Genomic DNA, 72,089 nt, shown 5'->3' with positions numbered 1-72,089 from the left:
TCTAAAGTAGTTAGGCAGAGCTCTGGAGGGTCTTTTCTGTTCCTAGTTCTTTCCTTCAAATTCTGATACCTTTGGAGCACTAAGCATATTCCTCATTTATACCTCAGAGTTATGTTGATACATTTTCTTTTCTTGTAGCATCTGTGATATGCCTTTCAAATTAAAAAAAAACACCTTTAAAAAAACTTGGAAAATGTTGAGGAATAAAGAAGTCTGAGATCCATGCCTCTAAGGAAGTATTTGAACTCCAAATGGGCAACATGGAATTGCTTGGTTTTTGAGAACCAGCAGGAAAGGGTATCAGAAGGTAGAAAAATAGAACTGACAATGTGTTGGGAAAGTGTCAAAGTGAAATTTCTTAATTTCCATTTCCCCCTAATACATAATGTTGGCCACTGTGTCCCCAAATCCTTATACAATATAGATGGCTAATTACTGGCTTAAAGTTCTGATCGTGAGGCACTGCATAAAGGCATCATGATGTGCTTTTCAATATAATTCCAAACAGTATATACCTCTGTCTTTTGATTTAATCATTTGTTACAGAAATCCTTTGCTTCCACCTACACAACCCAGAATGGTTACCTCCTGGATTTTTCCCACAGAACTGGGGTAAGAGTTCTTCCCTAAAATAGCAAGTACCTCATAATCAAGGCCATTACAATGATGCCTGTTAATTGCTATCACAACTTTACACTTGTTTTCTGGCCCTTTGACTTGCATTACCTGACTCTCGTGCCTGTAGATTTCCTGATCCCTAATGGCTGACTTTTTTTAACTCACACACTTAATCTTGGCTCCTTATATGAATCTGACTCCTGACTTCTCATTTAGCTTCTGAGCCATATTGGTTTTTCCAATTTCCAGTTCCTTCCTGTAATTCTTAGATTTATTTTTCTGTCTGGCTTCCTATCTTGGTTCTAGAATGTCTTTTAAAAGAAGATTTTATCATTTTTTTTAGAGATAGGAGAAAGAGGGAGAGAAATACCAATGTGCAAGAGAAACACCTATCTCTTGCCTCCAACTGGGGACCTGGCTTGCTACTCAGGCATGTCCCCTGGATGGGAATTGAACCAGCGACCTTTCATTTTGCAGGCTGACATTCACCCACTTAGACACAGCAGCAAGGGCATGGTTCTGGAGTGTCTTGTCAACACCGGTCCTGACCCAATAGAAAAATTCAATATCATTGAGTAACCAGGACTGTGGTCTGCAGATTAAACAAGAGGACTGTGGAAGGAGTTTACAATCTCACATTATCATCTAGAATCTGGCACAATTCTCATGGTGTTTTTGATCATGGAATTGCTTTTTTTTTCCTTCTTAACAACACCCATATTAGTGTTTTATTATATAGCTGGAGACTAAAGGCTAGCAAAGTTGACACATCAAAAAAAATTACAATGAACTTGTCAAATACTACAATAAAAAGCCTACTGGAGTTGCTTTTGTGTGTAATAGAAATCCAAAAAATTCTTGAGGCTGGTGTATCTCACTACACCATGCCCCACTTCTTTCTTTGAGAGTAAATAGAAAATTTACTCTCACATTCTTCTCTTTGTGAATTCTCTCACAGTTTGCATTACCAATCGCCCTAATATTTTGGTGGCCCATAGGAGGACATTCTCTATTTCTCCCTTTCCTCTAGCCTCCTGAGACTTGCAGCTAGGGGAACAGTTGGGCAGTGGAAGCTTGATTCAGGATAACCCCCTAACCCTGTCTCTGTGAAGTTCAGAGAGGGGGATCTAATCCTTCTCCATCTTTCTGGACTCTGCAGACAGCCTTCTCCTCACTCATCTTCAAAGACAGTGATTAATATAAGAAAACTGTTTTTTTTTCCCTAGAAACAATTTATAAATTATACCCTAATAATTAATATGAGACATTTTTATTCCCCTTCCTACCAAATTCCTCCAGAATTTGGCAACTCTTAATGAGACTGGAAATTACTGGAAAGCAAGAATAGAACATGACTAATTGTTCCATACAGCCAACAGGCAAAAGATATCATTGGAACAAACTGCAGGCTGAAGAGGCCAGGAGCCTCACAACAGCAACCCCACTCTTTTTAATCCAATTATAGTTTAATAAAGTTCAAAGCCCCCCCCTCTCAGTGCTGGTATATCTCTCTACACCATGCCCCTCCTTTCTTGGAGAGTGGATAAAAACTTTACTCTGTAAAAAAATTCAAACAATGCTTTAAGAGAAGAAATATTTTGTAATTGAGGGACAACAATTGTTATCCTTTCAAGTTGTTGTTACCTCTGCCTCTATAAATTGTAACATAGTGTTCCAAATTTGTATTGAATTCCTACAGTCCTGAAAGTGGAATCAGTCTACCTCTCCAGAGGTAGGTAAGTTCTTGTGATGTTGGTTATTTGACAGGGTTCATGGGTGATGATTTTTACCGCTTCTCCCTTCTTCTGAAAGGAAACAAAAGTCAGTTCCACAGGGCCTAGATTTTTGAAGTAACTTTACTTGTTTGAAATCCCAACTTATTTCAATAGGATATTATTAAAGGAAGGAGAATTTCCTATCCATGATAACTAACTTAAATTAAGATCTTTGGTTGGGAAACAAAACTCAATATATGATCCCAGCAAAGCTCTGGCACTTAGTTTTGCAGGTTTGTTGAGAATTTATAATCATGGGTAATTTTTTGGGACATAATCCAAGATTACTTTCTCACTTTTTTTTGGAATATGTTGAAGCATCTGCAGATTAAGATAGGGTATGCTCTCAAATAGCAGTTCTTTCAGGCTATTGTTCTGAAAAATTCATATGGAGTTTATTTCTAAAATTATAACTAATTATGACATAAGTTGATGAGTCAATGTCATCTCTTAGGCTTATGATATTTTAAGGACATAAAATATCATATGACCACATTTCTAAACAAAATCAAGGAATTTTAGGTCTGGCTCTTAAGTAGTGATTTCCACAATGTCACATTTTATACTGCACTTGTAGCTGCTTTTTGAGCTGCAGGATTTGGTGGGGTTAGAAATGCTGACCTCAGGACACATCCATTGTTCTTCCCAATCATAAGTTTGGCATTGACAATAGAGCAATATTCCTGGTTTATGTTGAAATTCTCTGTTGTCCCTTGAAATCCTAACTAAAGATTTCCGCCCATTGTGTAACTCAGTAAACCTGATAAAGTGTGTTTGGCATTCTGTTTCTGGAAATCTCTCTTATAGAGGCCACCTCTAAGTGTCCTAGAATTGCTTGAGTGGCAGTTCTTTATGATGCAATAGAGGCCACAAACCAACTCTTTGTGACAATAAAACACATCCTATAAAAATAGAGGCAGAGGTAAGCAGGGAAAATATGAGACAGATGCTACAAACAACTTGGAGGATCTATCACTCAGAAAACCAAGGTTATGGAGAGCAGAATAGGAACACCAAGAAAACAGTCCCTGATAAACCACTGCAGTAACTGAAGGTGTTTCTGGCCATATGAAGGACTCTGGAGGCTTTCATATAAGAGATAAGGCAAGTAATCAACATGTGAAGGTAATTTGTTAGCAGTTCTGCCTTTGGGTTCAGGTATAGAAACCTGCCTGCTGTGATGTATGAAGACTCCTCATAACCTGAGGAAACTTGGCCAAAGAAGATAATAGCAAATTGGAGCCTGCTTGGAACTGACAAGAGAGGCAAACTATACCTGTAAATTTAACATCTTTCCAAAGTGAAGGCAGACCCTGGTTACAAACCACCTATATAGAGAAAGGGGTAGCAGTGGCCTCCATATAGGACAGTAGGGTGTTTCCCACCTTTCCCTGATCTTGCTGAGTAATTATACAGATAGATGCTCTAAAAAAGCTGCAATATGGGTATAAAGGCTTTAGTGAATGTTCATCAGCATAGGCCAAAAGACCACTAACTGAACCCACACGAACTGTTCCATGCATCACCATCTCACTGAACCCACATGGATAATATACCACTCACTACATTGTTAATTTCACAATGACTCTATGTACATTTCTCACTGCCCTACTAAACTCACACTGGTGGCACATACCCTTCACCATCTCAGGACTTCACATCCACTTTGCACTGAGCTCAGTTGAAGTCATACAACTCAGTTTACTGACTTCACATAGACTATGTATTGCTGTGAAAACATTTGGTTATTGGCAACCTCAATATCAGTTTTCCCATTATTTTAAGAAATAAACCCTGGTCTTATTCAAGGTGGTGCTATGTGCCCATAAGAGACTACATGTCTCAGCCCTCATTATTGCAGTTACATTTAATTATATGTAATTAAGTCTGGCCAATGAGATTTAAACAAAAGTTGTGGTGGGATTTCTGGAAAGGTGCCTTAAAAGGGAAAAATGCTGGGTTTGTAATTTTTCCCCTTAGTCTTTGTATCTTCCCCACTGTTTTCAAAATGATATGATTGTCACATTTCATAAATGATGACTTTGAGACAGAAGCCACAGATAAGAGTGTTCATTCATAATTTAGAGGAAACACACATTAGACTTCCCAAAAGGCTGTTTTGGAAAAAAAACACTCCAAACCACATTAATTTCTTTGTCTTGCTTTGCATCTTTCCCCCGAAAAATGCCAGAGAAAAAAGAAACTCAGGTGGGAAGACTGCAACTGAAAAGCAGGAAGTGGAAAATGGGCATTAACAGTATTGCTTGATAGTAAAGTATGATGTGAATGCCGCCCCCCCCCCCCCCCCCCCCCCCCGCCCCGGCCCAAAGAGGTGAAAAGCAGTGGCTCTGGCTATTCCCACCTTACCATCTCAGCTGCTGTCAGAGACTTTGGGGAATGGCTGCTATGATGAAACTCTTGCTCTGGTTTCAGTTTCTCCTTTTTATTTTGGAGAAGCCCTTTCCCCAGGCTTTAGCATGATGGAACAGGAGAGGGAGTCCCTTCTGGAAGGACATGTATCCAGGTAAATGATTTGTTTACCCAAGACTCTCTGGGCTATAAAGAGTAAGACTGAGAAGGGTGTGGTCGAAATTTCTAGACAAAAAGTGGTTACCTAGCATAAAAGTTATTGTTTCCCTATTCCATCAGAACTAGTAGGCATGACTTAAATTTTTACATAATAGTTTTAGGGTAGGAAGGAAAATAGATTATTTGTTTTATTTTTTTAAACTATATTTTATTGATTATGCTATTACATATTAGGGTGGTCAGTGATGCGGGCTATGATAGAATTCACAAGAGAAGAAAGTGTAGAGAGTAAAGGGTTTCTATTTTTACTCGCCTAAGGGAGGGAAAAGGTTAAGTGCAGAGATATGCATCAGCACCAGCACTGAGGGATTAAAGCTTCGAGTTTTTATCAGGAAATGGGGTGGTTGTAGAGCAGGATGTTTCAGTTGGGCTGCATCTTGTTTTCAGTTATCTTTGGGTTCAGGTCCGGTGGTGGTTGTGGTCTGGTAGTCCTGTTCTGCAAGTTCCTGGAGCCTCTGAGCTTTCAGGGCACTTCCAGTAATTTCTAGTCCTGAGGATAGAAACTCATAAAATAACTAGGGTCAGTCATGCTTTATGGGGGTCCAGAGGGCCTGAGAGAGTGGCTTTTGTTATATTGTTACAGAACAGACCTGTGGGGGGGGGGCAATATACTATTACTGAATGGGCCCTCCCTTCCTCCCAGGGTTCCCCATGTACTAAGTCACCTTGCCCTCCACCAGGGAATTTTAGCTCTCAGTGTCAGAGATTGGTGAAAAGGAAAGGAATTATTTATTCAAAGTTATACAGAGTTAAGAGTACTGACTTAATGTCTTTTTTAAAAATTTTAAATTATTTATGTTATTTATTTATTTATTATTTATTTATTTTTTTATTTTAATCATTGTTCAAGTACTAGTTTTCTCCCTTTTACTCCCATTCCAGTTAATGTCTTCAACAAAATCCCAAAGTCCCTTAAAACACTCACAAACACACACAGTCCTTCCTTCCCCGCTTTGCCAGTCTGGGGTACCATATCTCAGGAAAAGAAATAGAAGCCCATGGCTCAGGTAGTCCCCAGTTCTTTCCAGTAATCCCTGCCTGGTTGGCAGGCCTCCCAAGGTTCCCTACCATCAACTGTTTGGGATGGTTCCCTACCATCAGCTGTATCTCTTGCTGCTTCTAAGATTCCTTATTTTTAATCTGGCTAATGCGATTATGATGTGTCTTGGTGTGTTTCTCCTTGGGTCCAGCTTCTATGGGACTCTCTGAGATTCCTGGACTTCTGAAAGTCTATTTCCTTTGCCAGATTGGGACAGTTCCTCTTTTATTATTTGTTCAAGTAAGTTTTTAATTTCTTGCTCTTCTTCTTCTCCTGGCACCCCTATGATTCGGATGTTGGAATGTTTAAAGATGTCCTGGAGGTTCCTAAGCCCCTCCTCATATGTTTGAATTCTTGTTTCTTTATTCTGTTCTGGTTCAATGTTTTTTTTTTCTTCTGCTCCAAACCGTGGGATTTGGGTTCTTGTTTCCTTCCCATCACTGATGGTTCCCTGTAGATTTTTCTTTACTTCACATAATGCAACCTTCATTGCTGCCTGGGTCTTTTTTATGCTGTTGAAGTACCCAGTGAGTTCCCAGAGCATCTTGATAACCAGTGTTTTGAACTGTGTATTTGATAGGTTGGCTAACTCTTTGTTGCTTAGTTGTATTTTTTCTGGACCTTTGAACTGTTCTTCCATTTGGGCCATTATTTTCCTGTCTTGGTGTGCCTGGTATGTAGTAAGGGGTAGAGCCTTAGGTGTTCAGCAGGGTGGGGCAACCCATGTGTCTGCCTTGTGATGGTGTATGTGGGGGAGGGGTCCAAGAGGGAACAGTGTGACTTGCTCTGCTCTCTGCCAGTTTTTAGTCACTTTTCTGACTATCCACAATCAAATTGGGCCCTTTTGTGCCAATTCCCAGGTGCGTGGGTCTGTGTACATTGCAGGACCCTGTGGGTCTCTCTAACAGACTCTCCTGTGAGGCTGGCAGTTTCTTCCACTGCCACCTCAGCCTCCACAGGTGTTTTAAGTCAGAGGCTTTGAGGCTTTATTTCCCTGCACTGGAACCCTGGGTTGTGTAGTCTGCCTCGCTCCCCAGTTGTTCCTCCTAGTTTAACTGCATGCAGTTGTGAGACCACCTGGTCCGCAAGCTGCTGCCTCCCCTGGTGCTCCAGCTGCCACCTTGCTGTGAGTCCTCTCCAACTGGCTGCCTGTTTCTGCCCCTCCTACTGGTCTGAATTAATGAAGCATTCTTAACTCTTTGGTTGTTGGACTTCCATACAGTTCAATTTTCTGTCAGTTCTGGTTGTTTTTATATTTTTAAATTTGTTGTTGTTTTTCTTTTGGTTATGCCAGGAGGCCCAGTGTGCCTATTTATGCCTCTATCTTGGCTGGAAGTCAAGAATAATCTGTGATCTTTTTAATGTATTACCAGATGTGATTTGCCAATATTTTGTTGAAGATTTTAGTGTCTATGTCCATCAGTGATATTGGCCTGAATTCTTTCTTTGTTGTGCCTTTACCTGGTTTTGGAATTAGGATGATGCTGGCTCCATAAAAAGACTTGGTAGTCTTCAATCTTCTTGGACTTTTTGGCATAATCTGTGAAGGACAGGAGTTATCTCTTCTTAAATGCTTTGTAAAATTCTCCTGTGAAATCATCTGGTCCAGGGCTTTTGTGTGTCAGGAGTTTTTGATTACTGCTTCATTTTCCATCACCTGCTATTGGCCTCTTCAGCCATTCTGCTTCTTCTTTCAGTTTTAGAAGATTATATTATTCTAGAATTTTTTTCCATTTTACCTAGGTTTTCAAATTTCTTGGCATATAGTTCTTCTCAGTAATTTCTTACAATCTTTTGTATTTCTTTGGTGTCCATTGTAATCTCTCCTCTTTCATTCCTGAGTGTGTTTATGTGGGTCCTCTCTCTTTATTTTTGATGAGCCTGCTTAAAGACTTGTCAATTTTGTTTATCTTTTCAAGGAACCAGCTCATGGATTCATTGATCCTTAGAATTGTGATTTTAGTTTCTATGTCATTTAATTCTGCTCTGTTCTTGGTTATTTCCTTCCTTCTCCTTGCTCTGGGCTGTCTTTGTTGTTGTTCCTTCATTTCTTATGGGTGTACAGTAAGGTTGTTTATTTGAAATGTTTCTATCCTTTAGGTAGGCCTGTATCACTATGCACTTCCCTCTCATGACTGTGTTCATTGTGTCCTATAAGTTTTGGACTATTGTGAGTTCATTTTCAATTTGTTCCAGAAACTTTTTATTTCCTCCTTGATCTCATTATTAATCCATTCATTGTTTAATACCATGCTATTCAATTTCCATGAATTTGAGTGCTTTTGAGTTTTTTCCTTGAGGTTGGTTTCTAATTTCAGTCCCATGTGGTCAGAGAAAATGCTTCTATGATTTCAATGTTCTGAATTTGTTGAGGCTTGTTTTGTGTCCTATAATGTGGTTGATCTTTGAAAATGTTCCATGTACATTTGAAAAGAATGTGTATTTTGCTTCTTTGTAATGAAAGGCTCTGTATATATATCAGTTACGTCAATTTTTTAAATTTTATTTTAATCATTGTTCAAGTACAGTTTTCCTCCCCCTCACTCCCATTCCAGCTCACCCACCCAGCCCTCCCCCCTTCCCCCCATTACCCCCCACCCCTAGTTTTTGTCCATGTGTCCTCCAAATTTGTTTCTGTAAACCCTACCCATTCCCCCCTGAAATTCCCTCTTCTCTCCCCTCTGGTCACTGTCAGACTATCCCCTATTTCAGTGTCTTTGGTTATATTTTGCTAGTTTTTTTGTTTTGTTGTTTAGATTCCTGTTAAAGATGATATCATGTGGTATTGTCTTTCACTGCCTGGCTTGTTTCACTTAGCATAATGCTTTCCAGCTCCATCCATGCTGTTGCAAAGGGTATGAGCTCCTTCTTTCTTTCTGCTGCATAGAATTCCATTGTGTAAATGTACCATAGTTTTTTTGATCCATTCATTTACTGATGGGCATCTAGGTTGCTTCCAGCACCTAGCTATTGTAAATTGTGCTGCTATGAACATCGGGGTGCAAAGGTTCTTTTGTATTGGTGTTCAGTGTTCTTAGCATAGAGTCCCAGCAATGGAATTGCTGGGTCATAAGGCAGATCCATTTTTAGTTTTCCTGAGGAAGTTCCAAACTGCTTTCCATAGTGGTTGTACCAGTCTGCAGTCCCACCAACAGTGCACTAGGGACCCCCTTTCTCCACATCCTCTCCAACACTTGTTGTTTGTTGCTTTGTTTATGATGGCCATTCTGACTGGTGTGAAGTGGTATCTCATTGTGGTTTTAATCTGCATCTCTCTGATGGCTAGCGATATTGAGCATTGCTTCATGTGTCTTTGGATTTTCTGTATGTCCTCCTTGGAGAAGTGTCTGTTCAAGTCCTTTGCCCATTTTTTAATTGGGTTACTTGTCTTCTTAGAGTAGAGTCCTGTAGTTCTTTATATATTTGGAGATTAAACCCTTGTCTGAGGTATCATTGGCAAATATGTTTTCCCATACAGTTGGTTCTCTTTTTAGTTTGATACTGTTTTCCTTAGCTGTGCAAAGCTTTAATTTTGATGAGGTCCCATTTGTTTATTCTTTCCTTTAGTCCCTTGCTCTAGGAGACAAGTCAGTGAAAAAGTTTCTGCATGAAATATCTGAGATTTTCCTACCTATGTTCTCTTCTAGGTGTCACGTTTATATTTAAGTCTTTTATCCACCTTGAATCTATTTTGTATAAGGTGTAAGTTGGTGCTCGAGGTTTCATTTTTTTTGCATGTAGCTGTCCAGTTCTCCCAACACCATTTGTTGAAGAGGCTATTTTTATTCCATTTTATGTTGCTGCTTCCTTTGTCAAATATTAATTGGCCATAGAGGCTTGGGTTTATTTCTGGGCTCTCTGTTCTGTTCCATTGGTCTATGTGCCTGTTTTTATGTCAGTACCAGGCAGTTTTGATTACAGTGGCCTTGTAGTATAGTTTAGTGTCAGGTATTGTGATTCCTCCTACTTTACTCTTCTTTCTGAAAATTGCAGCAGCTATTCGGGGTTGTTTATGGTTTCATATAAATTGCTGAAGTGTTTGTTCTATGTCTGTGAAATATGCCATTGGTACTTTAATAGCTATTGCATTGAATGTGTAAATTGCTTTTGGTAGTATGGACATTTTGATGATATTAATTCTTCCAATCCATGAACACGGTATATGTTTCCATTTGTTTGTGTCTTCCTTGATTTCTCTCCTCAGTGTTATGTAGTTTTCTGAATACAGGTCTTTTACCTCTTTGATTAGGTTTATTCCTAGGTATTTTATTTTTCTTTTTGCTATTTCAAATGGGATTTTTTTTCTGGATTTCTGCTTCTGCTGTTCATTGTTGGTGTACAGAAATGCCTTTGATTTCTGGATATTGACTTTGTATCCTGCTGTTTTGCCAAATTCATTTATTAGGTCAAGCAGTTTTTTGGTGAGTCTATAGGATTTTCTATGTACACTATCATGGCATCTGCAAACAGTGACAGTTTTTGTTTCCTCCTTTCCGATTTGGATTCCTTTTATTTCTTTTTCTTGTCTGATTGCTGTGGCTAGAACCTCCAGTACTATATATTGAATAGAAGTGGTGAAAGTGGACATCCTTGTCTTGTTCCTGTTCTAGTGGAAAAGATTTTAATTTTTTCCCATTGAGTATAATGTTGGCTGTAGGTTTCTCATATATGGCCTTTATTATGTTGAGGAATGCTCCCTCTATTCCCACTTTACTGAGTGTTTTTATCATAAATGGGTTGCTGTACCTTATCAAATGCTTTTTCTGCATCTATCGATATGATCATGTGGTTTTGTCTTTGCTTTTGTTTATGTGATGTATTACATTTACTGATTTGCGTATATTGTACCATCCTTGCATACCTGGGATGAATCCAACTTGGTCATGGTGTATGATCTTCTTAATGTACTGTTGGATGCGGTTTGCCAGTATCTTGTTGAGGATTTTAGCGTCAATGTTCATCAGCGATATTGGCCTGTAGTTTTCTTTCTTTGTTGTGGTCTTTATCTGGTTTTGGATTAAGATGATGTTGGCCTCAAAAGAGTTTGGTAGTCTTCCATATTTTTGGGATTTTTTGAAAATAGTCTGTGAAGGATAGGTGTTAGTTCTTCCTTAAATGCCGTGTAGAATTCTCCTGTGAACCATCGGTCCAGGGCTTTTGTGTGTTGGGAGTTTTTGGATTACTGCTTCGATTTCTTTTGCTGTTATTGGTTGTTCAGGCTTTCTGCTTCCATTTTATTGAGTTTTGGAAGGTTATATTTTTCTAGAAATTTGTCCATTTCATCTAGGTTTTCAAATTTCTTGGCATACAGCTCTTTGTAGTAATTGTTACAATCCTTTGTATTTCTGTGGTATCTGTTGTAATCTCTTCTCTTTCATTTCTGATTGTGTTTATTTCGGTTTTCTCTCTTTTTTTCTTGGACCAGTCTGCTTAAAGGCTTGTCAATTTTGTTTATCTTTCAAGAACCAACTCTTGGATTCATTGATCTTTAGAACTGTGCTTTTTAGTCTCTATGTCATTTAATTCTGCTCTGATCTTGGTTATTTCCTTCCTTCTGCTTGCTCTGGGCTGTCTTTGTTGTTGTTCCTCGAGTTCTTGTAGATGTAGGTTAAGGTTGTTTGTTTGAAATGTTTCTAACTTTTTTAGTTGGGCCTGTATCGCTATGAACTTCCCTCTCAGGACTGCCTTGGCTGTGTCCCATAAGTTTTGGGTTGTTTTGAGTTCGTTTTCATTTGTTTCCAAAAACCATTTGATTTCTTTCCTAATATCATTCTTGACCCATTCATTGTTTAATAGCATGCTGTTTAATCTCCATGAATTTGAGTGTTTTTGGGTTTTTTCCTTGGGGTTGGTTTCTAGTTTCAGTCCCTTGTGATCTGAGAAATTGCTTGGTATGATTTCAATTTTTTTGAAATTGTTGAGGCTTGTTTTGTGTCCTATCATGTGGTTGATCTTTGAAAATGTTCCATGTACATTTGAAAAGAATGTGTATTTTGCTTTTTTGTAATGAAAGGCTCTGTATATATATCACTTAAGTCTATTTTTAAAAAAAATATATTTTATTGATTATGCTATTACAGTTGTCCCCATTTCCCCCACTTTATTCCCCTCCACCCTGTACACCCCTCTCCCACTCACATTCCCCCACTTTAGTTCATGTACATGTGTCATAAGTTCTTTAGGTTGTACATTTCCCATACTTCTTCTTTCCTTCCCCGTCTATTTTCTACCTACCATCTATGCTACTTATTCTCTGTACCTTTTCCCCTTCGCTCCTCCTCCTCCCACTTCCCTGTTGCTAACCCTCCATGGGATCTCCATTTGTGTGGTTCTGTTCCTGTTCTAGTTGCTTGCTTAGTTTCTTTTTGTTTTGTTTTAGGTGTGGTTGTTAATATTGTGAGTTTGCTGTCATTTTACTATGCATGTTTTTTATCTTCTTTTTCTTAGATAAGTCCCTTTAACATTTTATAAAATAAGGGCTTGGTGATGATGAACTCCTTTAACTTGATCTTATCTGAGAAGCACTTTGTCTGCCCTTCCATTCCAATGAAAGCTTTGCTAGATAGAGCAATCTTGGATGTAAGTCCTTGCCTTTCATGATTTGGAATATTTGTTTCCATCCCCTTCTTGCCTGTAAAGTGTCTTTTGAGAAATCAGCTGACAGTGTGATGGGAGCTCCTTTGTAGGTAACTGTCTTCTTTTCTCTTGCTGCTTTTAGGATTCTTTCCTTTATTTTTACCTTGGCTAATTATTAATTATGATGGCCTTGGTGGTGTCCTCCTTGGGTCCAACTTCTTTGGGACTCTCTGAGCTTCCTGAACTTCCTGAAAGTTTATTTCCTTTGCCAGACTGGGGAAGTTCTCCTTTAGTATTTGTTCAAATAAGTTTTCAGTTTGTTGCTCTTCCTCTTCTCCTTCTGGTCCTCCTATAATTCAGATGTTGGGATGTTTAAAGATGTCCTAGAGGTTCCTAAGTCTCTCCTCATTTTTTTTGAATTCTTATTTCTTCATTCTTTTCTGATTGTATGTTTTTTTCTTCCTTCTGGTCCACTCCATTGATGTGAGACCCAGCTTTCTTTCCATCACTGTTGGTTCCCTGTGTGTTTTTCTTTGCTTCACTTATTGTAGCCTTCATTTTTTCATCTAATTTGTGACCAAAATCACCCAATTCTGTGAGCATCCTGATCACCAGTGTTTTGAACTGTGCATCTGATAGGTTGGCTATCTCTCAGTCGCTTAAAAGGATTGGTTCTGGGTCTTTCAGTTCTTCTTCTTTTGAGCCCCCCTTTTTAAAAATCTGATCACACCTGTTATGTATGAGGGGTGGGAGTCTTAGGTGTTCACAAGGGCAGGACAACCCCCAGTGGCTGGGTTGTGATACTGTATGTGGGGGCGGGGTCTGAGAGGGAACAATGGTGCTTGCTTCGCTCTCTGTGGACTTCAGTCATTTCTGTCACTTCCCCCAAGCAAACTGGACCTTTCTGGTGCTGATTCCTGTGTGGGTGGGCTTGTGCACCCCATGGGTCTTTCCAACGACCTCCCCTGTGAGGCTGGAAGTCTCTCCCTGTGCCTCAACCCCCCACAGGTGTTTTCAATCAGTGTTCCAAGGCTCTATTTCCCAGCTCTGGATCCTGGGTTGAGAGCAGTGCCTTGCTTCACAATCACCACCTCCCTGGGTCAGCCAGTTGCCACCCCTTGGCTGGGGTTTTGCCCAGCCACCACTTGTGCACCCAGGGTCCGCCCACTGTGGTCTTACATGCCTGGTCCCAATGCTCTTTGTGGCTCGCGACTGCTCTCTGTCTGGCTGCCTGACTCCGTCCGTCCTACCAGTTTGGATGAATGTGTCTATTTTAACTTCTTAGTTGTCTGACTTCCATACAGTTCAATTTTCTGTCAGTTCTGGTTATTATTCTGTTTCTAAATTGTTGTTGTCCTTATCTTGGTTGTGCGAGGAGGCACAGTGTGTCTACCTATGCCTCCATCTTGGATGGAAGTCTCCCTGGCTCTAAGGCTATTTTTTCTAGGGCGTTGTTCAATGCCACAATATCTTTGTTGATATTTTGTTTGGAAGATCTATTCCATTTTAGACAGTGGGGTGTTGAAATCCCCTACTATAGTTGTGTTGCTGTCAATATCTTTCTTGAAGTCTTCCAAGGTTTTCATCATGTATTCGGGTGCTCCTATGTTGGGTACATATATGTTTATAATGTTTACATCTTCTTGATGTAATTTTCCCTTGAGTATAATGAAGTGTCCTTCTGGGTCTCTTTTTATGACCCTTGTTTGAAGTCTATTTTGTCTGATATGAGTATTGCTACCCTGGGTTTTTTTCTTGTCCATTTTCTTGGAATATTTTTTCTAGTGCTTCACTGTCAGTCTGTATAAGTCTTTTGTTCTGAGGTGGGTCTCTTGTATGCAGCATATGTGTGGGGTCATGTTTTCTTATCCAATTGGCTACTCTATATCTTTTGATTGGAATATTTAATTCATTAACATTTATGGTTATTATTGATAGGTATTTATTCATTTCCCCCCCTTTGTACCAGTGTTCCTTTTTCTTTCACTTGTTTCCTTTCTCTTTTGTAGAAAATCTTGTAGGGTTGGTTTGGTGGAAATGTATTCTTTAAAACTTCTTCATCTGGGAAAATCCTTATTTTACCTTCCATTTTAATTGAGAGCCTCACTGGATAGAGTAATCTGGTTGCAGGCCTTTTCATTACTTGGTATATCTCTTTCCATTTCTCCTGGATTGGAGTGTTTATGTTGAGAAATCAGCTGCTAGCCTTATTGGAGCTCCTTTGTATGTTACTTCTTGTTCTCCCTTGGTGCTTTTAAGATTCTCTCTTTGTCTTTATTACTTGGCATTTTAATTTTGATATGTCTTGGAGTTGGCTTTTTTGGGTTAATCTTGATTGGGACTCTCTCTGCTTCCTGAACTTGCATGGATTTTTCCCTTTCCAGGTTCAGAAAGTTTCCGTCATTATTTTTGAAACAACGTTTCTAATCTTGTTCCTTTTATTTCCTTCTGGAATCCCTATGATTTGAAAGGTGTTGCATTTCATGTTAACTTGGATTTCCCTTAAGCTATCTTCATATTTTTTTAGTCTTCATTTGTGTAGCTTTTCTACTTGGGTATTTCTTTCCATCTTGTTGTCCAGATCACTAATTTGTCTTGCTTCAATCCAGCCTGCTTTTAATTCCTTCTAGTGTGTTTTTTATATCCAAAATTTTATTGTTAGTTCTTCCTGGTTTTTGTTTATAGTTTGTATTTCCTTTTCATACCATTGTAGTTCTCATTCAGTTCCGTATAGTTGTGTGTGTTTCCTTGAGCATCTTTATAAACATTGGTTGAATCCTATATCTGATAGTTTGCTTACCTCCATTTCATTTAACTCTTTTAGTAGGGAGTCTTCCATTATTTTTGATTGCATGTTCTTTTTTGTTTCCCCATTTTAAGTGACTATTTTTGTTTGTTTATGCACTTCCTGATGTTTTGCTTTGCCAGCTGTCTTTGTAGAGTGAACTTCTATGGTAAGAATTTTATGGGATTCAATCGTGTGGTCTCTTTGGTCCCCTTGTTTGGATGTTCTAGGTTTGCCCTTTCTTCTGTTTGTGAAAGCTCTCTTGTTGTGTTTGGATTTTTACCTTTTGGTGGTTCCTTTGTTGGTGGGTTCTCTCCTCCAGCAGGTATACTGATGTTTACAGCTGCCATCTGTTCTTAAGTGTGATTGGTGGCCGGGGGTAGGCAAAATGGATTAAGACAGAGTGGGAGAGTATCCTATAGGATTTAAAATATCAACAAGTAGAGAAGAATAGGAGATTCTTTAGATAAGTATAGCATTAACTGTGATATTTCATCCAACTAGCTACTTTTTATAAAAGGTAAAAAAGAGATAAACTATTGTTAGAAGGGAGGAAGATTGTGAGCTGAACCCAGAAAACAGAGTGCTTGTGCAAGGTTAGAAGATGAGATATAGTCAGAGTAAGGGATAGAAAGTAGGCATAGTGTGTGAGAGAATAGAGTTAACCAGAAACAATAATAATGCTCAGGAATAAAGTGAAGTTGACCCAGATCAGGGAGAGTTGCTGTTAGTATGTACATTGTATGGAACAACATTATTTACAATAGTATGGAACAACAATAATAAAACAAGAAATATATGATTTGGATAACCAGAATAGAAAGTACCTGATCAAGAGTCATGTTATTGGAATATAAAGGAAGTGAAAGAAGGAAAATTAAAATACAGTATGAAAGAGAGGGAAGTTCTGGTTAAGATGGAGGCATAGGTAGAAACCCTTCACTTCCTCACACAACCAAAAGGAGGATAACAACCAATCTATAATCAATAAACAACCAAGGCTGCCAGAAAATGAAACTGCATGAAACTCCAACAACCAAGAAATTAAAGAAAAAATCAACCAGAACAACCAGACCGGTAATGCCAAGCACAGCAAGGAGGTTGCCCTGCCCAGTAAACACCTAAGGCCCCACCCCCTTACAACCTATCAGCTGTGACAAGACAAAGCAATATGTCTCAAATGAAAGAACAGAGCATAACCTCAGAACTAAGTGATGAGGAGATTGCCAGCTTATCTGATGGAGAATTTAAAGCCCTGGTAATTAAACTGCTTACAGATCTGATTGAGCTGGGTCAAAAAATGAAAAAAACAAATGAAGGATACCCAAAGTGAAATAAAGCAAATATTCAGGAAACCAACAGTGAGAGGAAGGAAACCAGGACTCAAAGCAATGATTTGGAGCAAAAGAAAGAAACATCCATCCAGAAGAAGAGGAAGAAATAAGAATCTCCCCCAAAATGAAGAGAGACTTAGGAACCCCTGTGACAACTTAAAACATTCCAGTTTATGAATTATAGGGGTCCCAGAAGGAGAAGAACAACAGCAAAAAATTGAAAACTTATTTGAAGAAATAATGAAGGAAAACTTCCCCAATCTTGCAAAGGAAATAGACTTCCAGGAAGTCCAGGAAGCCCAGAGAGCCCCAAAGAAGTTGGTCCCAAAGAGGAACACACCAAGGCACATCATAATTAAGTTACCCAAGATTAAAGACAAAGAGAGTATCCTAAAAGCAGCAAGAGGAAAGGAGACAGCTACATACAAAGGGGTACCCATTAGACTATCAGCTGATTTCTCAAAAGAAACCTTTTAGGCAAGAAGGGGCTGGCAAGTATTTGAAATCATGAAAGGCAAGGACCTACACCCAAGATTACTCTTTCCAGCAAAACAATCATTTAGAATGGAAGGACAGATAAAGTGCTTCCCAGATGAGGTCAAGTTAAAGGAGCTCATCATCATGAAGCCATTATTATATGAAACATTAAAGGGATTTATCTAAGAAAAAGAAGATAAAAAAACATGTATAGTAAAATGACAACAACTCACAACTATCAACAAATGAACCTAAAAGAAAAGGAAAACAAGAAAAACAAAAACTAAGCAAACAACCAGAATAGGAACAGAATCAGAGAAATTCCTCCACATTGCATGGAGGGATTTCAATGGGGAGAGGGAAGGAAGAATAGGAGGGAAAAGGTACAGGGAAGAAGCATAATTGTTAGGCATAAATAGACAGAGATAAAAAATAGTATAGGAAACAGAGGACTCAAAGAACTTATATATACAACCCATGGACATGAAGTAAGGAGTGGGGAATGCTGAAGGGTTGGCAGGCAGGGTGAAGGGGGGATAAAGGGGAAAACTTGGAAAAACTGTAATAGCATAATCAATAAATATACTTAAAATAAATAATAAAATCTTTTAAAAAGATAGAGTATAAGGAAAACCAATAAAAATGCAATTAAACAGAAAAATAAATGAAGAAAACTAAATAGAAAGAAGAGAAATAAAAAAACTAAGAAAATAAAAAGTAAAAATAATGAAAAAATAATAATACACATAAAAAATAAAATGAAAGTTGTATGGGATAGCAAAATGAATTTGTCCTCAGTTTTTGGGGTTAGCCTTGTGTTTCCCCTTTGGATCTGTCTCTGGACCTTTCACAATTCCATGTCTTATTGTCTCACTTGGGGGAAGAAAAAAAGAAAAAAAGAGAGAGGAAAGAAAGAAAATAAGCCTCCTGATGACTTTCAACACATTGAGTTAGTTCTACTTGTCTTCTTAGATGCCACAGGAAGAGGGGCATGGGCTTTGCTTTTCTCCCTTCCTATGGTTTTTTGAGGATGGGGGACAGCTCTGGGCTGCAATATTCACATTTGTGCAGGCCCCAGGCCAGGTCCTCTGTGAGCTGCCAGGCACCCACTGTGCCTTTAATTCACCAGTTGCACTCAAGTCTGTGCATTGCATTTCCTCTTTGCTCTTTGTGAGCCCACCATGGCCAGAGCTCACCTCCAGGCAAGCAGTGCCAGTCAACCTCTGGGTGTGCAGTACCACTCAGCCACTGGGTGACCAGCTTGGACATTGGGCTCAAATCAGCCGTGGGGCAAGTGGTGCCAGGAGCAGCCAGAATCAGCCTTAGGGTGAGCATTTCCAGTCAGCCTGGTCACATAGCAAGAGCCAAGTGGGGGTGTGCAGCTCAAATCACCCTTGGGGTGAGCCAGCTACTGTGGAAGAGTTCCTCATTAAGCAGCTATGAGTCTCTCTCTCTCTCTCTCTCTCTCTTGAGTAAAGGCCTCTTGTGTAAGCCCACCATTCTTAACAAACACACCATTTTTCACAGAGCCCAACTTTCTAACAAGTCTGGAGACTATCTGGGTCAGGATCTGACATGGCCCAACTCTTTTCTCTTTCCCAGGTGTCGCCTGGCTCCCCAGTTTCTCTGGTAATGACCTAGCCAGAGTCCATTGTCTCAGTGGGTATACACTGACTCTGTGTGTCTTCCACTTCATCTTTATCCCCACCCAGTGACTTCCAACATCTAGGTATCCCTCCTGGTGCTGGGCTGCCCTCCCTGCTCTGGTAGGGGAGGGAGATGATAACCTGACTATCCTCCCAATATCCTGTGGCAGGTACCAGGCCGGGAGCCACAGCAGCCTAGGTCCCTGTGCAGGTCCCAGGGACCTGAGTCCCAATGCAATCTTCTCACCATCTGTTTTTCAGTGTCCTCTACAATTTTTGGCCTCCAAACTTCATATGAGCTGGAATTCTGTTGGCTGTTCACTCTGTTCCTCAGAAGATCTGCTAGGTGTTCCAGCTGGGCACAGGGAGAACTGGGCTCTGCTCCCATCTACCTCACCATGCCACCATCTTCCATTTCTCACTTATGAGGTTTTAAACTGCAGTTGACAAAGCTTCTGTTGGCCTTTTCCCGCGTCTGTCTTCTCTGATCTCACTGTCAGCCGAGGTTAGTTTTACTGTGCCTCCAGGGACCACAATGATACTATCATCCCCTTTAGGTATGCCATCTCTTGTGTCTCTGTGTGTGTGTGTGTTCCTGTCAAGAGTCATGAAGATTCCATGTTCTTATTTTTATCTAGCTGGCTCAGAGCCACCCTCAGATATTCTTGAGTTCTATATAGCTAAAAATCCTTGAGTGAGAAAGATCCTGAAGAAAGAATATTTTGATGAGACAGAGGCAAAGATGATATTAGTGCAGAAGCATGGTTTCTTCAGTGAAAACTTTATTAAGAACCAGTCTTTGGGGGAGATAAAGGAGATACAAACCTGTGAGGTGTTCTTTGTCTCAGAAGGGATTAACACCGTCCATGTAGGTGGGGCCTTTAGTTCTACTGTCCTGAACTGGTGTGTGTTCCTGTATAAGATGCACAGAGCTATTCCCTAAGCCTCAGCTGTGGTCCTGTTAGAGGGCAGGGTCCTTGCTTTACTGCCTGGAGATTGCTTCTCCCACTTCTTTCAGGTTCTAGTTCCCTCCCACTGGCATACACATTGAGTGGCTGGCTTGGCTTCTCTCCATCTGATCCGAGGACACTCTAGGACCTAAGTGAGTTCTTGAGAGGAATAAGCTTTTTTTAAAGAGGGTTTGGTTACCAGAAATAATAGAATTATGGGATTTTAAAAATCAAAGATGATCATAAAACCTCATAGTTCAAAATACTTATTTTATATATGAAGACACGGAGGCCTAGAGAAGTTAAGTAATTTGTTCAAATTTTTGTAGTACAATAGTATCCTTTTAAAATAATTATACAGGTTTCTATATTTCTAATTAAATGCCATTTTCTGATGCTGACACCAGCCCATAGTGTTGGCGTCATTATGGGACATTCACATGGACTACCGAGTCTGGTGGAGGAAAAGGGACAGCATGGCTTTGCTCTCAATGGGTGCAAAAGCCTTGGCCCTTGCCATGACCAGCCTTTATTGGCTTTCTCAGCACTTTACATGATTGTCCTCATTTACTATGCACAGGTTGGCTTTTGGTGGTTACTTTTTATAGAAAACAAAGGAGCCAATGCTGCTAATCACATCACAGAAGAGGGATATTTGCAAATAAAAAGGCAAAAGTGGTTGAACCTATTACAATCATCCTTGGAAAGTTTAGCATGGATTTTAAAAAGTTACTTTGCAGTAAATGTCCTCAATTCAGGATAAGGGAGTTTTTTAGCAAGAGCAAGACTCAAAGTGGCCTAGGCACATTGCAGGCCTGATTCCCCATGGGAGAACCTATCCGTGGGTGTGGGTTCTGTGCATCTCTGAGTGGGAGCTGGGCCAGTGCCACACAGAACAGTCTCCTACACTTTTCTATTGAATCTTTTTGAAATCAGGAAGAAGACAATCTTTTTATCAATACCTGTAGGTGGGTTAAGAAAGACTCAAGAATTACCTGGTTTATTACCTGGCAGTAGTAGCCACTCCAAGAGAAAATGGCTCCGAGTCAGTTTTAAAAAATGATCAGGGTCACAAAAGTGCACAAAGAAATTGTAGTGCCCTAGTTCACATTTCCCAGTGCTGTTTAGTTCTCTATTTTAATACGTAAAAATTTTATGTATCTTTTATTTATTTATATCGTTTAAGCTGTTATGGTTCCCATATTTCTCCCCTTCCCCTTCCTCACGCAGCCCCACCCTCTCCCAACCCCACACCAATCCCCGCATTGTTGTCTGTGTCCATGGGTGGGTCATGAATGTTCTTTGGTTAATAACTTCACCATCATTCATCCCATCTGCCCCACTCCTTTCCAGCAGCTGTCAGCAGCTGAGTATTTAAGTTTCTTCTTTTTAAAATCTTAAAAAATATCTTATTGTTTATGCAATTACAGTTTTCCCATGTTCCCCCCATTGCTCCCCTTCACCCAGCCTGCTCTCACTTCCATAATCAGTCCCTTCACTTTTGTCAATGTTCATGGGTCCTTCATATATGTTCCTTGACTAATCCCTTCACATTCTTTCAATCAGTCCATCCTCCCACTTCCCTTCTTATAGCTGTCTGTTCCATAATTCTATGCCTCTTGTTCTAATTTGCTCATTAGTTTATTTCATTCATCAGATTCCTCTTATAAGTGAGATCATATGCTATTTGTCTTTCACAGGCTGGTTATTTCACTTAGCATAATGCTCTCCAGTCCCATCTTTCTTTTAGCTGCATAGTTTCCATTGTGGAGATCTACCATAGTTTCTTTATCCACTCATCTACTGACGGGCACTTACGCTGATTCCAAAGCTTACCTATTGTTAATAGCACTGCTATGAACATCGGGGTATTCCTTGGAGAAGTGTTGATAGAGGTCTTTTGCCCATTTTCAAATTGGATTTGTCTTCCAGGTGTTGAGTTGAATAAATTATTTATATATTTTGGAGATTAAACCCTTGTCCAATGTATCTTTGGCAAATATGTTCTCCCATACAGTTGATATTCACTTTGATGATTGTTTCTTTAGCTGTGCAGAAGATTTTTAATTTGATGTAATCCCATTTGTTTATTTTTTCTTTTTATTTCCCTTGTCCTAGGTGATATATCAGCAAAAATATTGCTATATGAGCCATCCAGAATTTTACTGCCTTTCTTTTCCACTAGGATTTTTATAATATCACACTCATATTTAAATCTTTTATGCATTTGGAGTTTATTCTGGTGCATGGTATAAGATGGTGGTCTAGCTTTATTGGTTTTTTATAAGTACCAGTCCAATGCTCTCAAAACCATTTACTGAAGAGACTGTCTTTAGTCCATTGTATACTCTTGACTCCTATGTCAAATATTAGTTGACTATAAAAACATGGGTTTATTTATTTTTTAAGATTTTATTTATTTACTTTTAGAGAGGGGAAAGAAGAGAGAACAAGAAGGAGAGAAACATCAATGTGTGGCTGCCTCTCACACCTCCCCAACCAGGCACCTGGCCCACAACCAAGGCATGTACCCTGACTGTGAATTGAACTGGAGACCTTTCAGTTTTCAGGCTTGTGCCAAATCTGCTGAACCATACCAACCAGGGAAAGACATGGGTTTATTTCTGGGTTCTCTATTCTGTTCCACTGGTCTATGTGTCTTTTCTTATGCCATTATCAGACTGTTTTGATTGCAGTGGCCTTGTTGTGTAGGTTGATATAAGGTATTGTGATCCCAACAAATTTGTTCTTCTCAAGATTGCTGAGGCTATTCAGGGTCTTTTTTTGGTTCCATATATATATTTTAGATTATTTGTTTCAGTTCTGTGAAGTATGCCAATGGTATTTTAATAGGTATTGTGTTGAATGTATAGATTGCTTTGGGTAGAATGACCATTTTAATTAAGTTAATTCTTCCAATCTATGAACACAGTGTATGCTTCCAGTTTTTTTTTGTAATTTCCTCAGTTTCTTTCTTCGGTGCCCTATAGTTTTCTGAGTACAGATCTTTACTCCTTGGTTACATTTATTCCTAGGTACTTTATTGTTATTTTTTGTTGCAATAGTAAATGGGATTGTTTTCTTAGTTTCTCTTTCAGATAGTTCATTATTACTGTAAAAATGCCATCAATTTCTGAATATTGACTTTGTATCCTGCTATTTTATCAAATTCATTTCTTAGATTAGTAGTTTTTTGGTGGAGCCTATCCCCACCAGGGTGTCCAACATGTGGCCCAAGATGATTAGGAGTGCAACCCAGCACAAAATTTAAATTATGCATAGATTTTTTTGCTCATTATTTTTCATTAGTGTTTGTGTATTTAATGTGAGGGCCAACATAACTCTTCTTCCATTGTGGCCCTCAGATGCCAAAAATCTGGACACCTCTGCAGGGTTTTCTATGTACAATATCATGTCATGTGTGAATAATGACCGCTTTATTTCCTCCTTTCCAATTTGGACACCTTTTATTTCTTCTTTTTTATGATTGCTGTGGTTATGACTTCCAGTACTACATTGAGTAAGAGTGGTGATAGTCGACATGCCTGTCTTGTTCCTGATTTTATTAGGGGAAATGATTTTAGACTTTGCCCATTGAGTATGACGAGGGCAGTAGGTTTTTTGTAAATGACATTTATTATGTTGAGGTTTGTTCCCTCTATTCCCACTATGCTGAGTGTTTTTTTTTTCTCATCATAAATGGGTGCTGGATTTTATTAAATGTTTTTTTCTGCATCTATTGATATGATGATGTGATTTTTGTCTTTTATTTTATTTTTGTGCTATATCTGTTTATGTGTCATGTGAGGTTGTTTATTTGAGATTTTTCTATCTTCTTTCGGTAGGCCTGTAGTGCTATAAACTTGCCTCTGAGGCCTGTTTTCCCTGTGTCCCACAGGTTTTGGGTTGTTGTGTGTTCATTGTCATTTTTTTCCAGGTACTTTTTGGTTTCTTCCTTGATATCATTGTTGACCTATTCATTATTTAATAAAATGCTATTTAGCTTCAATCTATTTGATTGTCTTTTATTTTTTTTTTTTCTTGAGGTTGGCTTCTAGTTTCAGGCCATTGTGATTTAAGAATGTGTTTGATATTTCAATTTTCTTGAATTTGTTAATTTTGTGTTCTACCTTGTATCTGTCTTTGAGAATGATTTATGTGCATTTGAAATTAATGTATATTTTGTGTCTTTGGGGTATAATGTTCTGTAGATATCAATTAAATCCATTTGATCTACTGTGTCATTTAATCCTGCCATATCCTTATTGATTTTTTTGCCTAGAATATCTGTCTATTGATAACAGTAGGCTGTTAAAATCCTCTACTATGACTGCATTGCTGTTGATCTCTTTCTTAAAGTACTCAAAGATTTTCTTTATATATTTCAGTGTTTATATGTTGAGTGCATATGTTTTTCAAGGGTTATATTTTCTTGTTAGACTTTACCCTTAAGTATTATGTACTGTCCTTCTTTGTCTCTTATTATGGTCTTTGTTTTAAAGTCTATTTTGTCAGGAGGAAGTATTGCTAACCTAGTTTTTAAAAAAATCTCCTTTTTCATGATATATTTTTTCTATCCCTTCAGCTTCAGCTTTTGTAAATCTTTTGTTCTGAGGTGGGTCTCTTGTAGGTAGCATATGTGTAGGTCATGTTTTCTTATCCATTCAGCTACCCTATGTATTTTGATTACAGCATTTAATCCATTTACATTTAAGGTTATTGTTTTTTGAGTATATTTATTTATTATGCTATTACAGTTTTCCCATTTTCCCCCTTTATTGCCCTCCACCCTGTACCCCCCAACTGTCCAGCATTCCCCCTTTTTAGTTCATGTCCATGGGTTGTACATATAAGTTCTTTGGCTTCTCCATTTCCTATACTATTCTTAACCTCTCCCCATCTATTTTATACCTACCAGTTATGTTTCTTATTCCCTGTACCTTTGCCCTCATTCTTCCCCTCCTGCTCCCCACTGATAACCCTCCATGTGATCTCCATTTCTGTGATTCTGTTCTTAATCTAGTTGTTTGCTTAGTTCTTTTTTTTTTTTTAGGTTTGGTTGTTGATAGTTGTGAATTTGTTGTCATTTTACTGTTCACAATTTTTGATCTTTTTTTTTTTCTTGAATAAGTCCCTTTAACATTTCATATAATAAGGGCTTGGTAATAATGAATTTCTTTAACATTACTTTATCTGGGAAGAACTTCATCTGTCATTCTATTCTAAATGATAGCTTTGCTGAATAAAGTAATTTTGGATGTAAGTCCTTACCTTTTGTGACCTGGAATACTTCTTTCCAGTCTTTTCTTGTCTGCAAGGTTTCTTTGGGGAAATCAGCTGGTGATCTTATGGGCATTCCTTTGTAGGTAACTCTCTCATTTTGTCTTGCTGCTTTTAAGATTTTTGTTCTTATTTTTAATCTTGGGTAATGTAATTATGACATGCATTAGTGTGTGCTTCCCTGGGTCCAACTTCTTTGGGACTCTCTGAGTTTCCTGGACATTCTGGAAGTCTATTTCCTTTGCCAGATTAGGGAAGTTCTCCATTATTTTTTAAAACAAGTTCTCAATTTCTTCCTCTTCCTCTTATCTTCTGGAACCCTATGATTTGGGTGTTGGAACATTTAAAGTTGTCCCAGAGGTTCCTAAGCCTCTCCTCATTTTTTTTGAGTTTTCGAGTCCTTTTTTCTTCATTCTGTTCAAGTTGAATGTTTATTTCTTCCTTTCATTTCAAGTTGTTGATTTAAGTACAGGTTTCCTTCCCTTCAGTGTTGGTTCCCTATATATTTTGCTTTATGTCACTTTGAGTATCCTTCTTTTGTTCCATCATTTTGTGACTGGCTCCATGAGTTCTGTGAGCATCCTGATTACCAGTGTTTTGAACTGTGCATCAGATAGTTTAGCTATCTCCTCATTGTTTAGCTCTTTTTTCTGGAGTTTTAATCTGTTCTTTCATTTGGGTCATATTTCTTTTCCCCAATGAACCTGTTATGTTGTAAGGGGGCGGGGCCTTAGGTATTCACCAGGCCAAGGCAACACTCTTTGCTGCATTGTGGTGCTGTCTGTGAGGGAGGGGTCAGAGAGGGAACAATGTGGCTCACTTGCTCAGCTCTAGACCCACTTTCCAATGAACACTCTCATGTGAGATTGGGAGTTTCTCCTGCTGTGGCAGCCACTGCAGTAATTTACAGCTAGATTTGAGTCTTTAGTTTCCTGATCATCCAAATCTACCATGCCCATGCAGTCCACTGCCCTACCACTTGCGTCCTCTCTGCCAGCTATCTGTCTCAGCCCTTCCCACTGGTCTGGGTGAATGTTTCTTTAACTCCTTGGTTGTCACAGTTCTGTGCAGTTTGATTTTGTGGCACTTCTGGTTGTTTATTTCTTTTAGACTGGTTGTTATCCTTTTTTAGGTTGTGCAAGGAAGCAACACATTTTTACCTATGACTCCATCTTGGCTGGAACCAAGGTTATTTTTGATAGGTACTTACTCACTCATTGCCTTTTTTTCCCTCTGGACTTGTGTGTCTCTCTCACTCTATTTCTTCTTAAAAGTGTCCTTTTAGCATATTTTGCAATGCTGCTTTGGTGCAAATGTACTCCTTCCTCTTCTTCTTCTTTTTTTTTTTTGTCTAGGAGACTCTTAGTTTTTCCTTCTATTTTAAATGAGAGCCTTGCTGGATAGAATACTCCTGGTTGCAGGTCTTTGCTTTTCATTACTTGAAATGTTTCATGCCAGTCCCTTCTGGACTGTATTGTTTCTGTTGACAATTCAGCTGATCACCTTATTTGAGGTCCCTTGTGGGTATTATTTTTTATCTCACTGCCTTTAAGATTTGCCTTTTTTTTTTTAAACTTTGACATTTTAATTTTTATGTGTCTTGGTGTAGTCCTCATTGGGATCATCTTGACTGGAATTTTCTGTGCTTCCTAAACTTGCAAGACATTTTCCTTCAACACATTAGGGCAGATTCTTGTTATTATTTCTTCAAAATAGTTTTCTATACCTTGCATACTTTCTTTTCCTTCTGGTATCCCTATGATGTGAATACTGTTACATTTCTTGTTGGCCCAAATATTCCTTAACTCCTCTTTATTTTAAAGTCTTTTTTCATTGTGTTGCTTTGACTAGGTGTTTTTCATTCCTTTTCCTCCAAATCACTGATTCAACAATCTGTTGCATCTAGCCTGCTTTAATTTCTTCTAGTGTAATTTTTATTTCAGATATTCTATTATTTATTTATGTCTGGTTCATATTCATATTTCTATGTCCTTTTTCATGATGATGTAGTGCTCTTTAAGTTCCTTCAGAATCCTTATAAACATTACTTTGGACTCAATGTCTGATAATTTGCTTGCCTCAATATAATCTAGTTCTTTTTATGGGGATTCCTCCTTTTCTTTCATTTGGAGGTTTTCTCTTTGTCTCCCCATTTTATCTGTCTCTTTTTGCTTGTTTCTATGTTTTAGATAGGTATACTTTGAATCCCTGTCTTGTGGATAGCCTTTTATGTAGGAGACTTGTGGTACCTAGTTGTTCAGACTCAGTCTATTGATCTAGATGCTCTAGGAGTGCCCTTTGTGTGGGGTATGTTGGCTACCCCCTTGTATTTAAGTCTTGATTGTTGGATAATTCATTGGTGGGGTCTCACCTCTAGCTGGATGACTGAGAGGCTCATCTTCCACTGTGTCTTGCCACTATTGTGCAGGTGTTGGCAGACAAAGCAAAACAACACAAAACCAAAACCAAGAAAAACAACCTTCCCAACTACAACAGTAATTTCAATGACAGAAGATCAGGTAATAATAAATAGAAAGAGAAGAGGAATATTAGGGAAAGTGGAAAATAAAAGAAAAAAATAAGAGAAGACCAAAGGACAGAAAAGTGATTATGGGATGGTAAAAGGGGGGAGAACTAATATGAATAATGTTTTGAAAGAAGAAAACAGGAAAAAGGACAAAGAAAGAGAAATAGTACCCCCCCAAAAAGAAAAGGAAAAAAGAATAATCATGGTAAGATTAAAATACAATATATGACAGAAAAAATAGAGCAATAAAAATAGAAGAAAAAAACTGAAAAGGCTATGAAAAAGAAAACTAGAAATTTTGTCTCAGAAGAATATAGTGTTTGGCTGCTGGTTTCTCCCTTTGGATACCATTCTGATATAGTTAGAGGCTGGTATATGTCAGTGTCATGTGCTGTATACATCTGGCCCTTGGCAGACTGTTCAGAGATAACAGCAATTATCTTATGTCTGGTTGCTCCAGGTTTGGATGTGCCCAGGTTTGGCCAAGATGCTCTGCAGAGCTGTTTTAAAGCACTGGGTTCAGGTATATGTCAGCAAATGAGTGAAGTCATCATTGGATCTGCCCCTATATGTCTCTGTCTACTAGTCTTCTCTCAGCCTTAGACTAGTTGGAGACTTACTTAATTTTTTATTTTAATTGTTGTTCAAGTATAGTTTTCTGTCTTTTACTCCCATCCCACCCCACCACCCCAGCCCTCCCTACCTCCCTCCCAATTCCACTCCCACCTAGTTTTTGTCCATGTGTCCTTTATACTTGTTCATGTAAACCCATCACCCTTTCCCCTGAAATTCCCTCCCCTCTGGTCACTGTCAGCCTATTCTCTATTTCAGTGTCTTTGATTATATTTTGCTTGTTTGTTTGTTTTGCTGATTAGGTTCCTGTTAAAGGTGAGATCATTTGGTATTTGTCTTTTACCACCAGGCTTATTTTGCTTAGCATAATGCTTTCCAGTTCCATCCATGTTGTCACAAAGGGTAGGAGCTCCTTCTTTCTTTCTGCTGCATAGAATTCCAATGGGTAAATGTACGATAGTTTTTTGATCCATTCATTTACTTACGGGCACCTAGGTTGCTTCCAACACTTGGCTATTGTAAATTGTGCTGCTATGAACATTGGGGTGCATAGGTTCTTTTGGATTGGTGTTTCAGCGTTCTTAGCATATAATCGTAGCAGTGGGATTGCTGGGTCAAAAGGAAGATCCATCTTTAGTTTTCTGAGAAAATTCCATAGTTTCCCACAGTGGTTATAGCAGTCTGCATTCCCAACAACAGTGCACTAAGGACCTCTTTTCCCCACAACCTCTCCAACACTTGTTGTTTGTTACTTTGTTTATGATGGTCATTCTGACTGGTGTGAAGTGGTATCTCATTGTGGTTTTAATTGGCATCTCTCTGATAGCTAGCGATACTGAACATTATTTCATGTGTCTTTGGATCCTCTGTATGTCCTCCTTGGAGAAGTGTTTGTTCAAGTCCTTTGCCTATTTTTTAAATTGGGTTGCTTGTCGTCTTAGAGGGGAGTCATGTGAGTTCTTGATATATTTTGGAGATTAAACCCTTGTCTGAGGTGTCATTAGCAAATATGGTTTCCCATACAGTTGCTTCTCTTTTTATTTTAATACAGTTCTCTTTAGCCATGCAGAAGTTTTTTATTTTAATGAGATCCCATTTGTTTATTCTTTCCTTTATGTCCCTTGCTGTAGGGATAATATCAGTGAAAATGTTGCTGTGTGAAATATCTGATTTTCCTGTCTATGTTCTCCTCGAGGACTTTAATGGTGTCATGACTTATATTTAAGTCTTTTATCCACCTTGAATTTCTTTTTGTGTATACTGTAAGTTGGTGCTTGAGGTTCATTTTGTTTTGCATGTAGGTGTCCTGTTCTCGAAACACCATTTGTTGAAGAGACTATTTTTACTCCATTTTATGTTCCTGTCCACTTTGTCAAATATTAATCAACTGCAGAGACTTGCGTTTATTTCTGGGCTCTGTATTCCGTTCCATTGGTCCATGTGCCTGTTTTTATGCCAGTACCAGGATGTTTGGATTACAGTGGCCTGGTAATACATTGTGATATCAGGTATTGTAATCCCTCCTACTTTGCTCTTCTTTCTCAAAATTGCTGCAGCTATTCAGTGTTGTTTATGGTTTCATATAATTTTTGAAGTGTTTTTTCTATATTTGTGAAATATGTTATTGGTACTTTAAGATGGCAAATGTGCCATTGGTACATTTAGATGATGTTAATTCTTCTGATACATAAACATGGTATATAAATTTCCATTTGTGTCTTCCTTAAGTTCTCTCTTCAGTATTGTGTAGTTTTTCTGAGTACAGGCCTTTTACCTTCTTGGTTAGGTTTATTCCTAGGTATTTTATTTTTCTTGTTGCTATATCAAATGGGATTTTTTTCCCTCAATTTCTGCTTCTGATGTTTCATTGTTGGTATACAAAAATGCCTTTGATTTCTGGATATTGACTTTGTATCCTGCTGTTTTGCCAAATTCATTTATTAGGTTGTTTATGTCTTCATGTACAACATGTTGTACAACATGTACAACAACGTTTATGTCTTCTTGGTGGATACTCCCCTTAAGTATTATGAAGTGATCTTCTGGGACTCTCTTTATGCCCCTTTTTTTGGAAGTCTATTTTGTCTGATATGAGTATTGCTACCCCGGATTTTTTTTCCTGTGTGTTTGCTTGGAAAATTTGTTTCCTAAACCTTCACTTTCAGCTGGTTTAGGTCTTTTATCCTGAGGTGGGTCTCTTGTAGGCAGCATATGTGTGGGTCATGCTTTCTTAGCTATTCAGTTATTCTATGTCTTTTGATTGAGACATTTAATCCATTTACGTTTAAGATTATTGCTGGGATCTAAGATGGCGTCGGAGTAGGAAGGAGCAGATTTGGCTTTCCTCTGTTCAGGGGAGAAAATCCTGACCAATCTATGGAGTAGAAAGGCAAGCAACCAACATATTTCAGCATTTTTGAAAACAGAGGACCAAGGATTGTGGCAGAACCGAAAGAACAAAGAACGGATCCTAAGGGGAGTGCTGCAACAAGGTAGGGACCCAGGACAAGCGTGTGGTCCTGGGGCTACAGCCCCAGGCCTGGGGGCCTCGGCTGGGTTTACCATAGGGCTAGTGGGAGAGAGCCAGATCAACTGCTCCCTCCCCAGCCGAGCAAGGTCTGAGTGGCTCTGGGAGGAATCCAGGTGCTGGCAAACACACCTGGGCGGTGAGCAGCAGAGGCAGTGCTCTGGAGGTGGTGCTCTGGAGGCGGTGGACACCAGAGCTGAGTCGTGCAGCGGACCAGGACTCCCACAGTCACCATTCTGGCTGGAGCTTTGGCGGTGAGAGAAGCCAGGCCACTGTGGGGAGCGGCGGGCTCGATCAGGAGGAATTTCTCGAGAGGAAGGAGTGAATAGACACAGACACTGTTTGGGGAATTCTCCTAAAGTGATTAGTGGCTATAGCCTGTCTGCTCCCCAGCTGTGAGAGCGCAGGCAGCGGACGGCCGCGCCGGCTCTCAGGAGCACCGGTTGCACCGGCGGCGGACGGGCCTGCAGCAGACAGGCTGCACCCGCTCACACGGGGGCACGGTGGCACGGGTTGGCGGTGGACGGCCCCGCCCATGGCCGACTGGCCGCACCCGCTCCTGGGAGCACCGGCATAGGGGAGGTGCCTGCAGGGAGAGCATCCCCCACACCAATCCACAGCTGTAACCCTGGGGAAAGACCTGATTCCCACACCCAGGGCACAAGGCTGAGGAGCCAGTGCAAGCTCCACTGGCCAAGGAAGAAAAGCCAAACAAATCATCCTTCAGTCTGCCTCAACCAGCAAGAGCAGAAAAACTGGTTTGACCACTTTGAAATCAAGAGACTTTTTAATTTGATTCTATTTTTTAAACAATTTTTAATTTTTTAAGTTTTATTGTTTTTATTCTCTTTTGATTTCTTTTTCCTCTCTTACCTGATTTCTTGTTTTATTCCTTCATCCTTCCTGTCCTCCAATTTTATCTCTTCTTCCTGCCTTCGTCTGCCTTTTCTATTTTTTACTTTTTAAAACATTTTCCTAAATACCTACAAGTGAGACAAAATCCTGGATCGGTGAAAAGACCAAAGTTGAACCCAAAGAAGGGGCATCACAACAGCTGGGACAGTGAGATAAATATCACTCTGCTATTACAGAGAACCTGCAAGTTATTGCATATTTGTATGATTACTATTTTTCCAGTGTTCCTACATTTTTTAACAGTATTTTTATATACCTCTTATTTTTGTATAGCCTGCTTTGCTAGGCTGGTTTTATTGTATGACTTGACAGCTTTCCCCTGATATCTCTTAATATACTGTATTACTTACTAATCTACTGTCCATTAACTCATCTGTGTCCCATCAGCATACTACTCGATATTCTGTCCTCCCTATCCATGTTACCTAGATCTCATAGACTCTGCCATATGAATGTTGCCATAATATTATTGTAAATAACTGCTGTTCCACGCAATTGTAATTACTTCACAACACCCTCCCCCCAGATCTTAGCCCATTTCAAAGTTTCCCGAACTCTATTACTGTAGTGGTTAACTCTATTCTCTCACACACTACACCTATTTACTGTCCTTTACTGTCACCTTACCCCAGAATCTGACTGCCCACAACCTCTCTGCTTTATACACCCAACTCACAATCCTTCCTCCCCCAACAAGAATCTTATCTTCTTTCCATCCTTTCTAAAAATCAGCTAGCTGGGTGGAAGACCACGGTTAACACTATACATAGTGAAAGGATCTCCTATATCTTCCCTACTTGCTACTATTGTAAATAGAAGAGAATTCTCTGTTGCTGCCTTAAACCATTTTGCCTTCCCCTTCAACTGATGAAAAAAAAGAATAGGTGGAGGAGGTGAACACCAGGATACCCACTGGAAGAGGAAACCCAACAACAAAGGAACCACTAACAGATAACAGCAGAAGACGGTGAAGGAGGGAGTAGTAACCACACAAACCTCAATCCAGGACTTATCTGGAAATACAACTAAACAGTAGAGACAGTACCCAATACAAACAACTGAACAAGATTTCTTTAAACCTTGTACACACAGAAGAACCAGCTTCAACACAACCTGCCCTCACCAGCACAGGAAAATACAGAAGGTGGTGGACAGAGTGGCCCACATTTAACCAGTTGGCGGGAAGGAACCACCAAAGAAAGACTCAACAACAATCAAAACCCAAAGGCAAACACAAAGCCAACTTAAACGACAGGCCAAGACCAGCGAGCTTGGGGGGTCAAGGAAACAGCACCACTGAAACTCACTGCTACTCTACTAAAGAAGTTCACATCATAAACCCAGGGAGCCAGAACAGATCAATATAAGAAGCTGAGCCGAACAAGAAGAGTCTCACAAGCAATGGGAAGACAAAGAAATAATCCCCAAATGAAAGGAAAGGAGGAAGCCTCAAAAAGAATGCTAAATGAAACAGAGGCAATTCAACTATCAGATATTGAATTCAAAGCAGTGATTGTCAGGAAGCTCAATGAGATCACAATGAGCTAGGAGAGTCTACAGGGAAGCTACAATGAACTCAATGAAAACTACATCAGCATAAAAAAGGAAATAGAAACTCTCAACAAGGGCCAAGAGGAAATGAAGAATACAATTTCTGAACTGAAGAACACAGTAGAAGGAATGAAAAGCAGGATCGATGAAGCAGAAGATCGGATCAGCGAGCTAGAGGACAAAATAGAAGAAAACACCCAGAAAGAGCAAGAAAAGCAAAAGAGGCTCAGAAAAAATGAAGAGGGATTAAGAGAAATGCAAGACAATATGAAACGTAATAATATCCGCATAACAGAGATACCAGAAGGAGAAGAAGAAGAACAAGGGATAGAAAACCTAGTTGAACAAGTGATGATGGAAAACTTCCCTAATTTGATGAGACAAAAAGTCACACAAATACAGGAAGCACAGAGAGTCCCAATCAAGAGGAACCCAAAGAGGCCCACCTCAAGACATCGTAATTAAAATGGCAAAATTTGAAGACAAAGAGAGAATCTTAAAGGCAGCAAGGGAGAAACAGGAAGTAACATACAAGGGGGCCCCAATAAGGCTAACAGCTGACTTCTGAATGGAAACACTCCAAGCCAGAAGAGAATGGCAAGAAATAATCCAAGTAATGAGAACCAGAGGCCTGCAACCACGACTACTTTACCCAGGTAGGCTCTCAATTAAGATAGAAGGCCAAATGAGAAGCTTCTCAGACAAAAGAAGTCTAAAAGAATACACCTCCACTAAACCAGCTCTGCAAGAGATGCTGAAGGGACTGCTTTAAGGAAAGAAAGGAAAAGAGAGAGTCAGAGAGGATCACACGTACATAAAAGGCAATGAATAAATACCTATCAATAATAACCATAAACGTAAATGGATTAAATGCTCCAATCAAAAGATATAGAATAGCTGATTGGATAAGAAAACATGACCCACACATATGCTGTCTACAAGAGACCCACCTCAGGATAAAAGATCTGCACAGGTTGAAAGTGAGGGGCTGGAAACAAATTTTCCAAGCAAATGGACAGGAAAAAAAAGCTGGGGTAGCAATACTCATATCTGACAAAATAGACTTCCAAAGAAGGTCCATAAAGAGAGACCCAGAAGGTCATTTCATAATACTCAAGGGAAGAATTCACCAAGAAGACATAAATATTGTAAATATATATGCACCCAACATAGGAGCACCCAAATACATAAAAAAAATCTCAGAGGACTTGAAGAAAGATATGGACAGCAACACAATTATAGTGGGGGATTTTAACACCCCACTATCAAAAATGGACAGATCTTCCAAACAAAATATCAACAAAGATATTGAGGCATTGAACAATACCCTAGACGAACTGGGCTTTACCCATATTTACAGAACCCTCCATCCCAAAGAAGCTAAATACACATTTTTTCAAATGTACATGGAACATTTTCAAAGATTGACCACATGATAGGACACAAAACAAGCCTCAACAATTTCAAAAAAATTGAAATCATACCAAGCAATTTCTCGGATCACAAGGGACTGAAACTAGAAACCAACCCCAAGGAAAAAAACCCAAAACACTCAAATTCATGGAGATTAAACAGCATGCTATTAAACAATGAATGGGTCAAGAATGATATTAGGGAAGAAATCAAACGGTTTTTGGAAACAAATGAAAACGAACTCACAACAACCCAAAACTTATGGGACACAGCCAAGGCAGTCCTGAGAGGGAAGATCATAGCGATACAGGCCCACCTAAAAAAGTTAGAAACATTTCAAACAAACAACCTAACCCCACGTCTACAAGAACTCGAGGAACAACAACAAAGACAGCCCAGAGCAAGCAGAAGGAAGGAAATAACCAAGATCAGAGCAGAATTAAATGACATAGAGACTAAAAGCACAATTCTAAAGATCAATGAATCCAAGAGTTGGTTCTTTGAAAAGATAAACAAAATCGACAAGCCTTTAAGCAGACTGGTCAAGAAAAGAAGAGACAAGACCCAAATAAACACAATCAGAAATGAAAGAGGAGAGATTACAACAGATACCACAGAAATACAAAGGATTGTAACAAATGACTACAAAGAGCTATATGCCAAGAAATTTGAAAACCTAGATGAAATGGACAAATTTCTAGAAAAATATAACCTTCCAAAACTCAATAAAATGGAAGCAGAAAGCCTGAACAAACCAATAACAGCAAAAGAAATCGAAGCAGTAATCCAAAAACTCCCAACACACAAAAGCCCTGGACCAGATGGTTTCACAGGAGAATTCTACAAGGCATTTAAGGAAGAACTAACAACTATCCTTCACAGACTATTTCAAAAAATCCAAAAAGATGGAAGACTACCAAACTCTTTTTATGAGGCCAACATCATCTTAATCCCAAAACCAGATAAAGACACAACAAAGAAAGAAAACTACAGGCCAATATCGCTGATGAACATTGACGCTAAAATCCTCAACAAGATACTGGCAAACCGCATCCAACAGTACATTAAGAAGATCATACACCATGACCAAATTGGATTCATCCCAGGTATGCAAGGATGGTACAATATACGCAAATCAGTAAATGTAATACATCACATAAACAAAAGCAAAGACAAAAACCACATGATCATATCGATAGATGCAGAAAAAGCATTTGATGAGGTACAGCACCCATTTATGATAAAAACACTCAGTAAAGTGGGAATAGAGGGAGCATTCCTCAACATAATAAAGGCCATATATGAGAAACCTACAGCCAACATTATACTCAATGGGAAAAAATTAAAATCTTTTCCACTAAGAACAGGAACAAGACAAGGATGTCCACTTTCACCACTTCTATTCAATATAGTACTGGAGGTTCTAGCCACAGCAATCAGACAAGAAAAAGAAATAAAAGGAATCCAAATCGGAAAGGAGGAAACAAAACTGTCACTGTTTGCAGATGACATGATAGTGTACATAGAAAATCCTATAGACTCCACCAAAAAACTGCTTGACCTAATAAATGAATTTGGTAAAACAGCGGGATACAAAGTCAATATCCAGAAATCAAAGGCATTTCTGTACACCAACAATGAAACAGCAGAAGCAGAAATCCAGAAAAAAATCCCATTTGAAATAGCAAAAAGAAAAATAAAATACCTAGGAATAAACCTAACCAAAGAGGTAAAAGACCTGTATTCAGAAAACTACATAACACTGAGGAGAGAAATCAAGGAGGACACAAACAAATGGAAACATATACCGTGTTCAAGGAATTGGAAGAATTAATATCATTAAAATGTCCATACTACCAAAAGCAATCTACACATTCAATGCAATACCGATTAAAGTACCAATGGCATATTTCACAGACATAGAACAAACACTTCAACAATTTATATGGAACCATAAACGACCCCGAATAGCTGCTGCAATTTTGAGAAAGAAGAGTAAAGTAGGAGGAATCACAATACCTGACATTAAACTATACTACAAGGCCACTGTAATCAAAACAGCCTGGTACTGGCATAAAAACAGGCACATGGACCAATGGAACAGAATAGAGAGCCCAGAAATAAACCCAAGCCTCTACGGTCAATTAATATTCGACAAAGGAAGCAGCAACATAAAATGGAATAAAAATAGCCTCTTCAACAAATGGTGTTGGGAGAACTGGACAGCTACGTGCAAAAAAATGAAACTCGAGCACCAACTTACACCTTATACAAAAATAGATTCAAGGTGGATAAAAGACTTAAATATAAAGTGTGACACCATTAAAGTCCTAGAAGAGAACGTAGGTAGGAAAATCTCAGATATTTCACGCAGAAACTTTTTTACTGACTTGTCTCCTAGAGCAAGGGACATAAAGGAAAGAATAAACAAATGGGACCTCATCAAAATTAAAAGCTTTTGCACAGCTAAGGAAAACAGTATCAAAATAAAAAGAGAACCAACTGTATGGGAAAACATATTTGCTAATGATACCTCAGACAAGGGTTTAATCTCCAAAATATATAAAGAACTTACGCGACTCCACTCTAAGAAGACAAGTAACCCAATTAAAAAATGGGCAAAGGACTTGAACAGACAATTCTCCAAGGAGGACATACAGAAAATCCAAAGACACATGAAGCGATGTTCAATATCGCTAGCCATCAGAGAGATGCAGATTAAAACCACAATGAGATACCACTTCACACCAGTCAGAATGGCCATCATAAACAAAGCAACAAACAACAAGTGTTGGAAAGGTTGTGGAGAAACGGGGTCCCTAGTGCACTGTTGGTGGGACTGCAGACTGGTACAACCATTATGGAAAGCAGTTTGGAACTTCCTCAGAAAACTAAAAATGGATCTGCCTTTTGACCCAGCAATTCCATTGCTGGGACTCTATCCTAAGAACACTAAAACACCAATACAAAAGAACCTTTGCACCCCGATGTTCATAGCAGCACAATTTACAATAGCTAGGTGCTGGAAGCAACCTAGATGCCCATCAGTAAATGAATGGATCAAAAAACTATGGTACATTTACACAATGGAATTCTATACAGCAGAAAGAAAGAAGGAGCTCATACCCTTTGCAACAGCATGGATGGAGCTGGAGAGCATTATGCTAAGTGAAACAAGCCAGGCAGTAAAAGACAAATACCACATGATATCACCTTTAACAGGAATCTAAACAACAAAACAAAACAAAACAAAACAAAAAACTAGCAAAATATAACCAAAGACACTGAAATAGGGGATAGTCTGACAGTGGCCAGAGGGGAGAGAAGAGGGAATTTCAGGGGGGAATGGGTAGGGATTACAGGAACAAATTTGGAGGACACATGGACAAAAACTAAGGGTGGGGGGTAATGGGGGGAAGGGGGGAGGGTTGGGTGGAGGGGCTCGAACGGGAGTGGGGGGAGAAAACTGTACTTGAACAATGATTGAAATAAAAAAAAAAAAAAGCAGTTCCATTTTTAGTTTTTGAGGGAGTTCCATGCTGTTTTCCATAGTGGCTGTTCCAGTCTGCTTTCCCACCAACACTGTACTAGGGTTCCCTTTTCTCCACATCCTCACTAGCACTTGCTGTTTGTTGATTTATCAATGATAGCAATTTTTACAGTTGTGAAGTGATACCTCATTGTGGATTTAATTTGCATCTCTCTGATGACTAGTGATTTTGACCATTTTTCAAATGCCTATGGGCCATCTGTATGACCTCTTTGGAGAAGTGTCTGTTCAAGTCCTTTGTCCATTTTTTAATTTGACTGTTTGTCTTACTGGTGTGGAGTTATGTGAATTCCTTCTATGTTTTGGAGATCAAACCCTTGTTTGTGGTATCATTGACAAATATATTTTCCCATATGGTTGGTTACCTATTCATTTTGCTGATGTTTTCTTTTGACATGCAGAAGGTTTTTAATTTGATGTTGTCATTAGTATTTTAATAGGAATTGCATTGCATCTATAGATTGCTTTAGTAGTACACATGTTTTGGAGGTGTATTCTTTTAGCCTTCTTTGGTCTGGGAAGCTCTTTATTTCACCTTTCATTTAAATCAGAGCCTTGCAGGGTAGACTAATGTTGGTTACAGGTCCTTGCTTTTCATTACTTGGAATATTTCATGCCTATCATTTCTGACTTGTAGTGTTTCTGTTGAGAAATCAGCTGATAGCATTATCAGAGCTCACGTGTATATTACTAGCTGTTTCTCCTTTTCTGTTTTTAAGATTCTTTGTCTTTAAAATTTTCCATTTTAATTATGATGTGTCCTTCAGTGGACCTCTATGGGTTTACTTAATTAAGACCCTTGTGTGTCCTGAACTTGCATGACTTTTTCCTCACCCAGTTAGGGAAATTAAGTTTTCTGTCATTTTTTCAAAGGGGTTTTCACCTATAATTGGAAACTAATCACCACAAGAAACAAGCAAACTAAATATAACCAGAGACATTGAAATTAAGAACAAACTGACAGTAACCAGAGGGGAGGAGGCAGGGGATAGTGAGAAGAAAAGTGGGAAGGGTTTTCAGGAACATCTATAAAGGACACATGGACGAAATGAAACTGGGATAAGATCAAGGGTGGGAAGTGGGATGTATGGGGTAGGGGGCAATGTTGGGGGGAAATTTAGATAACTGTACTTGAACAACATTAACAATAAAATAAAATAAAACCAGAGCAAAAAAGAGAAAAGAAATAAACAAAATTTGTTTTTTAAAAAAAAAGGTTTTTGAAGAGGTTGTGGAGAAAAGGGAACCCTAGTGCACTGTTGGTGGGATTGCAGACTGGTGCAACCACTATAGAAAACAGTATGGAATTTTCTCAGAAAACTAAAAATGGATCTGCCTTTTCACCCAGCAATTCCACTGCTAGGATTATACCCTAAGAACTCTGAAACACCAATCCAAAAGAACCTATGCACCTCAATGTTCATAGCAGCGCAATTTACAATAGCCAAGTGCTGGAAGCAACCTAGGTGCCCATCAGTAAATGAATGGGTCAAAAGACTATGGTACATTTACACAATGGAATTCTATGCAGCAGAAAAAAAAAGAAGGAGCTTCTATTCTTTGGGACAGCATGGATGGAACTGGAGAGTATTATGTTAAGCAAAATAAGCCAGGCAGTGAAAGACAAATACCATATAATCTCACCTTTAAGAGGAACCTAAACAACAAAACAAAGAAACAAGCAAAATGTAAACAAAGACACTGAAATAGAGAACAGGCTGACAGTTGCCACAGGGGGGAGGGGAGGGAATTTCAGGGGAATTTCAAGGGAAAAAGGGAAGAGTTTACAGGAACAAATATAAAGTCCAAATGGACAAAAACTAAGGGGTGTGGAAATGGGAGGGAGGTGGGGAGTGATGGGAAGGTGGGTTTGGATGGGAGTAAAGGACAGAAAACTGTACTTGAACAACAATTAAAATAAAATTATTGATAAAAAGGTTTTCTATCCCTTGTGTTTCTTCTTCTGCTATTCCCATGGTGTGAATGTTGTTACATTTCATGTTTTTCTGCAGCTCCCTGAAACTATCCTCATTCTTTTTGAGTACTTTCTTTTTGTTGGTCAGACTGGGAATTTTTCCTACCTTGTCTTCCAGCTTGCTGATTTGGTGCTCTGCTTCATCTAGACTGCTCTTGATTACTTCTAGTGTATTCTTCACTCCTCATATTGTATTCTTCATTGATTTCTGATTTTAATTTATAGTTTCTATGTCTTCTTTTTTCATGCTGTTGTAGTTCCCACTAAGTTCCTTGTAGTTCCCATAAATTTCCTTGTACTTCTCACTGACTTCCTTGAGCCTCCTTACAACTATTGTTTTGAACTCTGTGTCTGATACATTGCTCGCATCAAATTAATTTATCTCTTTTTCTGGGCATTCCTTCTTACCTTTTTATTTGGAGTTGTTTCTTTGTCTCCCCATTTTAGGTGACTCTTTTTGTTTGTTTCTTCATCTCAGATTGCTCTACTTTGACTGCCTGTCTTTGTGGGATGGCCTTTTGTGGTAGGAGTTCTGTAGGTCTTAGTAGTGCAGTCTTTTTGTTCTCCTGATCTGGATTCTCTAGGGATGCCTTTTATTCAGTTTATGTGGGCTTTGTTGTTGTAGTTGGACTTTGATTTTGTTGGATCTTTCATTGGTGTGTTCTCCACACCAGCTGACTGAGTGTGACTTCTAACTTAGAATTCTAACACCCACCATATCTTGTAGGCTGTTTTACAGGTGCTGGCAGGAAAAAAGCAAAACTACCCAGAGAATCAAACCCATGCCAGACAAACTATCACCCTCTCACATCAGCAACATCCACAGCAACTGATCAAAGACTAATAATGACGGAAAGAAATTAAAATTAATCTAATGTAGGGAAAAGAATATGAGATGACTAAAAGGGAGAAAAATGATTTTGAGAGGGAAGAAGGATGAGAAATAATAAGAGTAGGGAATAGAGACAAGGCGAATGAAGGGAGAAAACAAAATTAAGAAAATGAAAGAAACAAAAGAAAACAAAATATGAGGTTTGTTATAAAATAAAAATATAGTGAACCAATAGGTACAAAATTGAAGAAAAAACACAGCAGGGTCAATAACAATGACAGATGAACAAAGATTGACAAAGGTGGAAAGAGAATAAAAATACATAAGAAAGAGAAAAAATTATTATGAGAGGATACAGGGAGAAGAAATAATGAGTAAAGAATAGACTCCAAGCTAAGAGAGGGAAAAATAAAATTTCAAACTCAAATAAACAAAGGCAGGAGGAATGCAAAATGTAGTAAGATGGGGACAGTAACCTATGAGATTTTAAATTAAAACAAAACAAAACTGTGACCAAATAGGAATAAAACTGAAGAAAAACAATAACCACAATATCTAAACCAACCAAACAACTATTTCAAAGGTGGAAAGAAAATAAGAATATTATAACAAAGGGAAAAGTAATGTGAGCAGACTAAAGGAAAGAAAAATTATTTTGAAAGGATAGAGTGAGGAGATATAGTAAGAGTTAGGCATAGGAACAATGTGTAGAATGGGGGAAATAAAACAAAAGTAAAATAAGAAAGGACAGGAAGAAGGTAAAATGGAGTAAGACAAGGGAAGGGTACAATGTGAAATTTGAAATAGAAATAAAAATATATAAAAATCTAAATAAAAAGAATAGAAAATAAAAGACAAAATTGGTGAATTATGTGGAATACAATTGAAGAAAAAGGGGAAATGTTAAAAGGCTATGTGAGAGAAAAAATAACACAAATTCTGAAAAAGTATGAAGTGGAATTTGTCTTCACTGAGCTTGGTGTTTGCCTTCTGTCTTCTCCTTGATGATCCTCTTCAGGGTTTTTATCCACTCAAGGTCTGGCCTAGGGGTGGGTCCTCCAACTTCTGGCAGCACTGCGTGTTTAACCTTCACCTGCCAATAGAGGGAGCTTCTATTGTGATTGGGAGGGTGATACCCCTAGATCTCCCCTGGGAAATGCTATACAGTTTTATGGGAAAACTGTGGGTGTGTTCCCCCTGACCCTGCATTACCCATCTGGTCTATCCCAGCTTATTTCCAATAATGTATAGTTTCTGATGAACTTTCTGTCCATTTCAAGGGATGGGCCAATCTTTGTAAGAGGGTCAACTCTTTCCTACTTGGTGCTAATAGCAGCTAGGTGTGCCAGGTGAAGCTGAGCAGAGCACTGATTCCTCCCTGCTGCACCGATTTCTGATGTCCCTGCCTTCCTGGCCTCAGTGGAATATGTCCCTAGGAATCAATGTATTTTGTCTCTCTGAGAGTGCTACAAAATAGACCCTTTTGGCATTTTTCTTCCTGTCTTTCTCCTGTGGATATGTGCTCTGCAGGGGGTTCTTGAGCCTGACCTGCCTGTTTTGCAGTGCTTCCTCATTAGATGCAGTGCTTATGATCCTGCAGGAAGTGGGGACTGGGTATGTCCGTCCCTTCCCAGAGGTATGAACTCTACCAGAGAAGGGGGCTTTGCCTGGTTGTAAACAATTTCAGAAGCTCAACCCTTGCCCATCCAGTTCCCAGACCACTACCCTCACTGCAGACACATTTCCGAACTCTCCACTTTGTGCAGCTACCAGTCTGCTAAACATCCTGTGCTGAGACCCAGAAATCCCTTTGCTGTGCAACTTTCTCATCTCCCTGCCCAATTGTATTCAGTGGGAGAAAACCACACTTTCAATCTTGTTCCTTTGCTTGCAGGGAAGCTGCCCACAGGGTCTCTGCCCAGCATGCTTCAGCTCCCCTTAAAAAAAAGTCTCTTGGGGCACACCTACTGTAGAACTGAATCACAATCTAGTTTTCCACACACACCACCTCTCCAAAAAAAAAAAAAAAAAAAAAAAAACCCCACAAAGGTCTCTTACACTCACGGCTGGTCACAGCCTGCCTCCATTCAACCCAGGTACAGATAGAGTCCCACTCTCTCTCTGGCACTCACCCAGTTGGTGTTTGACACTGCAGCTATAGATGTGCTTCCTGCTGTGTGCCCAGAGTTCCTTCCTAAATTGTTATCATTAGCAATACTGCCATTGAAGACAAATTTTAAGTATTTTTATTGATTATGCTGTTAGACTTGTCCCACTTTTTCTCCCCTTTATTCCCCTCCACCTTGCACTCCCCCTCCCACCAGCATTCTTCCCCACTCTTAGTTCATATCTATGGGTGGTACGTATAAGTTCCTTGGCTTCTCCATTTCCTATGCTATTCCTAACATCCCCCAATCTATTTTATGCTTACAATTTATGCTTCTTATTCCCTGTACCTTTGCCCCCATTCTCCCTCCTCCCCCTCCCCACTGATAACCCTCCATGTGATTTCCATTTCTGTGATTTTGTTCCTGTTCTAATTGTTTCCTTAGTTAGTTTGTTTTTTAGATTCAGTTGTTGATAGTTGTTTTTGTTGTCAATTTACTGTTCATAGTTTTGATCATCTTTTTCTTAGATAAATCTCTTTAACATTTCATATAATAAGTGCTTGGTGATGATGGACTCCTTTAACTTAACCATATCTGGGAAGCATTTTATCTGCTTTTCCATTCTAAATGATAGCTTTGCTGGATAAAGTAATCTTAGATGTAGGTCCTTGCCTTTCACAACTACGAATACTTCTTTCTAGCCCCTTCTTCCTTGTAAGGCTTCCTTTGAGAAAATACATGATGGTCTTAAGGGCACCCCTTTGTAGGTAACTGTCTCCCCTTTTCTTACTAATTTTAAGATTCTCTCCTTATTTTTAATCTTGGGTAATGTAATTATGATGTACCTTGGTGTGTGCTTCTTTGGATCCAAATTCTTTGAAACTCTCTGACCTTCCTGGACTTCCTGGAGGTCTATTTCCTTTGCCAGATTGGGGAATTTCTCCTTCATTATATTTTCAAATAAGTTTTGAATTTCTTGCTCTTCCTCTCCTCCTTCTGGCACCCCTATGATTCATATGTTGGAACATTTAAAATTGCCCCAGAGGCTCCTAAGCCTCTTCTCATTTTTTTTTTAATTCTTATTTCTTCATTCTGTTCTGATTGAATGTTTATTTTTTTCTTCTATTTCAAATCATTGATTTGTGTCCTGGTTTCCTTCCCTTCACTGTTGGTTCCCTATATATTTTTCTTTACTTTGTACAGCCTTCATTTTTTCCTCTATTTTGCTACCGGGCTCAACCATATCTATATCCAATAGGCTGGCTATCTCTTCATTGCTTAGTTCTGTTCTTGGAGCTTTGATCTGTTCTTTCCTTTGGGTCATATATTTTTTTTTGTCTCAGCATGCCTGTTACATTTTAAGGGGCAGAAACTTAGGTATTCACCAGAGTGGGGAAAGTCACTTTGCTGCTGCAATGTGGTGCTGTATGTGGAGGAGGGGTCAGAGAAGGAACAATGCAGCTTGCTTGGCTCTCAGCAAGCTTTCAATCACTTCTCCCACTACCCATGAGAAAATTGGGCTCTTCTGGTGCTGATTCCCAGGAGGGTGTATGTGTACATTCTAGAACCCTGCTGGTCTCTCCAACAAACTCTCCTGCGAGGCTGGGAGTCTCTTGCGCTGCTGCAACCCCCATGGGTTTTTACAGTCAGAGGTTCTGAGGCTTTCTTTTCCCACACTGGATCCTTGAGTTTCATGGTCTTTCTCACTCCTCAGTTGTTCCTCCTGCTTTATCTGCTCACAAATTTGGGACCACTAGCCACCACCTTGCCTGTCTGGTCCTCCAGCTGCTGTCTTGCCATGTGTCCTCTCTGCCCCAGCTGCCCTTCTCTGCCCCTTCTACCAGTCTGGATGACTGTTTCTTTAACTTCTTGGTTGTTGGACTTCCATACAGTTTTACTTTCTGGCAGTTCTGATTGTGTTTTGTTTTTTGAATTTGTTGTCCTTTTTTGTTTGTGCAAGGAGGCAATGTGTATCTATCTACACCTTCATCTTGGCCAGAGGTTTGAACACAATTCTAATAAATTCAATATAACCAATATATATTGAGAATGAATTTGTGTCCAGAATTGTGCTAGTATGATTTCTGAAACTGAATTTCTTGGGCTTAAGATATGGTTTCCTATTAAGGAAACCTTAATTCCATTAAGATATGATTTTCCTACTCAGTGTTCTAGAAAATTTACATAATGTCTCTGTGCCTGTTTGTCTTCTGAAAATGAATTTGATACTACTTTATATATTTTTGTTGGGATTAAATGAGTCCATATGTGTACATTGCATATTTCTGCACCTAGTATATAATAAGCACATATGATAAGTGCTAGCAGTTATTTTTTAGTAGTAGCAGTTATAAGTACACTGAGGACAGAAGATGTATGCAAGTTCTCTATCTAATTAGGCTTACAATTGAATTAAGATTTAAGATCAATACAAAGAAAATTATTAAGGAGTTAGAAATTGTGGCAATTCAGTGCCAATTTTTACATATCTTAAGGCTATTGACACAACATCTATGTGGGTTGTGAATAATAGGATGATGTACATGGAAGATGACCTGGCAAGTATGATGTCTTGCATGCATCTGACCTAAGAGATTCAAAATGATGTAGGTCTGTGATGAGAACAGAGATGTAAGAGGTTAGTTAAAAGTATAAAAGTTCTTAGAACAGAATTTTAAGTAGTATATTGATGATTCTACCTTGATTTTAAACTGGCTTCAAAGATCAGCCCTCTGTCTACCTTGTAGCAGAGGTCAATGCTTAGCCCTACTTGCAAACTGTTGCTTCTCTTCTTCCAACTATGAAGAGTAATACTATAAAGTCTTAAGCCACACTCTTGTGGTGCCAGAGAAATAGACAGAAAGTATGATATGTATGTTAGCATGATCATAGCCCACCCTAATAAAGTTTGAAACCCATCTTTTCACCCCAGAGATTTCTTCTAATGGCCAAGGCAACTCTACCCTCCAAAATGTTAATCTCAGGATTAGGAAATGAGTTGTATAAGTAATGAGGTCTCTAGGCAATCTTCTTTTTGGATTGTGTCTCATGCTATTGATCACTTGGGAGTCTGGGATGTTTGGGGAAAAGAGACCCAGAAGTCTGTCACAGAGAGTTTGTAACTTATAAGTATAACTTAAGCCAGAGTTACTACTTTGTGACTCAAAGAAGGCCTGCTTCCAGCAGGAAGGACTATAACAATCTAGAGGAAATTGATGTGTGTGTGTGTGTGTGTGTGTGTGTGTATCCTTCTTTTGTCGTCTCAGGCACTGGAAGGCTAGTTGATACATTGTTTCCTTCCTTTCTAGTTCTTTTAGATATTACATTCTGGATAATATCTAAAGATTTCCCAGTCAATGGTAGGATTTTTATCAAATAATAGCTTTGCTCAATAAGATGTTAATGATCTTCAGATAAGAAAATTTGTGGATGATTTGATAAAATAGCAAAGTCCTCTAACCTCAAATAACTGGTAGGCATTAAATAATTTCAGGAAAGGCATTGACAAAGTTCTTGGAAACATTTTACAACTACTACTAAAAATCCATACCTATTATTACAGGCAGTCAAATATCCAGATTGGGGAATGTGACTCTCAAGCATAAAGACAGCTCTCTAGAGGACCTAAGAAACAGGTTACTTGGTGAGTTTCTCTTTCTTGTATTTAAAAATGGGGAATGTTTATTATAACATATCTTCAGTTATCACACAGCCAATGAAGGTTCTAGAAAGGGTAAATGATTTCATGTGAAGAATACATGCTGTGATTTACATGATTTTGGGAGTATGTATGTGTAAACTAATGTCAAGAAGAGGAACATAAGATTTCAAGGGCCTTTAATATACAAGTTATTCAAAAACTGTTGCTTCTCTTTTTCATAAAGAGAAATCTTCATAAAGAGAAAGACCATGTCTTGTCCATCTTCATTTTTTCTAGTACTAGCATAGCAGTTATACTTTGTGACTACTCAGCACATTGAACTGCTAAAAAATGGTTTTTGTTAGATTTGAAACAAAATCTTATTCAGGGAGGACTAAAACATATCAGAGAGCAATGAAATAAGTTATCTTGTTTGTAAAAAAAACAACAACAACCCCCCCCCCCCTACAAATAGTGCACTCATCCATGAACAGGTCACGGATTGGCTTTATTTCACTTTTTTTTTTTGTCATTTACTTGAAAGAAGGGAAGGGTGGTAAAAACTCCAAGGTCAAAGGCATTATCTAAATTTTCTATTCACCAGTTACCTCCCTACTTTTTTCTTTCATTGTTTTTTCACTAACTACATTTTTTAAATTTTTATTTTCATTTTTTATTGTTCAACTACAGTTGTCTTCATTTTCCTCCCACCACTTTCCCCCTACCCCAGTCATCCCCACTTCCCACTCTCAATCCATTTCCTCTTTGGCTTTGCCCATGTGTCCTTTATACATGTTTCTTGACAGCTCTTCCCCTTTTCCCTCCATTATCCCCTCCCACCTCCTCTGTGGTTATTATCAGTTTGTTCTTAATTTCAATGCCTCTGGTTATATTTTGCTTGCTTGTTTTGTTGATTAGATTCCCCTTTTGGTGAGATCATGTGGTATTTTTCCTTCACCATCTGGCTTATTTCACTTAGCATAATGCTCTCCAGATCCATCTATGCTATTGTGAAAGGTAGGAGCTCCTTTTGTCTTTCTGCTGCATTCAACTACATTTTCTACACCCTATATGAGTAGTCCTATTCTTGACATTATTTTCCATTTCTTCATCCCACTATGCACTCCTATTTTGATGTTTCTATCTGTTATTCTCTCACATAACAGTGTTGGGATAGTTTTTAGAGTATCAGCAATTTAGAGCTAATGGTTGGGAAAGGGTGATTATGGCAGTCAGAAGTTGGGTATTGTTAGAAAACATGAAGTGAAGATAGAACAGAGGAGAAAAAATTTTAGGAGGTACTGTCTTTAAGGTGAAAAAAGGAAAAGGGAGAATTGAGATGAATCTCAGCTTTCTGAATGGAGGTAATGATTAAACATGATGGGTTTTATCACACATTATGGATTTAAGCAGCAGGGTTAAATCTACTCCAGTATAGTCTCCAGTTCTCACCTGGGGTAAACTTATTTCTATTCCCTATCACAACTTAGAATATAAAAATTGAAGTAAAAAATATAATATCTGGTCCTTATCAGATTAAATAAATTTTATCTTTGCTCTCACTAGGAAAATTCATTCCCTACTTGAAGGAATATTCTCAAATTTATTCCATCCTCTTTCCTCCCTTCATCTAGAATTCAAGGAGATAAGTCTAAAACCCACAGTTCCTCTTCAAACCATTTTTCATGATCTAAAGTACATTTGGTAGAAGCCTGGTGGGATATCCAGTAGAAGTGTTTCCTTTTTAATCTTTCCTGATCACAGTGAATTCTAAGTATAGTGCACAGGGAAATGAAGTCTAGGACCTAGGTTTCTTGGGAGGAGAAGTCAATCTAGGACCCTCATGGAGCATTTGTTGTTGTTAGTACATTCTGACAGTGTTGATAATAGCCTCAGATATGTTTTATCTTTCACCTAGGTCACTGTTAATCACTGAATCTTTAGGGAACTAATTTAAGTGTGTTTGAGGAGACCTATAGAGATGGGCTTCTTCATTTGCCTGAACTCACTTCTTCAATGGCTGGGTAATTATTTCTATAAAATCTGTCTTTTAGTTTGTGTCTACTTTCCCTCTCAGACCTATCTTCGACCTCAATCCTAGGGGCCTAGGTAACAGGTCTGTAGTACTAAAGAAGAGGATGGATAAAGGTGATGACTCTGAACAATTATCCAACAGCTCAACAGTGATAGGCCTTAAGGTGTTGGGAATTGCTCAGAAGATGTATGGCCCTTTACTGGAGGCCTTGGTAAAGGCTACTATCTTTCATAGTTGACTCATCACACTTTTTTTTTCTTTTTCCATGTTCTTTCAGACCAAAACCTTTCTTAATGCAAAACCCAAACTCCACTGCTATGACTGAATTTCTCTTTAAAGGTTTCTCCAGCTTTGGGTGGCAGCACACACTTGTCTTTCTTCTTTGTTGCCTTTCTAACTTTGTATCTGCTGATTATCTCTGTCAATGTCATTGTTGTTACTGTTACTCAACTGGACCATCATCTCCAGACTCTCAAGCAGTTTTTCATGAGCATGCTGTCCATCTCTGTGGTCTGCTATACTGTGGCCATCATTCCCCACATGCTTTCTGGACTGCTGTGTCATCAGCCCATTGCTGTCCAAGGCTGTGCCACTCAGATCTTCTTTTATCTCACCTTTGGTATCAACAACTACTTCCTGCTTACAGCCAGGGAATATGATCACTATGGGGCAATCTGCAATCCCCTAGAGTACTCAGTTATTCTGGGTAAAGAGCCTGTGTGCAGTTTGTATCTAGGTCACTGGGAATTGGTCTGGGTGTGGCCACTGTCCAAGTAACACCTGTGTTTTGCCTCCCTTTCTATGATGTCTTTATCATCTCTCAATTCTTCTGTGATGTGAGACCCCTGCTGAAGCTAGTCTGCACAGAGACCATGGTCAATGAAATAATCAACTTTATTGTCAGCATCTGTGTTCTTGTTCTGCTTATGAATCTGGTCTTTATCTCTTATGTCTTCTTCATCTCTACCATCCTTAAGATTGCTTCAGCTGAGGGTTGGAAGAAGGCCTTTGCCACCTAGCCTCCCACCTCATAGTAGTCATCATCCACAGTAGATGATGGATGGCAGTGCCTCCATAATATACTTCAAGCCTAAGTCCCAGAGTTTTCTAGGGCAAGAGATACTCATCTCAGTGACCTACACTGTCATCACTCCCTTGTTGAACCCTGTTGTGTACAGCCTGAGGAAAAAGGAGGTCAAGGATGCTTTGTGCAGAGCCATGGGGCAAAAGTCTCTCTCCCCTTAATGAGGAGAGGTTATTAAAGTCTTTTACTTGATTTTATATAGATATTAATTTTAATCCTGTTTTGATAATGGCTTTAACTATGGGTTAAAGAAAAATAGACTAAATTTACTTGGGTGCTAAATTTAATTGGAGACTTCCATTAGAACTAGTCATGGTTGTCTGTGCCTTCCTTCAGAAAAGACAAAAATGGTTTAGCAGACAGTTAAGAATGTAGGAGAAATATTTACGTGCCTGAGTCACTCATATGGTCATACATACACATAGCCATACACACCCTGAGAATATGTTGAGTTATACAACTCCATTAAGACACAAAATAGAGCAGACTTTTAAGAGCAACTAAACAAAAGATTTAGAAACTATCTGAGAAAGACGTTTTGTACTATTGAGGGTGAAGTAGTAGTTTATGCAAACATTTTAACAATTAAGTGAGGGGACATACATGCATATCATTTCTGTGAACACTGAAGTCTCTTGTAATCTGTTTTAGCTACTTGCTAATAGTTTATCACAGCCTGAAGAATCATCAAAAGATGGCTTTCTCATGTCCCAAGTGACTAGAACAGCCCTAATTGACCATTATTGAGAATGAGTAGTGCAAATCTAGGAAATCAAAATGCCATCAGCTACTGAAAATTCAAAAGTGATTTGTCCATAGTCCAGACATGCCTAGGTGAGAAAACTCCAATTATAAAGTCAAACATGCTGAAGAGTCCAATGCTTTTTATACTTCCTACATGAGAGTGAAAGGGAATGGTGGTTGGAAAGAGCCAAGGAAAAACATAGCTTCTTTTGCAAGACAGAGCTAAACTCTTTGTAATAGTACTATACATGTGAGCACTTTAAGTACAACTTATGAAACTTGACTAAAAAATTTGTTTTAGAGTAAACTCCTAAGCCTGAAGAGGTAAATCTTCAAAAATTTCTTTGATACTCCAGCTTAAAATCTGAGTTGAAAAAAATAATTGTATGTGTGGGCAAATAGAAGGTGAAAGTGCATGCTCTGGTACAAGGAAAAAATCTTCTCTCCCTCCTTCTTCCATTTTCTCTGGCCTTCTATCTCAAGGATCAAGCAAAGCCTGAGTTTCAAACACAACTCTTGCAGTCTCTAGAATCCAGCTGATACCAAGTGGTAACCCTGAAAAAGCTTGTGAGAGTGTCATAAAGTCTTTTTGGTACTGAGGTTGGGACAAGTCCATGGAAGTTAACAAATCCTCTAGGTGAACATGTCTCACTTTGTAAAAAAAACACTGGTATGTGAAGTCTGACAAGAGATAAAAGATATATTTGCCTTTGTGTCCAGGTTTCTAGAAATTATAGAGCCAGTTCATTTCTGTGAGGATAGTCATAAAACAATCACAAAAACTCTTTTTCTTAATAGTTTTTAATCAAGATAAAAATGTTAGGTAAAGATTTGATGGCTAGTGTTACACTTTCTTCTGTTTGAGGTTGTATTTAGTGGAGGCTGTTGTATACTACCCTGATTGCTTCCTTTGAGGAACCACATTCATTACTCCAGCTGCTGGGAGTATCTTGGGCTCTCATCTGTGAGACAGTTTGAGGTTTTTACTGTGGCCATGTCACATTTCAACTATTCTCTTTCCCCAGTTCTGCTTCCTTTACTTTCACACAGATCTTGATGCTCAGAGCCCTCCTTAATAAACTTGTTGCATTCAAATCTCTGTTTGAGTCTGTTTCTTGTGGATATCTCTTTACAACCCTTTAGGAACCCATTTCTAGAACAGCAATTGGCAAATGGGAAACCCAATTTTTCAGCCTTGGTATATTCTAATGAAGACAGAAGATGAGTGATTCTTATATTTTAATTTAAAAAAACAATTTCACGCTATTAATTGAACTATATTTACTGTGGCTCAATTCAGTCAACAGTAGTTTAGTATTATTTTCTTGGAAACTGATCAAAAATTAAAATATACACTTTTTCTCAGGATCCACAAAAAATCATCCTTTTGTCTTCAAAATGTGTCTATAAGTAATTTAAATTTTATTTCAGCCTGATGCCTTTATTTTACAGTGAGATTGCTAACTACTCTTAGCAACATGTTTAAGATTGCAAATACAAGAAAGACTAAACCTGAGCATATACCATTCCAATTTTCAAGAAGGAAAAAAAATGAGTGGATGCTGTAAGTGATATATACAAGCAAACTTGAGAGTGATTCCTGGCACAGTTGTAAACTGTTTATGGTGGGAATGTCATGGAGATTGATGAAGCACTGATGGGGACTTGGGCTTGGTAAGTAAGTCTCCAGAGCTAGACAGACAACTTAAGACAGGAAGACAGTACTACTCTCTCATGTTATCCAGGGGTCTTCTGCCATTCTAAAACTAGATTTTTTTCCTGTATGTTCAAGGAGATAACCTTGTTGTCCCATTTTCCACTTAGAGTAGAGAGAAAGACCAGAGCCTTTATTTAAGCATTCAATTCTCCAATTTACTGGCAGGTTGGATTTTTTGTCTGAGTTTCTATTCTTGAAATGTGAAGGGATTTTATTTCCATTTGACCACCAGTAGGGACCTATTGACTTGTTTTCTTGTTTTTGTTTTTGTAAAAAAGCCTTATTAGGAATTCATGATAATTTGTAGCAAGCAGTTTAAAGCAGCAAGTGTGGAAGAGAAAATTTGCTCTATGGACTAGCCTAGACCAATTTTGTATGAGCTTGGAGGTAATAAATGAGGCATCAAATGTGCAGCTATGGTGAATTAATTCTATTTCAGCCATCTGCATAACATACATGTACTGTCTCTGGCATAGATAGAAAGATTATATGTATCTGGAATAGACAGATAACCTTTTATATATATGCAATGAGAATGGTTTGCATGACATTGATATTGATGTAACCTGGCAGCCAAGGAAAATGCACGGAATGCACATGTGTGAACAATGATGACTTCACTGTACTAATAAGTGGAGATGGGAGATGCTGTGGAGTATGTGTACTGTGTAGCTGTTGCATTCAAAATGACTGAGCAAGTAGAGTAATGAATCTACATCAAATTTTTCATTAAGCTTGAACATTGCTCCATGCAATCTATTCAGATAATTCAGAAGTTCCACAGCTATGTGCAATGGGTGATTGACAGCTTCATCATGACAATGCACTCCCTCACACATCACATCTCATACAGAGGTCTTTGGTGAAACATCAGATCACCCAGGTGACTCAGCCCCCCTATAGCTCAGACTTGGTACCTTGCAACTTCTGGCTTTTCCCAAACCTAAAAACACCTTTGAAAAGCAAGAGATTTCAGACCATTGATAAGATTCAGGAAAATACAACAGGGCAGCAGATGGCTACTAGGAGAACTATGTGAAGTCCTAAGGTGCCTACTTTGAAGGGGACTGAGAAATCATTATCTTATGTACAATGTTTCTTGTATCTCATATCTTCCTCAATAAATGTCTCTATTTTTCATTACATGGTTGGATACCATCTGGAAAGACTCTCTCTCTCTCTCTCTCTCTCTCTCTCTCTATATATATATATATATATATATATATATAGTATGGTATACATGGAATATAGTATACATTCCATATGCTATATATGGAATATGGTATATATTCAATTTGATATGTATATTTTTTAAAATGCCATATTTTGTGAGTCCATGAAATGCCGAAGCCCTAACTTTGTGTCCCACATTCCCTATGGAATAGATGTATGAATATCAAGAGGAAATTAGAAAATAGAAATAGTAGGCATATGAATGAAATAAACCTAAAATTCAGCTATTCAATTTTAGCTATTGAAGTAGCACAGTGAGTGGAGATACCAATGTGTGGAGGTTAAAGGGAAAAATAACACACTGAAGCTTCTTGAGGAATGAATTTTGAGCTTTTGTGTGTGGATAATAATCACATGAGAACTGGGTTCCCAAGTAATGAATGACAAAATGTCTGTGCTCAAAGGGACCATACCAACCACCACATACAAACCCTTCTTTTTACAAAGAAGTGGAATCTCAGAGACTTTCCTCAACCACACAGCTAGTTAATAGTAGCTTATACCTCTAGGTTTGTGCTGTATCTAGTCTTCATAAGCTTGGAGTGAGTATAAAAGGAGAGGTAAATGTGAATTGTAATACTCAAGAACTCAGAAAATTCCTTAGAAGTTGTAACCTGAGCTGTTTCAAGCCTAGGTATTTGTACCTATGTTAACTATCTTTCAATTTTTAAGTCTGTGTCATTAGCCTCAGAGCAAAAGAAGAGTAAGTAACTTGCTCTCTAGCCTTATGTGTAGCTATGTATAGAGCACTGTGAAGTGAGAGATTGTTAATGAACATTCTGCAAGACTCTGGTCCAAAGGTCCCTGTAATATGCCTCTATTTTTCCTTAAGGGAGAGAAAGTAATAAAGGAAACTCCTGTAGGGACTCTTCCTGTCCTCTTTTTGTGGGGAAAAAAAATCTCTTCTCTACTCATTAGGCTTATTTACATGAGGTCAGGTGAGAAATCTGCTCACTGGGAATCTTGTCATTTCTAACCTCTCCAAAATGATTTTTAAAAAAGTGGACAGTGGTCTTTGCCACTGCTGGGATGATACTCTAAGAATCCTGGAACACCAATTTGAAGGAATCTATGCACTCCAATGTTCATAGCAGCAAAATTTATAATAGCCAAGTGTTGGAAGCAACTTAAGTGCCCATTGGTAAATGAGTGGATCAAAAAACTATGGTTCAGTCCAGGGAGTTCTGGATAAAATGGAAGCATAAGTAGAAACCCTTCACTTCCTCACACAATCAAATGAAAGATAACAACCAATATAAAAATAATAAACAACCAGAACTGCCAGAAAATCAGACTCCATGGAATTCTGACAATCAAGGAGTTAAAGAAACATTCCTCCTGACAGGTAGGAGGGGCAGAGACAGGCATCCAGGTGGAGAGAATCTAAAGCAAGGCAGCAGGCTGTGAGAGCAAGGGAGAAGCTAGCTGACTGGGAAACCAAGGATTCTAAACCTCTAGCTGTGGAATCCTATAGGGGTTGAGAAGGCAGGGGAAACTCCCAGTCTCAGAAGAGAGTTTGTTGGAAAGTGGGACTAGAGAGGAGTGAGGAAGCAGCATTGTTTCCTCTCTGACCCCTCCCCCACAGGCAGTGCCACAATGCAGCAAAAAAGGTTGCCCCACCCAGTGAATACCTAGGACTCTGCCCCTTATGACATAACAGCTGCACCGACACAAAGAAATATGGCCCAAATGAAAGAACAGATCAAAACCCCAGGAAAAGATCTAAGCAATGAGGAGATAATCAATCTATCTGATACAGAATTTAAAACACTAATGATTAGGATGCTCATAGAAATGATTGAACTTGGTCACAAAATGAAGGAAGAAATGAAGGCTGTACAAAGTAAAATAAAGAAACATATATAGGAAACCAACAGTGAGGGAAAGGAAACTGGACTCAATCAATGGTTTGGAACAAAAGGAAGAATAAACATCCAACTGGAGCAGAATAAAGAAACAGAATTAAAAAAAAATGAGAAGAGGCTTAGGAACCTCCGGGACAACTTTAAATGTTCCAACATCTGATCATAGGGGTGCCAGAAGAAAAGAGGAAGAGCAAGAAATTCAAAACTTATTGGAAAAAATAATGAAGGAAAACTTCCCCAATCTAGTGAAGGAAAGAGACTTTCAGGAAGTCCAGAAATCTCAGATAGTCCCAGAGAAGTCTGACCTAAGGAAGCACACTCCAAGGCACATCATAATTACATTACCCAAGATTAAAGATAAGGAGAGAATCTTAAAATCAGCAAGAGGAAAGGAGAGAGTTACCTACAAAGGAGTTCCCATAAGATTATCAGCTGATCTCTCAAAAGAAATCTTACAAGTAAGAAGGATCTGGAAAGAATAACCTATGCACCCCAATATTCATAGGAGAACAATTTACAATAGCCAAGTGCTAGAAGCAACCTAAGTGCCTACCAATAACTGAGTGGATAAAAACACCATGATACATTTGCACAATGGAATTCTACACAGCACACAAAAAAGAAGGAACTCCTACCCTTCATGACTTCATGGATGGAACTGTAGAGCATTATGCTAAGTGAAGTAAGCCAGGTAGTGAAAGAGAAATACCATATGATCTCATGTATAAGTGGAACCTAATCAACAAATCAAACAAACAAACAAAACATAACCAGAGACATTGAAATAAAGAACAAACTGACCAGAGTGGTAGAGGGATGTGGATAACAGAAGGAAAAAGGGGAAGAGTTGTCAAAGAATATGTATAAAGGACTCATGGACAAAGCCAAAGGGGCTAGGATTGAGGGTGGGAGTTAGGGCTGGATGGGGTGGGGGAGAGATGAAGGTAAAATGGGGACAACTGTAGTTAAGAACAATTAAAAATGTGAAAAAAAGAAAACACATTTTAAAAATTTAAAAAGTGGACAGTGTTCATACCAAATAGCTGTGTGTGTGTGTGTGTGTGTGTGTGTGTGTGTGTGTGTGTAAACTCCAGTAATTTATTTTGCTTTGTGGCTCAAATACATTCTTTGGAGAATATGGGACTTGTCAGTGTCATGGGTCTTTTATAAGTTCACCCCAGATTCACTTCCTCCTTAGTTTTTTAACTGTTCTAAAACATAGGTAAACTGTGGATGCTCTAATCTTCCATTGACTGTTGTAAGCTCGTGGTCAGTACTGACAACATGATGTGTCTCTTCCCTAATGCTTCTGCAAGCTCTCAGTATAACTATTTATAGGTGGGGTTGGGTTGGAGTGGGGGAGCAAATATTGGGTCTCATACAAGCTAGAAGTCCTTCTAAATCTTTGCAATTTATAGAGAATTTCCAAATACAGACATTCACTTAATTTTCAGAACACTTTGAGGTTGACAAGATGACTATTAGTTCTTTTATAAATGAAGTGCTAAGGCCCAAAGAGGTATAAAAACATTTTCCAAATCATAAACCTAGAAAATAGAAGAATAGGGGCTTAGACCCATTTCTTCTCATGTGTAGTTTAATCTCTTTCTAATGGATGGCTTTATAAGAGGATGAAATTTAGTCTCATTTATTCCATGAGAGAATCCTGGGCTTCCAACAATTGTTCCAATGGCATAAAATAAAAGGAGAAATCAACAAAGCAAAATGTCTAAATTCTTTGCTTGCAATTTATTCAGTTCTGGATGGTTTTCAGAGTGGAGAGTTCTGATTATTATTATTTACTAGAACCTCTCCAAGATGCTTAGTTTAGGTGCTGTAAGAGGGTATTCATAAGTTTGGGAGATTTTAGAGGGGTAAAACAATCACAAGGAAATTTTAGATTGAGCCACATCCTCAGATTTCTATGGCTCAAGATCTCCCCAGAATCTGCCAAGATGTAGAAGCTTGTGGATAGTACATTGAAGAGAAAAAATGAAAATGATTAGCTTTGCTATCTTTCTACCAGGTGTTCTCATTCCTACCTTATATTTACAATTGTAAAGACACATGTCTAATCTAAAACTTCATGATTTTTGCCTCTAGAAGCAAAACCAAAAACAAACAAAAAAAGGGGGCAAGCCTAAAAATACTTGGAAGAATCATGTTAAATGGTTTCACAATTTTTTTATTCAAATTGTGCTTTTCTTTCACAGACATAAATAAATGAATAAATAGATATATAAATGAATCTATACATTCTTTTATTTATTTAACTGATGTTTATTGAGCACTTACAACTACATGACACTTAAACAGTTTCAATTGGTTTACCAAATAGTTCAGTTAAACATAGATCTTTCTATGTACATTGTGAGTTGTGTTTGACAATTAAGAAGCAATTGCTTATGCCAGAAAGAAATTGCTTTTGCAAATATTTCTAGAGCAATGACATTAGTTCTTTGTGGGAGTTCACTTAGGATGTGGGTCTGAAAGTTTGTTGCCTTTTCTGGGCCTCTTAATCTTCAAGATAGATTTGAACTGCTGCTGGGTAGAGATAAATAACCCTGTGTCCACAGCAAACAAAATCATCACCAAAAATGGGATATGGAATTGTAGCCAGTGAGGTGTGGTGGAATCTAGAAAGAACAAGAAACATAACTCATATTAAATATTGAACAATGAGGTACAGGGCCTCATTCTCCCTAAAATAAGGTCCCAGCATGGTTTATCAAAGTCTAGCATGATATAGCATTCAGATTCAGGGACAAAACACTCCTGAGTTCAGGTTTGTTATACTGTGCTTCCTAGAGCCTTAGGAGTTCTAACTATCTTCCCCACAGTCTTTGTCTAACAGTTTCTCTAGCCAATATGTCCAAGAGGGAGGTAATAGGAAAAATGACCTCTTTCTTGGAGCTGTCAATACCAATGTCCAATACTATTACTGAGAGTTAGAAAGGAGACTGAGTGAGGGCAGGGACTCACCAGTGTCTTATTTCTCAATCAATCAATCAATCAATCATCATTCTTACATGCCTTTTGGGTGAAATGAAGATATCAGACTAAATCATCTTTAAGTTTCCTTCCAGTTCCACCATGTTACTCTTTTTACAAACTTCTGCTTTTTTGTGATTGTTTTAGAATTATTGAGCCCCAGAATATTAAAGCTGGATATGGCTTAGAGCTCATCCAGACTAGTGGCTCTAAACACTGCCTATACATTTCCTGCGAGGGCTTTTAAAATACTAATTCCCAGGCCTTGTCCAAACCAATTAAATTAGAATTTGTAGTGATGAGATATGAATATATACATCCATATATATAGATAGATAGATATAGATATATTTATTTATTTCATTTCCCCAAGTGATTCTAATGAAGTCTAGATCAAACCATTTATTTCACAGATAAAGATACTAAAAGCCCAGCAACAATTAAATAGTATTTAGGTCTTAAATTCGCTAACAGAAGAGCCATTAGAGCTTAATTCTGGTTTGTGGTCTCATGCTTTCACAGACATTAGTATGAGCCAAGTGTGCACGATAAAAAGCCTGATTTCCTTCTTATAAGGCAAATATTTCAAAGACTTCCTCTCTTATATGAAGTTTGGAAAAAACAGTCCTTTTCCTTGACTATAGGGGCAGCCCACTTGCCTGTTTTCCTCATCAAGCCCTCTTTCTCTTCTCCCAATACACAGGAACACAGGCTATTTATTGACTTGTTGGTTTCTTTTCTCATACTTTTTAGGTTGAAATAGACTCTCCAAGCTCTTCATAGCCTTTGTTCCTTCAACTTTGAAACTTCCTTTCAGTTTACTAATTGTAGTCCCTCAAGAGCAGCAGATGACTTTGAGATAAAAACTAATTGCAATCTGTTATGTTTGGGTTGTGTTTAACAGTTTATAAAAACCATCTCACATATATTATCACATTTAATCTTCATAAACATTCCATAATGTAACTAGGTATTACTATTGCCATTAAATAAATAAAAAATATAAGACAGAGATTGAGAGACATACTACACCCCAGGCCTCCCGCTTTGAAATTTAGTAGACTTTCTAAGATATCACAGCTGCCACCATTTTACAAGCAGTTACTATTTCAAGCTGAAATTTCTCCTCCCCATTCCCCAGCTATGGGCTCCTTCCTTTTCCCTCTACTAACTCACCTTTTTTTACAGTAATTTTTAGGGGATCAGAGGTATAGTTTTTCTGCCAAAGTATGCCCGTGCAGTAATAGTTGCCGCTGTCTCCTATTGTGGCATTGGCAATGGAGAGATTGTGTTTCTCATACCAGTACTTCAGTGCTTTGCCATTCTTGTAGTAAATCATCTTGAAGACATTTCTATTCATCCAACCATGGCACCTGATGACCAAGGACTCACCCTCCAAAACCACCTCAGCAGAAGACTGAAGGAGCAGCCAATCTAAAGAGCATTTATTATGTTACTTATTCTACAATGAATGCATAGGTAGATGAGATAGACAGATTGTAGATACATAGATAATAGATAAAATAAATGAGGTCTTGCATTGAGTGTGTGTCAGAAACCATTGTTAATCATTAATGTTTCTTGGCTCATAAAGTCAATAAAAAAACAATCCTTAGAGTGAACTTTTATATTGATAAATCTCTTCTTCTCCAGAAAAGTAAGTCTGGGGTCATAAAATTTATCTGAAACTTTTGCTGAACCCCTCCATGGAAGGTCTGAAACCTAATATTCCCTTTAGCTCCATTGTTATTAGTTCCAATCACTACGTGGGAAGTCAACCTATTCTGCCTAGTGTATCTCAAACTAGGACAATGTCTATTTTGTCCTCTCTTATCTCACAGAGACTTCCCAGTTGTATTATTAATCATAGATTACCCCAAAATTTTCTTAAAACATGTATCACAATTTTTATGACATGTAATTGTCATAATATATTTTAAATACTATTGTCTCTGTAAAATTATAGTTGTCTCTTAATATATTTTAAATACTATTTAATTATAAGGATAAAAATATGAAGATTGTTTATACTGTAAACATATCTATGTAATCTATTTAAAAGTATATTTATTTATAATATTTATATAATATATTTTAAATTATATTTATTTATAATATATTAAAACACAAAGTTTGCTTATACTTTAAAATATATTTATATAATACATTTAAAATCATATGCATTTATTATATATTTATATATTATAAATAAATTTTTATTTATTATATTATTATATTATATTGTTTACAATAGTAGGAAGTTTATATTATACACATTAATTATATATTTATTATATATGTATATATTATAAATAAAATATATTTTAACTGTACTTGAACAACAATAAAAAATTACAAAAAAGTGTAAACAAACTTTGTATTTTTATCTCAAATAAAAAATGTTTTAATGCCCATATGCAAATTCTAAATACAAATTAAATATTTCCTTAGAGTAAACTTTGGAAATATCTTCAAGGATTGATCTTAGATAAAATATGTTTATACAAATTAGCCATATCTCCATTTAAAATTCTTCCTTGGTTTATGCCTTTCAATTCTGTTCCTTTTTTTTAATTTTAATTTTTTAAATTTAATTATTGTTCAAGTACAGTTGTCTCCATTTCACCCCCACCACTCTACCTACTCCAGCCATCCTTACTCCCCACTCTTGATCCTACCCCTCTTTGGTTTTGTCCATGTGTCCTTTGTACATGTTCCTGAAAACCCTCCCCTCTTTTCCTCCCATTATCCCTTCCCACCTCTCCTCTGGTTACTGTCAGCTTGTTCTCCATTTCAATGTCTCTGGTTATATTTTGCTTGCTTTTTCATTTGTGGATTAGGTTCTACTTATAGGTGAGATCATATGGTATTTGTCTTTCACCACCTGGCCTATTTCACCAAGCATAATGCTCTTCAGTTTCATCCATGGTATTGCAAAGGGTAGGAGCTCTTTCTTTCTGTTGCTTAGTATTCCATCATGTAAATGTACCATAGGTTTTGGTCCATTCATTTACTGATGGGCACTTAGGTTGCTTCCAGCACTTGGATATTATAAATTGTGCTGCTATGAACATTGGGATTCATAGGTTTTTTTAAATTTGTGTTTTTGGATTCTTAGAATATAATCCCAACAGTGGAATTGCCATGTCATGCTTTTCAATTCTTAAAATAGCATTAGTCATAGAAACAGACTCTTATTATTTAATGGCTTATTATTGAAAAATGTATTGAGTACTTACTAGCTCCTAGGTATTACATTAGGAACTGGAGATACAATGTAAGGAACAGACATGGCCCCAAACCTTTTGAAATATAGAGAAAAATGAGGATAAGGACATTAAATACATAATTACATGTAATAAAAATTGTGATACATGTTCACTTCACACTGGTCAGAATGGCCATCATAACCAAAGCAACAAACAAGTGCTGGTGAGGTAGTGGAGAAAAGGGAATCCTAGTGCACTGTTGGTGGGAATGTGGACTAGTGAAGCCACTGTGGAAAACAGTATGGAATTTCCTCAGAAAACTAAAAAATGGAACTACCTTTTGACCTGGCAATTCCACTGCTGGGATTATACCCTACAAATCCTGAAACACCAATTCAAAAGAACCTATGCGCCACAATGTTCACAGCATCACTATTTATAATAGCCAAGTGCTGGAAGCAATCTAAGTGTCCATCATTAAATGAATTGATAAAAAACTATGGTACATTTACACAATGGAATACTATGCAGCAGAAAGAAAGAAGGAAATTCTACCCTTGGTGATAGCATAGATGGAAGTGGAGAGCATTATGCTAAATGAAATAAGCCAAGTGGTGAAAGACAAATTCCATATGATCTTACCTATAAGCCGAACCTAATCAACAAAACAAACAAGCAAGCAAAATATAACCAGAAACATTGAAATAAAGAACAAACTGACAGTAACCAGAGGAAAGGGGGAAGAAGGATAATGGGAGGAAATAGCGGAAGAGCAGTCAAGGGACATGTATACAGGACACATGGACAAAGGTGGTAGGATTGAGGGTAGGAGGCAGGGATGCGTAACATGGAGGTGAGTGGTGGGAGGAAAATGGAGACAACTGTACTGAAATAATAATTAAATAATTAAATTTATATTAAAAATAAAGTAAAATATAACAATATCCTAGTCATTCAAATCAAATCATTAGTTGGTTCATTCAACATTTACTAATTAACCCACATATGCCAAAGCAGGCTGCATTCATTATTAGCAATAGGAAAGTAATAAAGGAAACAGAAATGTTTTTTCAATAAAAGCAGAAGATATGAAAAATGTACACAGATATGTTTCACAATGAAGAGTACAACCTAGTATTCAGGTCATTGCACATGGATATTGCAGAGAAAATCTTTAAGTTGAAACTTTTGTTCCTATTTCAAATATGTAGCTCTTTGCAATATTCACATATACAACATGCCACTGACCATATAATATACATCTGCACCTATATAGAAAAGATAAAAGAGAAATAACATTGGGAATACCCAGAATATTAAAAAAAAAAGGCAGAGGGGCAGGCAAGCAGAAGAGGAAGAGATGGAAGAAGGGAGATGGACAAGTCTTAAATGAGAGACCCTAAGTCCCACCCTGTTACCCTAAGCCTTGGAATAACTTTTCTCCCCATCATCAGATAGACCTTTTTTTCACATGGGAGAATATACCTTTCCATGGACTTGGAACTTACCACTGAAAACTTTTAGATACACAGGTTGACTTGGAATAAGATTGTTGTTCTGACATCTGTATTCCCCACTGTTCTGGAATCTGGCATTTACAATGTTCAAACTTGACGTTGTCACTTCTAACACGGTGTTGTTGTGGATCCATGTAGTGGAGTTAACTTCAAGGGAATCGTTCCCATTACATGTAAGAGTCACATTCTCTCCTCTAAATATTCTATTCCATGGGGGATTCAAGGACACCATAGATTTCCAGGTGACTTTGAGAAGATCAAATTGTAGAAAGAGATACATAGAGAAAAAATAATTAAAAATTAATTGTCTAGACTTCAAAGTACAGACATACCAGTAGCCAATCAATAGTTAGTTTACACTTTACTGTTGTTGATTATACACTATCCTGATTCCTAGAATTTAGAAAAAGAGGAGATACTACTGTGACCACATGGAGCTCTCACCTAGGGAGCACAGAAATGCAGAACAAAAAAGCAGGATATTTAAAAAACAGACAAATGAAAATTTTAACGTGTGGTATAGAATAATTCATTTTAATTATTTTTATTTTAATTTCATAATTTGTAAATGAAAGCTTCAATCCATTGTAAGGCAGAAAGAATGTCATGTTTAACCATAGCTCAGCTCAAAAGATGGTACACTGACAACTGAATAAATTAATAATGGATGCATAACTGTGTTGTGAGTGTATACACAGCAAAAATATATGTCATTCCTGAAGGTAATGAGAAACATAAAGAGGGTTAATCTTAAAAGGCTTCCAAGAACAGAGATATGAAGCTAAGGAAACATCAAGGGGTGATAAAGTTGAAAGAGAACCAGACTTGGGTCCAAGGGACTTATGTTAGAATCCAGTTCTTTGCTGTGTAACCTCCAGAAAATCACTGGATTTGAGTTTAAGCATCCTCAATTATAAAATAGCAATATTAAAAATGATGATGTAAGAATTGATAAAGATTATGTAATAGTGCCTGAAAGAGAAGCTAAGACATTCAAATGTTTAACAGAGATACTTGTTGGCATAAAAAGAAGAGATGGTGACTGAAAAGAATGAACTGGTACATGAGAAAATTTTCAATGGGAAAAAAAAGAAACACAAGGCAAGATGGATATGGGAGGTGGATTGAACAGAGAAGAGCAGATTAATAATTACTAGAAAACAAAAAATAATCATTAAAAAACAAAGATGTTGTAATAAAGGGAAACAGTGTAGGGAGGCAAGGACAGTGAGGGAACAAGGACAGTGGACTCACCTGCTGACATGCCATCTGGAGCTGCAAAATTTTAGAGAAGATAAGTTAGTGTCTATCCCCAACCTTCTGAGACTCCTGTGCACTGGGATCTTGGAATTTTAAGAATCAATCAACTTCTCAGGAATTAAATACAAAGAAAAATGGAGATTCTTTCCTTCCTCTATTTCCTTCCCTTGACCTCTGGGACATGCCAGAGCTATTGCAAGAAACCAGGTTTTCAGTTTGACTTCTTGCCTAGGTGTTGCTCAGCTTGGTTTCTTCTGCTCTCCAGTTTGTCTCCACTACAGAATCCCTGGGAAATGTCCCATAGTTTGTGTATGGCCTAGAAGAAGTCACCACTGAAATTGTCATCCCCACCCCAGGTGCTCTCTAGATCCATTTTGGGCACTTCAAAAGGGGTGACTGAACCTCTACTTACAGAAGAGCAACAGAGTTACCCACAGCAGGGCAGGGACTCCCATGGAAGTAGGCATCTCCATTGTGGCCCCCGGGTGCAGACTGAGCTAAAGAAGTCTAGGAACTTAAAATAAATTTAAAACCAAAAAGGAGAAGGAAATATTTTCTGTGTCTTATCTGGTTAACTCATCAGCACTGCCTGGTTTTGCCTCCTTGTCTAGAGATAGTATTCAGTGTGGTGCTTAATTGGGCAATTTTATATGTACCTTCTTACTCCTGATCCCACCCCCTTAAGCACACTTGGAATCTGGTGGGAGAGAGGCACAGGGCTAGGCACACAGTCACAGGAATTTCTTAAACTATAAATCAGTGCAACTTAGAAAAGTGAGGTACAGAAGATATTTTGTTCATTTCTCACAATAATCCTATGAAGAAGTTACCTTTATTACCTATATTTTATAGATAGGAAAACTGTGGCTTAGGGAGTTTAAGCAACTTGTCTTAGGGTACTAAATAGCTAATTTGGGATTCAAACATTAAAATCTAAGCCTAAAGTATAACTCTAAATCATGATAATATACTGTTTATGCATGCCCATGAGTATGGCCAGCAATTGGAGAATTCTGTTGTGGTTCTCCAGAACTGTTACATAGGCAGTTAGTTATATATTAACAAAAGGAAGGGGAAAAAAACAGAACCAGCCAGATTAACTAAGAAAAGGAAGTTTCACAGTCATTCTAGACATCTGAGGAGGAAGGACAGATGCTTTGCACCCCCAAGAGTCCACACCACTGATGGTAGGACAGAGAGATAGCATAGAGCATAACCTTTCACTATGCACATGTGTAGTAAAAGCCAAAATGGTCACCATAAAGGGGAGGAGGCAAAGCTGGGGAAAAGATGGTATAGTATAAGGACACAAGACTGGGAAATAACAGAAAAAAGATTGAATAATTTTAGAGAAAAAAGCCTGCCTCTTCCCAAACCCAAGGAAATATAATTAAAGCTTAACAAGTGGAAGCCACATGGGCCAGAGAGCAGTGGCAATGGTGGCCCAGGTGCCACTGAACTTTGGAAGCAGATGTGCAGATAAGGAATGAGGCACAAGGAAGTTAAGTAACTTGCCCAAGCCCAGCCTCAGGTGCCAGGGTGAGGCAGCTCTGGGCCCTTTTGACACTCCAGGATCTGGTGGCCCAAGTGCAGGCCTTTACTCTGTAAATCCAAATTTGTCCTGAAGCAAGATAGAGCTGAACCATTGGGTCATGGATATAACATTGGGCCTGGTGACATTGAATATCTACCAGCTGAGTGCAGGGAGTGTCTTGTCAGTTTGGCAGCCTTTTCAAGAGCAGTCTAATAAATCTTGCCACTATTGCTTAAAATCCTCCCACATAAGTGTCCCTGAAATTCATGTCCTGTAACATTGTGGAAGAGACTATTCCCTCCAGTAACACTGCTATCCCACTTGTTACCTAAATTCTGGACTAATCTATTAGTCCAAATATTCACAAATTTTCATCTGATTCCCTAATGATCTACTATCTGACCAGCAAATTGAAGATATTTTCAGGCACTTCTTTCGTACAACTAGGTCTTGATAGGAGTCACAACAAAGGAAGGCAGATGTTAAATCATAACTTATAGGAATATAGGTCATGTAATTTATTTTATTTTTTCCAGCTTGTGTCCATTTTTGTCTTCTAATCATTCAACATGATGAGCCTTCCTCTTTTAAATCTACATCAGTTTCCCCACATCCAAGGCCTCTTGGACTAATTCTGTTTTTTACATATAGATCAGAACTGATCACCTTGTTCCAGGATTTTATATTGATGATGATACTGGAGATGATAAGTCCATAAATATATAGTGGTTTGTCATGTACAAAGATTTTTTATATGTGGTATTGTATTTGATTCTTGCCCAGACTCTGAAGTAGGCATGGACAATATGAAGTAAGCAAGGTCCCACTCTAGATACCATGTTTTTCCTCACAAACTGTTGTACTGTTTACTGAATTAAACACGAATCTCTCCACATGTTGATCTAAACAAAGCCTTTATTGAATAAGAAAGGGGCTAAAAATATTTATGAATAGAAAGTTTTAGATAAGTAAGATTAGTGATTGGTCCCAGATCACACAATGTTTTTATTACCGATCTTTTTAAAAAGCAGCAAGTTATTTCAAAAAGTGCAAGTTATTTGTATTAAAAATGTAAATTCAAATACTCCTAGCATTTATGAGATTAAAGTTGCCTCTGAAATAGGGGCAATAATGGTATCTAGATCAGAGATTTATTATGAGGTTGAATAGCATAATGAATGTGTAAAATGCATTGTGTGACATCTGGTATGTGAAAGAAGCTTAATAAATATATTTCTTCCCCCTTTATTACTGTTATTTATTAAAGACTCAAGAGAAACATGCATATATTTCAACTGTGTTAAGGAATTGGCAACCTACACAGGATTGTTCATTTGACAACCAATATCTCATGCCAACATAATTAATGTAAACAACTTCACTCTTCTCCATAGTCATGAAGAAGAGCATGACTAGAAAAAAATGGAATACAAAAATTTGTTTGATGGTGAAAGGGGAGGGAAGGAGAAAGAAGTTTTAAGGTGCTGTCAGAAGGCACTGTTTGAATGCTGTGATATTGTGAAAGACATATGGGTTCTACTTTACCAGAGTGTTCAGTTTGTCCAGGAGTTCATGGGGTATTCTTTTTCCTTAGGAGAGTGGCCCTCCAATCAAGTTGTCCTTCAGAGACAATCACTTTACTATGAATCAAATAGTTATTTTAAAGGCTTCTTCCTAAGTATTTACACTGTCCAAATATCTCCTGCTGGAATGAAAGACAGAGCACAGGTCATTGAGAGGTGCTATTTTCTGTTTTGGAGAGTATAAGTTTTGGAATTAGAGAGACCACTTTCATTTGTTTCTCTATCCTAAAGCTTTTCCTTCAGTGCCCAGCACTAAAATGAAGGTAGTGTTTTGGTAACAGTAATGGTAAAAATTTAGCAGGTCTACAAAAGCAGTTCATTAAAGTTTAAAATAAAAAAAAATCCACCCATTCACCCCTGAAATTCAACAACCAAAATCAATAGCAAAACCATGAGAGAAAATGAGAGAAAACTTTCTGAACCTGGAGAGTGGAACAGACACACAAGTTCAACATCAAGATCAAAAAGAATAAATCATACCCTAATATCCATAGTATACAGTTGTATCTAAATGAACAAACCTAGAAATCAGAAGGAACACATAAACACTAATATTAAACCATAACTCTATTCCACCCTGGGGTGATTGGTTGATGAACCAGTTGAATTCCACACATTTTTATCTTATTTTTAACAAATCCTCCAATTTTATATCCACTATCTAGGCAGGATATGTTGTTACAAGTCCACCAACATCAGGAACATGTGCCTACTGAGATAAATAAAATGTGTCTTAATCTCACTTAATACTGGATACTCATGTGTTTAACACTCATAAACAGCATTTCTATCACCAAATTTTGACTTGTTATTGATTATCAGAAAGCTTGATTTATATTTCACTTTGTAGCAATGGGGAAATTAAACACAACTAACATTGTATAAAATATAGATCCCACCAACTGTGAGGTGTCCAGAGCTAAAAGCTTTTGACAGGAACTTTCATGCTTTGGAACATACCAGCAGAGGAGGGGTCAGTTCAAAGGGTGTCTGGGACTGGGTGCCTTTCTCCAAAATTGAGAAGAAAAAAGAAGGACCAGTCTACTGGTTTTTCCCTCTTTATGTTGTCCAAATAGGCAAAGTTCAATAAAAATTCAAGTTAAAGTTGGATACAGGACAGGATGAGAGATGAGAAAGTAGGTGGATAGGAGATGAAGCACTACCAGGAAGTGAGGTTTGTAAAGCAGGCAGTGTGGGTTTAATGGCCAAGACAGTGCTAACTCCTGAACCTGTTCCAACTGAGAGATCATGATGCCTTCTGCCAAAGATGGGAGTTGTGACTTCTAGTAATTCCACTGGAGGGGAGAACCCACCAACATAGGAACCATGAACAAGAAAAGTCCAAATATAACAAGTAGTCCTGCACAAATGGAAGAAAGGGCAACCATAGAGCATCCAGATAAGGATACCAAAGAGACAACACCACTGAATCCCACAGAACCCTTACCAAAGAAGTTAACTTCATAAAGACAGGTGGCAAAGCAGAGCATCCAGAATCACAGAAACAAACAAAAAGAGCCACCTAAAATGGGGAGACAAAGGAAGAACATACAATCGAAAGGACTGCAAGATTTCCCAGTAAAAGAGCTAAATTAAATGGAGGTAAGCAAGCTATCAAATACAGAATTCAAAAGAACAGGTTTAAGGATGTGCAAAGAATTCACTGACTAATACAAGGAACTGAATGGGAACTACAACAGCATGGAAATAAATAGAAACTATAAACAAGAATCAAGAAGAAATGAATACTACAATTTCTGAAATAAAAAATACACTAGAAGGAATTACAAACAGTCAGGATGAAGCAGAGGATCAAATTAGTGAGCTGGAAGACAAGGTAGAAAGAAATACCCAGGTAGAGGAGCTGCAAGAAAAGAGACAAAAAAAATATGAAGATAGCTTAAGGAAACTGGAGGACAACATAAAATGCATCAATGTTTGAAACACAAGATACTGGAAGAAGAAGAAAAGAAGCAAGGAATAGAAACCCTGTTTGAAAAATAATGAGAGAAAACTTTCTGAACCTGGAGAGTGGAACAGACACACAAGTTCAGGAAGCACAGAGCGTCCCTATCAAGAGGAACCCAAACAGGCTCATTCCAAGACACATCATAATTAAAATGCCATATTGTAGAGGCAAAGAGACAATCTTAAAAGCAACATGTGAGAACCAGGAAATAACATAGAGGGCAGCTTTGATAAGGCCAGCAGCTCATTATTCATCAGTATAAGCCAGAAAGGAATGACAAGAAATATTCCAAATAATTACACACAAAAATTTGCAACCAAGACTACTGTACCCTGCAAGGCTGTCATTTAAAATGAAAGGCAAAATGAGTTTCCCAGACAAAAGGCTAAAAGAATACACTCTCCCAAACCTGAGCTGCAAGATAGGGTAAAGGGACTGCTTTAAAAGAGGAAGAAAAAGAGTGTGAGAGAAATAAACATAGTAACAAGGGGGAAAATAAGTAAATACCTATCAATAATACTCTTAAATGTAAATGGATTAAATGTTCCAATAAAGAGGCAAAGGGTAGCTGATTAGTTAAGAAAACATGACCCACACATATGCTGCCTACAGGAGACACACCTCAGAACAAAAGAGCTACACAGACTGAAAGTGAAGGGTTGGAAAAAATATTTTAAGCAAATGAACAGGAAAAAAAAAGATGGTGTAGCAATTCTTATATCAGACAAAATAGACTTCAAAATAAAGGCCATAAAAAAGACAGAGAAGGATACTTTATGATACTCAAGAAAAGAATCTATCAAGAAGACATAAACATTATGACATATGTGCACCCAAAATAGTAGCACCCAAATATATAAGGAAAATCTTAGGGGACTTCAGGAAGGAGATAGACAGCAACACACTTACAGTAGGGGATATTAACACCCAATTCTGAACAATGGATAGATTTTCCAAACAAAATATCAACAAGGATATTGATGCATAGAACAATGTCCTAGATCAAACAGACTTAACTGAATATATATATAATATGTAAATATATATAATATAAAATATATGAATATATTTACACATATATATGTTAACCTTTTATTCCAAAGAAGCAAAATACACATTCTTTTCAAATTCACATGGAATGTTTTCAAATATAGACCACATGATAGCACACAAAACAAGTCTCAACAAATTCAAGAAAATTGAAATCATATCAAGCATTTTCTTGAACCACAAAGCCCTGAAACTAGAAACCAACCTCAGGAGAAAGCTCAAAAACATTCAAGTTCATGGAGGTTGAATACCATGCTACTGCACAATGAATGGATTAATAATGAGATCAAGGAAGAAATCAAAATATTTCTGGAAACAAATAAAAATGAACACACAATAGTCTAAAACCTATGGGACACAGCAAAGGCAGTCTTGAGTTGGAAGTTCATTGCAATACAGGGCTACCTCAAAAAGATAGAAATATTTCAAATAAAAATCTAACCCTATATCTACAATAACTACAGGAACAACAACAAACAAAGCCCAGAGAAAGTAGAAGGAAGAAAATAACTAAGATCAGAGGAGAATTACATGACATAGAGACTAAAACAACAATTAAAAGGATCAATAAATCCAGGAGGTGGTTCTTTGAAAAGATGAACAAGATTGATAAGCCTTTAAGCAGACTCATCAAGAAAAGGAGAGGACCCAAATAAACACAATCAGAAATGAAAAAGGAGAGATTACAACTGACACTACAGTAATACAAAGAATTGTAAGAAATTACTACCAACAAATATATGCCAAGAAATATGAACACCTGGGTGAAATGGGCAAATTTCTAGAAAAATATAATCCTCCAAAACTAAATCAAGAAGAGGCAGAAAGCTTGAACAGACTAACAGCAGGTGAAACTGAAGCAGTAATCAAAAAACTCCTGGCACACAAAAGCCCAGGATGGAATGGTTTCACAAGAGAATTTTACAAAGCATTTAAGGAAGAGCTAACCCCTACCTTTCTCAGACTATTCCAAAAACTCCAGGAAGATGGAAGGCTTCCAATCTCTTTTTATGAAGCCAACATCATCCTAATTGCAAAACCAGATAAAGAAACAACAAAGAAAGAAAACTACAGTCCAGTATCACTGATGAACATAGACACTAAAAACCTCAACAAAATATTGGCAAACCACCACCAGTTAATATATCAAAAAAAATCATACACTATGATCAAGTGGCATTCATCCCAGAGAAGAAAGGATGGTACAATATTCACAAAACAATCAATGTAATACATCACATAAACAAAAGGAAAGACAAAAACCACATAATCATATCAATAGGTACAGAAAAAAGCATTTGATAAGGTACAGCACTCATTTGTGACTAAAACACTCAACAAAATGGGAGTAGAGAAATCATACCTCAACATAATAAAGGCAATACATGAGAAATCTACAGCCAGCCTCATACTCAATGGCCAAAAACTAAAAGCTTTCCCATTAAGACCAGGTGCAAGACAAGGATGTCCGCTTTCACAACTTCTGTTCAACATAGTATTGGAAGTCCTAGGCACAGCAATTGGACAAGAAAGAGAAATAAAAGCCATTCAAATTGGAAACTAAGAAGTAAAACTGTCATTGTTTGCAGATGACATGATAGTGTACGTAGAAAACCGG

The 72,089-nt window shown here is 38.1% G+C and overlaps 1 protein-coding gene and 1 pseudogene across 1 annotated transcript; one reads left to right on the top strand and one right to left on the bottom strand.

Moving 5' to 3' along the window:
* Positions 1 to 48,790: 48,790 nt before the first annotated feature.
* On the top strand, positions 48,791 to 49,960 carry LOC114512081 (annotated as a pseudogene).
* A 7,666-nt stretch (positions 49,961 to 57,626) lies between these two features.
* FCER1A (Fc fragment of IgE receptor Ia) lies at positions 57,627 to 64,853 on the bottom strand. The gene is made up of 5 exons (XM_028530934.2): positions 64,748 to 64,853; positions 64,330 to 64,350; positions 63,067 to 63,321; positions 59,526 to 59,783; positions 57,627 to 57,994 (listed from the first exon to the last, which is right to left on the bottom strand). The coding sequence occupies exons 1-5, from the start codon at positions 64,806 to 64,808 to the stop codon at positions 57,828 to 57,830; spliced, it is 762 nt and encodes a 253-aa protein (XP_028386735.2). The 5' UTR covers positions 64,809 to 64,853; the 3' UTR covers positions 57,627 to 57,827.
* Positions 64,854 to 72,089: the final 7,236 nt, after the last annotated feature.

The sequence above is a fragment of the Phyllostomus discolor genome, chromosome 14, assembly GCF_004126475.2.
Source record: "Phyllostomus discolor isolate MPI-MPIP mPhyDis1 chromosome 14, mPhyDis1.pri.v3, whole genome shotgun sequence".
NCBI lineage: Eukaryota > Metazoa > Chordata > Mammalia > Chiroptera > Phyllostomidae > Phyllostomus > Phyllostomus discolor.
Note: the sequence above shows the minus strand (reverse complement) of the source record. Positions and strands in the feature narration are given on the sequence as shown.

Coding starts and splice junctions, on each gene's coding strand:
- FCER1A (XM_028530934.2), bottom strand. CDS start 64,808: ATGGAGATGCCTACTTCCATGGGAGTCCCTGCCCTGCTGTGGGTAACT. Junction 64,351..64,747: donor GGTAACTCTGTTGCTCTTCT/GTAAGTAGAGGT, acceptor AAAATTTTGCAG/CTCCAGATGGCATGTCAGCA. Junction 57,995..59,525: donor AAAAATTACTGTAAAAAAAG/GTGAGTTAGTAG, acceptor TGTTCTTTCTAG/ATTCCACCACACCTCACTGG.